The sequence below is a fragment of the Nicotiana tabacum genome, chromosome 14 (assembly GCF_000715075.1).
Source record: "Nicotiana tabacum cultivar K326 chromosome 14, ASM71507v2, whole genome shotgun sequence".
NCBI lineage: Eukaryota > Viridiplantae > Streptophyta > Magnoliopsida > Solanales > Solanaceae > Nicotiana > Nicotiana tabacum.
In genome coordinates, this window is record NC_134093.1 from 62,954,413 (window position 1) to 63,026,501 (window position 72,089).

Consider the following 72,089-nt stretch of genomic DNA (forward strand, 5'->3'; position numbering starts at 1 on the left):
CACGAATAGAGATAATACATGTTATCATTAATTAAACGAAAATGTGTTCATGTCTACAATACCAATTCATTTCCAATAGTTTTATCATTTTTAAACTCTCAAATGGACAATTAATACAACCACAACATAACATAGTTTGTCTTTCCCCAGCATCAATACACAACCCACACTATGTCTACGGAGCCTCTATATATAAAGAAGAGTACAATGATAATACCGGTAACAAGGCCCCGGCTATACCTCAAACCGAATGCACAAAGTACAATAGATACATGACCCCGGAATGAAGTGGGGCTCACCAAGTTAGCTGGAAAGAAGGTGTACTGCTATCACTGATCAATGTCTCCTGCTATAGAACCACCTGCATCCATTTAAAGATGTAGCGCCCCCGGCAAAAAGGATGTTAGTACCGTCGAATGGTACTAGTATGAAAACTAAACACCAATTTAAGAATTCATAAATACCAGATGAATATGATGGACCAGTGCAGCAATAGTATAATATAGATAACCGTCTCAACCATAGCAAGCTTATTAAAAGCTATCAACAACATTTATAGGATTTAAGATGAGATCCTCCAGAACCATCTTCACACAAAGCGGCCACGCCGCCTCACCTCAATGTATGCAGGTGGAGGTGTACGTACAATACCACAACGCAAATCAAGCGGCCCTGCCACCTCACCTCAATGTATGCGGGTGGATGTATAACCACAGTACCAAGAACCTACACAAAGCGGCTATGCCGCCTCACCCCAATGTATGCGGGTGGTGGTGCCACAACAATACCAAAACTATACACAAAGCGGTCGTACCGCCTCACCCCAATGTAAGCGGGTGGAGGTGCAGTCCCACAATACCATAATCCCTACACAAAAGCGGTCATGCCGCCTCACCCCAATTTATATGCGGGTGGAGGTGTATCACAATCACACTCTCTATACCATAATCCCTACACAAAGCGGTCATGCCGCCTCACCCCAATGTATGCGGGTGGAGGTGTATCACAATCACAATCTCTACACAACTTGGCATAATAACTTTCACATAAATCACGACTAGAAATTATAACATGTGGATACATAATCTATAGTTTGGGACACATCCTCAATTTATAATGCAATATGATAAGAGCATTTGAAATACGAATTGAACATATATCTTCATCACAAAAATTATCAGAATACTCGATTTATAATCAACATCTCGGAACTCACAAGGATAATGAGAATTCTAACTCTTAAAGAAGAGTTTAGCCAACATACCTCAGTTGAGCTTCCTTACACTCTAAATGTTCCGAAATTCTTAGCAACTTCAATCTATTTTAGAAATATAACAAATTAAATCAAAATTAGAAAGATGATCATGGTTCTAGCTCATTTGGGCATTTTATCAAACACTAAATGTGCATTAAGGTTTCAAGATCTTTTTATGGAGGATTCCATCATCCCACAACCCAACCTTTACCATTTTTTAGCTCAACAATCTTTCTACACCCCTTGATAACACATGCATGTAAAATAACCAACCCTCTTGCCCAGAAATTATCTTGCTTATTATCCATTTCTACACAAAATTCGAAATTGAGGGTTAGGGTGTAGAATCCTACCTCTAGGATGAAGACCTAGTGAGTTTTCCCTTCTCAATCTTCCAAAACATGGGCAAGAATTGAAGAACAATTATTGGAGAACACCTTCTCACTCTAGGGCACCCTCTCTCACTCTAAAATGTCAGATACTAGCTCTAAAATGACCCAAAGAGTGTATTTAACGAAATAGGGTCGGGTTTTAAAAATAAAAAAATGAAGCTCCGGATCAGGTTCTGCGGTTACAAAATAGCCAAAAGAACTGCCTGTGTATGCGGTCACTATGCGGTCCGCATAACCATTATGCGGTCGCATAATGCACCGCTTAACAGTTATGCGGTCGCATAGTCGATCGCATAGCTGCTTCTAGAATAGCCCTCTCCTCCTCACTTCTGCGGCCATTATGCGGCCCGTGGAGTGATTATGCGGTCGCATAATGGACCGCATAAATGCACTTTTTTGGCAAAAATTTTCCTTTACTTTCCTGTGCATTGTTCAACCCAAACACGTAAGCATAGTCCGGTACCATGAAATATTATTTTCTTTGCAAATTTTACCAGGCCTTACACTTAAGTACTTTGAAATTTTTCGGGGTTGTTACATTCTCCCCCACTTAGGATCATTCTTCCTCGAATGAGGGTCAAATTCGGTTATTAACATCTTATGCAACTCAGTCTTTCATACCACGCACCAGCAACCCCAAATTTGACTAACTCCCTAAATTTTCAAATATTTCGCCAGAGTTTCCTTTGTAATTAGGCCTATCCACCTGTCAGAGAGCCCCAGAAACACATCTGAACAACATATACATATTCCAAATACGTAACATAATACAAAACAACAACAACTGTGGCCACATAAGCAATATATTTTCAAAAAGGAACACCCTTAACGCCAATTGTTCAAACGATACAAAATTCATAAAAAGTAAGTCTTATAATTTTTCTAGATCACAACTTTATAAATACATGGTCATTCAAACAAATAAGGATACTTTTTCTTCATTTCTTCCTCAGCCTCCCAAGTAGCCTCTTCAACCTGTTGGTTTCGCCATAGCACTTTTACGGATGTAATTTCTTTATTTCTCAATTTTCGGACTTGCCGATCAATAATAGATACCGGAATCTCTTCATAAGTCAATTCTTCATTAACCTCTATAGTCTCAATCGGAACAATGACTGTCGGGTCTCCAACTACTTTCTTTAACATAGACACATAAAACATCGGGTGTACTAATGACATCTCAGGTGGTAGCTCAAGCTTGTACGCTACCTCACCGATCCTCTGAATGATTTTGTACGGTCCGACATACCTCGGACCCAATTTTCCTTTCTTACCAAATCGCATTACACCCTTCACGGGGGAAACTTTCAAGAATACCCAATCATCTTCTTTGAACTCCAAATCCCTATGACGAACATTCGAATAGGATTTCTGACGACTCTAAGCAGTCTTCAACCGTTCCTTAATGATTTTAACTTTTTCCATAGCCTGATGCACAAGGTCTGGCCCTATCAAATCTGCTTCCCTAATTTCGAACCACCCAATGGGAGATCTACATCTCCTACCATATAAAGCCTCGAACGGTGCCATCTGAATGCTAGCATGATAGCTATTGTTGTACGCAAATTCTATAAGTGGTAAATAATCATCCCAACTACCTTTGAAGTCTAGCACACAAGCACACAACATATCCTCAAGCGTTTGAATAGTCCGCTCTGCCTGCCCGTCAGTTTGCGGGTGAAATGCTGTATTGAGATTCACCTGAGTACCCAAACCTTGCTGAAATTTCTTCCAAAAATTAGCAGTGAAATGTGCTCCCCGATTAGAAATGATGGAAACTGGGGTGCCATGCAACCTGACTATTTCTTTGATATACAACTGAGCATACTGCTCCGCTGTATTGGTAGACTTAACCGGCAAAACGTGTGCTGACTTCGTGAGTCGATCCACAATCACCCAGATTGAGTCAAACTTGCGCGGAGTGCACGGTAATCCTACCACAAAGTCCATATTAATCATTTCCCATTTCCACATTGGAATTTCTATATTCTGTGCCAACCCACCGGGCCTTTGGTGTTCGGCCTTCACTTGCTGACAATTCGGACATCTTGCCACAAAGTCCGCCACATTCCTCTTCATATCATTCCACCAATAGACTTCCTTAAGATCATGATACATTTTCGTAGAACCTGGGTGCACAGAATACCTAGAAGTGTGAGCTTCAGTCAAAATTCTTTCACGGAGACCATCCACATTTGGAACACATAGTCGCCCTTGGTACCTTAGTGTACCATCATCCATGCCAAGAGAAAAGGCCATGGTCTTATGTTTATGAATCCCCTCTTTTAATTGCACTAACAATGGATCATTGTATTGCTTCTCTTTGACTTCCACAACCAGTGATGATTCAGCCCTATTTTGCACAATTACCCCTCCTTCACTAGAGTCCGCAAGACGAAATCCCAAACTAGCCAATCAGTGAACTTCTTTGGCCAATGGCCTTTGATATGCCTCCAAGTGTGCTAAGCTATCCATAGATTTTCGGCTGAGAGCATCCGCCACAACATTAGCCTTCCCTGGATGGTATAAAATATCAATGTCATAATCCTTGAGTAATTCAAGCCATCTTCTCTGCCTCAGATTCAATTCCTTCTATTTGAAAATATATTGAAGGCTCTTATGGTCCGTGAATATATCCACATATAAATAATGACGCCAAATTTTCAATGCAAATACCACCGCCGCGAATTCTAAATCATGTGTTGGATAGTTCTTTTCATGATTCTTTAGTTGCCTAGAAGCATAAGCTATCACCTTCCCATGTTGCATTAATACACACCCAAGCCCGATTCTTGAAGCATCACAATATACCACAAATCCCTCTATACCTTCTGGTAGAGTCAACACCGGCGCCATAGTCAATCTTGCTTTCAATTCCTGGAAACTCCTTTCACAACATTGGAACTTAATTGCCTTCTGCGTCAATTTAGCCAATGGAGAGGCAAGAGTAGAAAACCCCTCCATAAACTTTCTGTAATACCCAGCTAAGCCTAAGAAACTGTGAATCTTTGTTGGAGTTGTAGGCCTCGGCCAATTCTTCACAGCTGAAATTTTCTGAGGATCAACCTTAATTCCCTCACTAGAAACTACATGACCCAAGAATATGACTGATTCAAGCCAAAATTCACATTTTGAAAACTTTGCATATAACTGCTGCTGATGCAGGGTTTGCAGAACTACCCTGAGATGATCAGCATGGTCCTCTCGACTTTGTGAGTATACAAGTATATCGTCAATAAACACTATCACAAAAGAGTCGAGGAATGGCTTAAAACTCGATTCATAAGATTCATGAAGGCTGCTGGGGCATTTGTTAGCCCAAAAGACATCACCAGAAATTCAAAATGCCCATACCGGGTCCTAAAAGTTGTTTTCGGAATATCCCGCTCCCTGATCTTCAATTGGTTATACCCGGATCTTAAATCAATTTTAGAGAAGTACCTGGCACCTTGCAATTGATCAAACAAGTCATCTATCTTTGGCAATGGGTACTTATTTTTGATTGTTACCTTATTAAGCTGCCGATAGTCAATACACATACGTAGTGACCCATCTTTCTTTCTTACAAAGAGAACAGGTGCGCCCCAAGGCGACATACTAGGTCGGATGAAACCCTTTTCTAACAAATCTTTCAATTGTTCCTTTAGCTCCTTCAATTCTGCTGGTGCCATTCTGTAGGGTGGAATAGATATAGGATGTGTGTCTGGCATCACATCAATCCCAAAATCAATCTCCCTGTCTGGTGGGATCCCAGGGAGTTCATTCGGAAATACTCCCGGAAATTCATTCACAACAGGCACGGACTCAAGTGTAGGTGCCTCGGCATCGGTGTCCGTAACCCGGACCAAATGGTAATTATATCCCTTGATGATTATTTTCGTGGCCTTAAGATAAGAAATAAACCTACTCTTCGGCACTACATCATCACCCTTCCACTCAATAACTGGCTCATTTGGAAATTCAAACCTAACAGTTCTGGTTCGGCAATCAAGCTTGGCAAAACAAGAGTAAAGCCAATCCATCCTCATTATCACATCAAAATCGACCATTCTCAATTCAATAAGATCGGCCACGGTGTCTCGACCACGTAATGTGACAACACAAACCCTATAAACCCGCGCGGCCAAAATAGACTCACCAACCGGAGTAGATATAGAGAACGGCTCATGAAGTTGTTCTGGTTCTATCCCAAATTCCTTAGCAACATAAGGTGTGACATATGACAAAGTGGAACCGGGATCAATAAGAGCATATACATCATGATATTGGACAGTCAATACACCTGGACAACATCTGGAGAAGCCTCTGATTCCCAACGTCTCCGCATAGCATAAAATCTGTTGGGTCCTCCCGAATTTTGTGCACTACCCCTAGCTGCACCATGCCCTATGGGTGTTGGAGTGCCTCGAGCTGGAGGAGGTGCTGCGGATGTAGTAGCTGCAGAACTGGCTGGTTGTGTCATACCTCTGCCATATTTCGGCGGGACGAGCGGCAATCTCTCTGAATGTGACCCCGCAAACCACACCCATAGCATATTGGTAGGTCCATGAAGCAGGACCCAAAGTGCATCCTCCCACACTTATGGCATGGAAGCCTCCGCTGCTGAAACCTTCTGTCGGGCCGACCTTGTTGGTGGGGTCCCATGTTGCCCTGACTGGGTCCAGATGACTGTGCACCCATCGAAGACTGGGCAAATGATTGGGATGGTCCTGATGACGCTCCCCTGAATGCCGACCTACCACTACCACCACCGGAAGAACCACTAAAGTTTCCCGCGGACCGGGCCTTGCTGCTACTCTGACGCTCCATTCTATTCTTCAATTTGCGGGTCTCTGTGGCTTGAGAAAATGCCACCATCTTACCATAGTTCATATCGGAATTCAACGCAGCTGTAGAGGCCTCATTGATAACGAAGGGGCTAAGGTCCTGTACAAACCGGCGCACTCTAGCCTCCATAGTGGGCAACATATGAATAGCATACTTGGACAGGCGTGCAAACTCCATATGGTACTCCCACACATTCATACTACCCTGCTTCAGGCTTTCAAACTAAGCAGCACGAGATGCCTTAGTTTCGGCAGGCAAGAAATGATCCATAAAGGTATCTGTGAACTCACCCCACCTTGCCGGAGGGCTTCCCTCCTCACGAGATTCCTCCCACAACTCAAACCAAGGGTAGGGCACCCCTTTCAGGCAGTAGGAGGCCAATTCTACTCCCTCCGTCTCTGTAGCATGCATAACCCAGAGAGTTTTGTGCATCTCATCAATGAAGTCCTGGGGGTCCTCCTCGGGATCAACACCCATAAACACTGGAGGATCTAACTGAAGAAACTTGTTCACCCTGGAACTAGCAGATTCTCCTGGATGACTAGAAGAAGTAGGCCCAACACTCGATCTCTGGGCCTGAGAAGCCACTAACTGTGTCAATATTTGTATGGCTCCCCTAATATCAATATCAGACACACCAGAATCGGAAGCTGGAGCTGGAGGTGGAACTGGTATATCAGTTGGAGAAACTGTTGCACCTTCAGTAGGTATAGGGACAGGTGCGGTCTGATCAGTTGTAGTAGAGTAAGGCAGTGTAGTAACTGGAGGAATATTCTCACTCCTCAGGTGCTTACCCGCATCATCAATTATACGATCAACTGTCACTCCTGGGGTGACATTGGTTCTTTGGCCAGTTCTTGCCTTCTTTTTAGGCGCCATGTACTGAAAATTAGAGCAACTCAGGAGTTAAAGGAGGAACAATCTTACAACAAGCTTTATTGCACGATCAAGTATATGAAAGAAGGGTATTATTCCTAAATGCCCATGTAGCATCCTAATTATAGATGTGGTCGACAACACACCGATAATAAGGACTCTATTAGACACGGCTTCCGAGACATCCTAGGACACTTTAAAACCTTAGGCTCTAATACCAAGTTTGTCACGCCCCAAAATCGAGGAGCGCGACCGGCGCTCAACCGAATGAACCCGACTGAGCAAGCCTGTTAGATTTCATTCTACCCAAACTCATCCACGAATAGAGATAATACATGTTATCATTAATTAAACGAAAATGTGTTCATGTCTACAATACCAATTCATTTCCAATAGTTTTATCATTTTTAAGCTCTCAAATGGACAAGTAATACAACTATAACATAACATAGTTTGTCTTTCTCCAGCACCAATACACAACCCACGCTATGTCTACGGAGCCTCTATATATTAGTACAATGATAATACCGGCAACAAGGCCCCGGCTATACCTCAAACCGAATACACAAAGTACAAAAGATACATGACCCCGGAATGAAGTGGGGCTCACCAAGTCAGCTGGGAAGAAGGTGCACTGCTATCACTGATCAATGTCTCCTACTGTGCAACCACCTGCATCCATTTAAAGATGCAGCGCCCGCGGCAAAAGGGACGTTAGTACCGTCGAATAGTACTAGTATGAAAACTAAACACCAATTTAAGAATTCATAAATACCAGATGAATATGATGGACCAGTACGGCAATAGTATAATATAGATAACCGTCTCAACCATAGCAAGCTTATTAAAAGCTATCAACAACATTTATAGGATTTAAGATGAGAATCTCCATAACCATCTTCACACAAAGCGGCCCCACCGCCTCACCTCAATGTATGCAGGTGGAGGTGTACGTACAATACCACAATGCAAATCAAGCGGCCCTGCCGCCTCACCTCAATATATGCGGGTGGATATATAACTACAGTACCAAGAACCTACACAAAGCGGCTATGCCGCCTCACCCCAATGTATGCGGGTGGTGGTGCCACAACAATACCAAAACTATACACAAAGCGGTCGTACCGCCTCACCCCAATGTAAGCGGGTGGAGGTGCAGTCCCACAATACCATAATTCCTACAAAAAGCGGCTATGCCACCTCACCCCAATTTATATGCGGGTGGAGGTGTATTATAATCACACTCTCTATACCATAATCCCCACACAAAGCGGTCATGCCGCCTCACCCCAATGTATGTGGGTGGAGGTGTATCACAATCACAATCTCTACACAACTTGGCATAATAACTTTCACATAAATCACGACTAGAAATTATAACATGTGGATATATAATCAATAGTTTGGGACACATCCTCAATTTATAATGCAATATGATAAGAGCATTTGAAATACGAATTGAACATATATCTTCATCCCAAAACTTATCGGAATACTCGATTTATAATCAACATCTCGGAACTCACAAGGATAATGAGAATTTTAACTCTTAAAGAAGAGTTTAGCCAACATACCTCACTTGAGCTTCCTTACACTCTAAATGTTCCGAAATTCTTCGTAACTTCAATCTATTTTAGAAATATAACAAATTAAACTAAAATTAGGAAGATGATTATGGTTCTAGCTCATTTGTGCATTTTATCAAACACTAGATGTGCATTAAGGTTTCAAGATCTTTTTATGGAGGATTCCATCATCCCACAACCCAACCTTTACTATTTTTTAGCTCAACAATCTTTCTACACCCCTTGATAACACATGCATGTAAAATAACCAACCCTCTTGCCCAGAAATTATTTTGCTTATTATCCATTTCTACACAAAATTCGAAATTGAGGGTTAGGGTGTCTTACCTCTAGGATGAAGACCTAGTGAGTTTTCCCTTCTCAATCTTCCAAAACATGGGCAAGAATTGAAGAACAATTATTGGAGAACACCTTCTCACTCTAGGGCACCCTCTCTCACTCTAAAATGTCAGATACTAGCTCTAAAATGACCCAAAGAGTGTATTTAACGAAATAGGGTCGGGTTTTAAAAATAAAAAAATGAAGCTCCGGATCAGGTTCTCGGGTTTTAAAAATAAAAAAATGAAGCTCCGGATCAGGTTCTGCGGTTACAAAATAGCCAAAAGAACTGCCTGTGTATGCGGTCACTATGCGGTCCGCATAACCATTATGCGGTCGCATAATGCACCGCTTAACAGTTATGCGGTCGCATAGTCGATCGCATAGCTGCTTCTAGAATAGCCCTCTCCTGCTCACTTCTGCGGCCATTATGCGGCCCGCGGAGTAATTATGCAGTCGCATAATAGACCGCATAAACGCACTTTTTCGGCAAAAATTTTCCTTTACTTTCCTGTGCATTGTTCAACCCAAACACGTAAGCATAGTCCGGCACCATGAAACATTATTTTCTTTGCAAATTTTACTAGGCCTTACACTTAAGTACTTTGAAATTTTCCGGGGTGTTACATATAGTGCCGGCAACAAGGCTCCGGCTATACCTCAAAATATAATACACACAAAATAAAAAATGCACGACCCCGAAATGAAGTGGGGCTCACCAAGTCAACAGGGAAGAGAGTGTACCATTATCACTGGTCAATGTCTTCCGCTGTGAAACCACCTGCATCCATTAAAGATGCAGCGCACCCGAAAAAAAGGACGTTAGTACTAGTATGAAAACCAAATACTTGTGCAAGGACTTGGAAATACAACATGAATTCCAAGGTTAGACCAGCTACATTATCACCCGGTCTTCTTTTGCTATGTTCTCTTTAAATAGATTCTGCTCTTTGCAGATATGTATAAAATAGTCATTCATTTTTCTCTTCAAGATATTCTACTCTTCATTAGTTTTAAACTGTATATGGTGCCAAGAAATGTGCAATGACATGTATAGCGGGTCTGAACTGTCTGATCTATTCTTAAGTGCTTATTAAGAATGATAGATGGTTAGTGTAATCAAGACTGAAGAATCAGAATTGGCCGGTAAGAAAACAAAAATGTCATGGAATAGAAATGTTTTTTGTTCCTCCAATAAAATATCGATAAGTATTTTCCTTTAGGTTCTCAATTTATCTAATTAACCATAGTAGCTGAATAAATTCAACTGCATCCTTTACTATTAACAAAATAACATTTGTTTCTACTTTGCCTTCTGTAAATTTGTATCTGCTTATAAGAATTCAATTGAAAGAAATATATGATGGTGCTTAAAATAAAATATTATAAGTATCCTAAAAGATGAATTTAATATTTTGAGTAGAACACAAGTTCGTATTTCTAAGTTTCCACATTAAAATTGTTGCTCCATAAAATTAATTTAAGATATCAGAAGAAGACAAAATACACAAGCGGTAGTAAAGATGAACATATAAGGGGGCAAGCGCACAGATAGTCATTCTCACGGATGTTATTTAGTAATTAGTCAGTACTTATTTTGTCCTGAAATGTTAAACTAAAAATCTTGACTTCAGGACAACTCAGAAAATTTTTCTCCAGAAAAATTGAACTGAAAAATTAAAATTCAGGATGCACTGGCTAAATTCTAAATAGCAGTTCTTTAGAGTGGCTACCTGGTGTCATTTTTACAACCGAAAACTGATCTTAATGTATTTTTTTAAACTATTCTTAGCCTGTTTGAGCTATTAAAAAAAGAAATCTGAAAAAGGATAACATGATTGAATGGTGATTTTATGGTATTTTATATTGGAATTTGAGCAAACTTCATTTGTAGCCATCCGAAAAAAACTAATAACCATAGGTAGCCACAAAATAAACCATACAATTAACAACCCAAAACTAATTAAAGGGCTAGCCCAAGACCACTGCCACTCTTCCCCCTCTCTATGCCATCCTCCTCCGCTCTCTCCATCGTTCCTCCGCCGCTGTCAGAATTCAAATCACACCATCTGTTCATCCTCACCCAACACCATAACCACCACCTCCTCAAAACCCTAACTTCCTTCTCCCTCAGCGATCATACGCATTTTCCTAAGCCGAAGAAGCCGTTGCCAAACGCCATTGTCGCAAGCGCCGCCTCCGTATTGAACCACCAATCAACGCCATCCATCGTGATCCACTCCCTAGGGGACCTCCTTCACCTAACGACCGCTGTCATATCACTTTTTTGTTCTTCTATAATTGAATCTCTGCCCACTATTCTCTCTTTGCTTACATAAACAGTGGGCGTTCCCACAAAATTTCTTCTTCTTCAAGAATGCTCCAAATAGAGGGAATATATACTATTCGAAATTAATGTTTATTATTTGGTTAAAAAATCAAAATTATTCAGTTGACTAATAAAATATTTGGGAAATTTGCACTATTAATCCCTTAATTATTGATAAATTCTAATTTATTCTTTGTGGTATTTGATTGGGTATATTTAGCCTTCAATTATACTAATTTATATACAAAAAATAGACAAAATAGACTGTCACTATACAAAAAATATACTAAATAAACTGTCACTATACAATTTATATACAATAGACTGTCACTATACAAAATATATACAAAATAGGCTATCACTATACAATTTATATACAATAGTCTGTCACTATACAAAATAGATTATCACTATACAAGAAAATATACTAAATACACTGTCACTATATAAAAAATATACAAAATAGACTGTCACTATACAAAAAATATACAAAATAGACTGTCACTATACAAAATAATATACAAAAGGCCAGAGGGCCATTTCGTGTCCATGGAAAAAAATATGGGCTATTAAAATTTTAAGGGGCTATAGAGGATAATTTTCTCTTGAAATTTTGTTATATTTCTATTCTTTGGATGGTATTTTAATAAGTTAAAAAGAGTTAAATAGTGTCACACAATAGCAAACTAGATTTACTGTTCCAAAAGTCTTGTTAAAAAATAGAGTGAAATTAATTACTAAAAACTAGAACTACATTTGGGTTTCAAGAAATAATTCGATAACGTATTTTATAGAAAACTTCAGTAATCTAGAAAAAGAAAAGGACTTCCTCTTTTTTTTTTAACATTTGTTTGAAAGGCAACACAAAATTTAGAAGTATAGAATGAAACAATAGTTGTTTTCTTTTACGTTTCAGTGATTTGGAAGGATGTCTTTTCGACTAAAAATGTTGAAAACCTAATTTGATGGTTTCATAAGTTAGCAACTTCAAGTAATATTGTAAACGTTATTTTTTTTATTATTATTATTATAGTTTTAATATTTACATAAATTTATGTGTATATTTTTATTAAACTTGGTTTTGTTGACTTAATATAACGAACATTGTACCTAATAACAATTTAAATTTGTCCTTCAATAGCAATTAATTTTCCAATAGTTGACAACAAGTCCATCAATAAAAAGAATGAAAATGATTAATTTTTTATATCTATATTATATATTAAAAGCATGAAACTCTCAATCAAAAAGTTAAAAGACAATATTACCCTATTAAAAAGGATGCTAAATGATCGTATTGGTTGACGTCACGTATTTCCACATCTAGAGTTGCCACTTGCCACCGATCACTCTTGACAGTTGACAAACCCAGCACCTAAAATCTAGAACATGCACAAGTCAGTCTATTAGATTCAAGGTAAATATGACCACCAATAGTTTCAAATTTTGCTTTCCAGGTTCTTAATTTACTAACGCACTAGCATTTATGCATCAATTTTCTCATAGTCTAACTCCTCTCTGTTGGAGTACTTTATTAAGTTATTCACATTAATACTAAAATTATTATACTAGCAGTAAATTTTTAAATTTATTACTAATACGTGTTTATATCATATCTCTTTGTTTTCATTTTGATGAGTTTATGATATATGAGCCCGTGTAGGGGCCTAGATAATATTTGATTGGTCATTGACTCTGAATTTTAATTTTTCGAGGTTTCAAGACATTCACAATCTGAACAATATATCAAGATGACTAAACGTAAATATAACCTTTTACTTTGTCCTTGTACGCACGATGATTTGTTACTGGTATTAAGTGTAAAAGTCATTCCGAAGAGTTTGCATTGCATAGGTATAAGTCAAATGCTAAGTGAACAGTGGATGCATGCTCCATGCGAGTATGAGTATAGAAAGTGCAATGGCTTTTTGACCAACGCCACTAATCGTTGGATGTACTCCTGCATTCCTATTACTTTCTACGGATACAAGCGGACAGTGGTGTGTTAGAAATTCATTCTTATATTATAGTCTTAGTTTCGAGAAAAATGGACAGAGACTTAAAAGGATCAAATTTTTGTGTGTGTATTAGTAATTTAATAACAATATAAAATATTTAGAAAAACAGAAAATATTTTGAAGGGTTGTGTACTGTTTTAAAAGGTGTATTAATTATATTTGGTAACTAATTAGTTAACCATTGGCTGGCTTTAAGATTGAAAACAAAGCCTTATCTTTAAATCATGTTTAAATACTACAGCAACCTTGATTATATCTTGCTGTCATTCTCCTTAATTAAATCTTTTATTCTTCTTATTTTGCCATACTCCTCCAATAAAAAATATATTCAACCAATTTTACATTCACCTTCAACTTCAAAAACTCCTTTTCTTCCTATTGTATAGATCACTTTGGGACTCAAATGCAGACCCGTCTACTTGGGATGGTCACATTTGGGAAGCTTATTATTGTGAGATCAAAGATGGTCTTCTATAAAGCAACATCACAGTAACGTTGCTATTATCAAAAGTGTCCCAACTTAAGTAAGAAAATTGCTTTGTTGCGTCATTTCTCGAAGAGACTTGCATAGCTTGAGACGATAAAACAGGCTTCACGTTCTCACTCAATTTATGATTTATTTAACAATTGCCTTTCCTCTGTGATTTTGTTATTGTCATGTCTCTATGAATGACATGGTAGAAAATTTTAAGCTGTGATCACAAAGCATATATTTTGTTTGCATGTATGTGATGATTGGGAATAATATAGGCTGATTAAAGATAAATTTGTTATTAATTTTATCAAATGAAATTGTTTCTCACACGGCCAAATTGACATTTTACTTTCAAAAGGGTTATCAATGTCAATACCAAAAGTTTTGATCACGCTAGAATAACCTAAACAAATGAAAGGAACATAGACGCTATCGTCTATAATAGAATATTAGGTGAAAATACATCTCATTACATGTTTGTACCTCATAAAATTGTTGAAAAGTATTTTATATATATATATATATATATATATATATATATATATATATATATATATATATATATATAAAAACTTTGATTACTCATTGTAGGTTTAAACAATAATCATCTTGATCTCGACAAAAGTCATCATGCAAATATCCACATTAATCATTCATTGGAACATGTACTTTATTCTCATGTATAAATTTTAAGTAAAATTTATTTAATAATATTAATGTTATGTTACAAAATCACATGTACATAACTCGACATACACGTGCAACGCACGTGCGAAAAAACTAGTTTATTTAAAAGGAATAAGTTAAAGAAAAAACACCCATAATTTTTTTTTATACAAACTAAAAAAGGAAGTGCGTCATGAAACATGTAGCAAAAGTCTCCATTAGTCGCTTATAGACATACCAGTTCAGCAAAGATATAGAAAGCTATAAAGACTAGAGACAATCATTTCTTTTTCTCTTTTCCTTTTCTGCTAATAAAAAGGTAATATTATGTTTTCCAGCTTGCACACTTTGACGTTATACACATTGAATTAATTATTTTTGAAAGTGGTAAAGAGTAAAGTAGTTTCTCGAAAAAAGAAATTGACACTGATTTGGGTTCAACATGATACTTACAGGGGTATTAGAAGGTAGGTGTAAGTAAAAGCATCAAGTCAGTCAGCATCCTGCTGCTTTCAAGAACTTGTCATAGGGGCTTGAAGGCGGCAACCTAAAAGACTCTTGTCCATACTCCCGTGAACATGAGAGAGAGTATTGTGAATGAGTTTGGTGAAGCTCCGTATCCTGTCAACACAAGCAAAAGGAACAGTTTAAAATATTTCAGGACCAGGATGGAAACTTCCTCATATAACACAACAGAAATAAATAAAGCAATATCCCTGCCGTTACTCAGCTTGCTAAAAAGTGGAAAACTTAAAGCATCAGTGAAGATCCTTCTATTTTTCCACATTATGACCTGTACAACTTACTTATCAAAGTTAAAGGATGTACTAGAAACCATTAATGGGGCATTGATCTTCATCTTCCGTACAGCTAATCTGTACATTTACTTGGGCACTGATGTGTGACGGAAACAATCCACATCTACCTCCTTCAGCATAGGGAAGCAAATCTCTGTACTTCATAGAGATGGTGCCAGAAAATATACCTCGTCTCCCAAGATGTTTAGATAGTTTTCCGCAAATTGGCTAACCTGGATTCAGCGACATCAAGGCTATTCCAATTTTTGTACTCCTACTTCAGCTAAATATAGCATATAACGTCCCATAAGATACATATAAGCTCTACAAAGTCCTAATATGATGATATATTGAAAGATTAACTCACAGCTTTATCAAAAGAAGAATTCATCAAAAACTAGATAGAAGTAAATCCACATTCTTCATAGCCAGAAAAGGAAAATTAGACCAAATCAACTTTTTTTAAGGTTAGACCAGTATCAGTTTTCTTGTTTTTGAAGTTCCCAAATACTTGAATTGGTAGCAATATTCTACTCGAAATCGCTCAATGCTTTTTACCTCCAAAGACAAAAAGGTCACAAATGCTGCTGCTAAAGAAGAAGAAAGTCGCGCCAAGCGGGGAGAAATACTTCCATACAAATCTGAATCTCTTTTTCTTCTTAAATCCACTTTTTAAAATACAAATACGCTTCCCTCGCTGCACACGCTTCTCGCTTCTGCCCAAGAAGCGAGCTTTTCCTTCAGCTTGCCTCGTCTCACACTGAAAAAGCTATCTACCCATCGCCTCGCGGCTTCACGTTTAAAGCGATGAAGCGATGTTTTTACAACACCGCAAAAACCATTGTGATTTTCCAAATTATTGCAAAACAATTACCCTTCACTCTTTTAAAAAAAAAATAAACTCAAAACACTGTCACTGTTGAGATAGTACATGATTTACTATTAATTAGTTGATTTCTTTTTGTAGTTATACACTTTACCAAATTGTATAAACTTGCAATTATTATAAATTCCCAACCAAACTTGAGGGAATAATTAATCTTTCCATTCTGAATTACTCTACTTCTTCATGGAACCAGAGCCATCAGCCAAAAAAGAATTCTCATATCCTTTTTCTTTCTTTTTTTTCCTCACAAAAAGGACAAAAGCCTATGTTCAGAGAAGGCACAGTCCTCCCGATTGGAAATTCCAATTAGGAGGTGTGGAGTTAGTTCTAAGCATCACTTCTCACCCCAAAAGAATCGCAAGGCTCCGACGGCCTCAAACTGAGAAGCCCATCACTAGAAATCTCATTGTCGGCAGCCATGTCAGATCAGTCTCGCTAGAACTTCGTACTTGCGCAGGCGCGTGAGACAAATTCCGATGTTTTCTCACTAGCTCCGGCATCAGTCGAATCACCATCATGGGCTCATCCCAAGTGGTCCAACCTCTATTTCTCACTAGTGCTGCTTCAGATCATCAACTCAGAGGCTTCAAAGTGGTATTCCGGCATCTATAGTGGTAAAACAGATTTGACATTACTTTTTCGGCTCCTTCAGCAGTGTTCGGGCACTCTCCAGTTATATATCATCTCTGAGATTCATTTTTCCGGCACTTCCAGATGTATTCCGGCAGTATCAATTACTTGTTCTAGCTTTTAGGACTCCACTCTTTAATTCTCAACAACAGAACTCCTTGGAAACCTCAATATGACCCAAAAAAGGTGACTCTCAGACACAGGTGAAACTAAGCCTCTTTTCCTCCCTTTCAAGTTCTCCCACTATTATCACAAGTGAACTTGGATGGTAGTAGTAATTACATGTCATGGTTTGCTTCAATTGAATTATGCTTTATGGATCATACATATGATTGATCACTTAGTTAAGAATGCTAGTGAGATTGCTACCACTTGTGAGAAATAATAGGAAAATTATATTATTGATTGATGTGTTAACTATAATTAGACAAGAGTGGGTTGCTCTAGTGATGAGCACCCTCCACTTCCAACCAAGAGGTTGTGAGTTCGAGTCACCCCAAGAGCAAGGTAGGGAATTCTTGGAGGGAGGGAGCCGAGGGTCTATCGGAAACAGCCTCTCTACCCCAGGGTAGGTGTAAGGTCAGCGTACACACTACCCTCCCCAGACTCCATTAGTGGGATTATACTGTTTTGTTGTTGTTGTGTTAACTATAATATAATGATCCTTATTTATGTCTGTCTACACACAATACATACTCTACTCTTATTCCATGTGGGACTATACTTATTTACATAACTATTTAACACTCCCCCTAAGCTGGTGCATACAAATCATATGTATCGAGCTTATTATATATGTAACTAATATGAGGACCAGTGAGGAACTTGGTGAAAATATTTGCAAGCTGATCATTCGACTTCACAAACTTTGTAGCAATATCTCTTGAAAGTATCTTTTCTCTGACGAAGTGACAGTCAATCTCAATGTTTTTAGTGTAAGGACCCGTAAAAATTTAAACCAAAAACTCGGGGTTTCGTGGTGCCAAGATAGATTCCTGCGTTACTATGGTTCGGACTTTTTGGACTGAACAGTACCCTACGGACTTAGAGGAAAATGTTTCGTAGAAGAAAGCGTTTCTGCGGCCCATTCTGCGGACCGCATAATGGCCGCAGAGTGAAGCAGTAAGTTTGGCCAATTTGAGGTCAGTTTTGCGGTCGATTATGCGACCGCATAATCGATATGCGGACCGCATATCGGTCACATAATTCCTCTTGGGTTTCTACGGAGGGAGTTCTGCGGTGCATTATGCGACCGCAGAACAAGTATGCGGACCGCATACTGGTCGCATACCTGAGCCGAAAGTTTAGGCCCCTGAGGGCCATTTCTGCGGTCACTTTGCGGACCGCATAACCATTATGCGGTCGCATATGCGACCGCAGACCTGTGTCGTTGTGAGTTGTGGCTTTGGCACTAAAGATTATTAATCTAAAAAGATGGAAAGATTGAATTGGAAACTATGTGACCCTTACTTGGTGTTTTCTTTGTATTTCTATGAAACTCTTATTGATTATTATGACTGCCTTCTCTTTGTTTCACTGTTCATTCTACTAAGATTGGTGTTTGCCTTACATACTAGTACTATTCGACAGTACTAACGTCCCTTTTGCCGGGGGCGCTACATCTTTGAATGGATGTAGGTGGTTCCATCGCATATAGTGCCGATCGCAGATAGGTGGTGCTCTCTCTCTCTCCTCACAGCTGTCTTGGTGAGCCCCATTTCTCCCAGGGATCATATAGTCCTTTTGTATAAGTTTTCATATTTTGAGGTATAGCCGGGGCCTTGTTGCCGGCATTGTTATGTTGCTCTTTTGTACTCTTAGAGGCTCCGTAGACGTTTATGTGGGTCATGTATGTATGTTGGGGTGGTTCGTTAGATCGAGTTGTATTTTGGGAACTCAACTATGGCATAATGTATATAAGGAAAAATGAACTAGCAACGTTTCTATATTTATATAACTGATCCCGATCCCCCCTGTTTTACAAATGGTGATGCGATCCCTTTTTGGATTATGAATGAGTCGGGTAGGAAAGGTTTAGTAGGCATGCTCGACCGGGTTCACTCGGTTGAGCGCCGGTCGCGCTCCCCGAGGTTGGGGCGTGACATTTAGTTCTCTCATGAAATACCGGATTTGATGCAATATGAAAGGCAGATTGATTATCATACACAAGTTTTATCTGGCCGATTTCACCAAATTTCAACTCATTGAGCAACAGTTGTTTGATCCAGACTAGCTCACATGTTGCCATAGCCATTGCTCGATATTCTGCTTCTGCACTAGACCTAGCAACCACATTTTGTTTCTTGCTCTTCCAAGACACCAAGTTTCCTCCTACTAAAACACACTATCCAGATGTAGAACGTCTATCAGAAAGTGATCCTACCCAATCAACATCTGAGTATCCAACAATCTGCTCATGACCTCGATCTTCAAAAAATAATCATTTGCCTGGGGCTAATTTTATATATCGATGAATGCGGACAATTACGTCCCAATGACTATCAAAAGGAGAATCCATAACTGACTCACAACACTCACAGGAAAGGAAATGTCAGGTCTAGTCACTATGAGGTAATTTAACTTGCCAACCAGCTGTCTATATCTTGCAAGATCGCTAAGCGGCTCCCTCTATCCTGGCAAAAGTTTAAACTTCAGATCCATAGGGGTGTCAATGGGTAACCTGTCATTCTTGTCTTCTCAAGAATGTCTAAGGCATACTTTTGTTATGAGATCACAATACCTGACCTAGACTGAACGGCCTCAATACCTAGAAAATACTTTAATCTGCCCAGATTCTTAGTCTGAAAGTGCTGAAAGAGATGTTGCTTCAACTTAGTAATTCCATCATGATCAGTGCCGGTAATAACAATATCGTCAACAAAACTTCCAAATACATACAAAGATTTGATGTAGAACGTCGATAGAACACAGAGTGATCAGCTTCACTGTGATTCATGCCAAACTCAGGAATAGCCGAGCTGAACTTACCAAACTAGGCTCGAGGAAACTGTTCTAGACCATAGAGTGACCGGCGCAACCTTGAGCAACAAAACCAAGTGGTTGCTTTAATATAAACTTCATCCTTAAGATCACCGTAAAGAAAAGTATTCTTAATGCCCAACTGATAAAGAGGTCAATAGAGAACAGCAGCCATGGATGACGGACTGATGTTATTTTAGCCACGAAAGAGAAAGTATCACTGTAATCAAGCTCAAATATCTGAGTATACCTTTAGGCAACAAGACGGGGGCCTTAAACCGATCAATCTGGCCATCCCAATAACGACAACCAACAACAGCTTTACCTGAAGAAAGAGGAACAAGTTCCCAAATACCACTCGCATGTAAAGGAGACATCTCGTCATTCATAGCTTATCGCCATCGTGGATGAAACAGTGCTTCACCTGTAGACTTAGGGATTGAAACAGAGGACAAAGAAAATACAAAAGCATAATAGGGTGATGACAGACAATGATAACTTAAACAAATAAAAAAGGACGATGAAGGGGAGCTAGCTTTAGCAACTGAGTTTCAGTTTAAAAAAGGATAAAATCTCACCCACATAATGTGGATTAGGATTAAGTGGACCGTATACCTTTCTGAAGTGCAATTGGTGGACTAGGAGGAGACAAGTTCGCAGTAGGAGCAAGGTCAGGTGCAGGACGTGAATCAGCTGGATCTGATGCTGGACGCGGACGACGATGATAAGTCAAGAGTGGTTTCCAGTGGCCGGGGATCTAGGAGGAGTGACACTAGATTTCTCAATGGTCGGTATGGGTAAAACTTTTGTGACTGAAAATGTAGGGCGAGCTATAGTAAACTCCTCAAATGTTGATATAGGCAAGACCTCAAATATATCAAGGTGGTTAAAATAGGTAAAGTAAGGTCGAGACTCAAAAAATATGACATCAACTAACATAAGGTACCTACAAAGATCAGGTGAGTAGCAACGATATCCCTTTTGAACTCGGGAATAACCAAGGAAGAAACAGTTCAGAGCACGAGGAGCTAACTTATCTTTCCAAGAAGCTAAGTTATAAACAAAAGATGTGCTCCCAAAAACACAAAGGGGAAGAGAGTATAAGGGTGAATTGAAAGATGAAGGCATCTGCTTAATCAAATAACAAACTGTGAGAACTGAATCGCCCAAAAAAACGCAGCGGAACATGGGACTCAATGAGAAGTGTGCGAGCAGTCTTAATGAGGTGTCTATTCTCTCTACTACCCCATTCTGCTGAGGGGTATACGAGCAAGACGTTTGATAAATAATTCCCTAAAAAGTCATAAACTGCTGAAACTGAGAGGATAAATATTCTAAGGCATTATTACTGCGAAAGATGCGAATAGAAATGCCAAACTAATTTTTTATTTCAGCACAAAAACTCTGGAATATAAAAAATAACTCAGAACGATCTCTACACGACTCTCAGCACTACGCATAAAGGTAGCTCGGGTATGTTTTCCAAGCTGACACGACTCACAATCCTAAACGTCTGTGAATTAGGTCTAGAGGATCTGTAACTGGACATGTTGTGGAGGGATTGAGTGAGTTCAATTAGTAAAGGCCTTGTGATTCACGCCCTGTGCCAATTGTATGTCCCTTACTGCAGTCCTGCAATCTCGGTTTGAGTAGCATGAGCATTTCTAGATGGTCGACCGTACAAAGGGTAACACACCTAACGAGTGTGTCCAAGGTTATTACAATAAGAACACTTTGGGTCGAGATCTTCCAAAACTTGAGCATTCCTTGTATGTTCTCCATAGTCTGTGATGCTCGATTTTTCACTGTTTGGGATGCAAGAATAGAGGAGTCAACTGTCTGTGATGAGATCACTGGGTGATTGGGTGATGCAGCAAGGTGAAGTGATCGAGAGAATAATTCATCAACTGTAGGGATAGTCGGACTAGCCAAAACTTGATCGCGTACTAAATTAAGGTCATTAAGAAGTCTAGCGAGTGAAAAAACTAGGAACATCTTCTGTCGTTATTGCTTTTCAACACTAGCAGAAACAGGCATCAACTTCTCAAATTCCTCCATGACTGCATGTAATTGTCCGAAGTAAGTAGACATATCTAATTTTTGTTTCTTTAAATTTGTCGTCTGTGATATCACATCAAAAAAACGAGATATGTCATTAGTGTATAAAATGCAAGCTTTTTTCCAAACTAAATGACATGTCAGGAAGGGACGAAACAAAGACATCAACTTGTATCAATAGATTGACACAGGACACTACATAATTGAGCATCTTCTCCCAAAGTGCTTTGGCTTTTTCATCTCCTTCACTAGCCTTATTGGTTAAGTGATCTTAAACACCTTGACTCTTGCACACAACTCAACAGAGGAAGCCCACGCTAAATGGTTTGAACTTCACATTAAGGGCTCTGAAGTAATCATGAAGCTTGAATTACCAGAACCCGTGTTTTTAGAACCAAAAACATCAAACCCTAGAGACATGTTGGATTAAAGAGAGGTCTAGTACCACTGTAACTCACAAAAATTGTGGCTTGCTAGAAAAGAAAACAGTCATCGCAACAGCCGCCAGAAACTGCAAATAACTCGCCGAAAAATAAAAAGGTCTTCGGAATTAGGTATAACCCGGATGGGTAGAGTCGGAATTTCCTTGCGAACAATCTGTCCTAAAGAAGGTCGGTCAAAAATGGCCGAAAGAGGTCCAACGTGCCAGCGTGTGGAACAGATGTCGCCGGGAAAAGACTTCTCCAATTGGCGCATAAGAGCGCGTGAGGCCTCTGCTGCAGGAGATTTTTCTTGTGGTTTGGTCGCCGGGGGTTGGGGGACCTTGTGGTGGTGTTGGTTTTCGCACAACACCAACAGAAATTGATTTGACGTGAATTAGCCATAGAAAGTCGTCGGAAATTGATGAACGACGACTGTCTGATTTTCTCGGATGTGTCTCATTCACGCTCTGATACCGTGTGAGAAATAATAAGAAAATATTGATTGATGTGTTAACTATAATACAATGAGCCCTATTAACTATACACAATACATACCCTACTATTCCATGTAGAACTACACTTATTTAGATAACTAATTAACACCACTGAAAGGATCAAGTGGACCAAAATTGACACATTTAGTTTTTTGAGGAATTCTCTGGTTCATAAATTACTTAATATTTCAATTTTGTAAAAACTGTTTTAAGGAGTAAAGTATGTATTGTGTGTAGTTATTAATAGGGCTCATTGTTGAAGGGGAGCCTTGGCGTAACAGGTAAAGTTGTTGCCATGTGACCAGGAAGTCACGGGAGCCGTGGAAACAGTCTCTGGCAAAAATGCAGGTTAAGGCTGCATACAATAGACCCTTATCGTCCGGCCTTTCCTTGGACCCCGCGCATAGCGAGAGCTTAATGCACCGGATTGATGTGTGTGTTATAAGGTTTAAACTAAATAGGAGGCTTTGTAGACAAATAATGTATAAAGCATAGACAAAGTCGTCTCAAACATTGTAACTACAAGTAATCAAGATATGGAAAGTTACTCCGGACAAATAGAGACCGACCTCACTTCCTTTGCCTCCATTGATCTTAGTTGTCTGGGTCATTTGAGTCTTGGAAAATAATAAATTAGTTCCTAGTCTCTCTAAATTGTCTTCTCATTTTGAATGCGAATCATGTCAAATTAGGAAACACACCCGCATTTCATTTCCCAAAAGATTAATAATAGGGTTTCATCTATGTTTGACATTGTGTACTTAGACATAAGAGGTCCAAGTGGTGTCGTCTCAAAATTAGGGTCACATTAGTTTGTTACCTTCATAGATGACCATTCTTGTTTGCCCATAGGTGTTGTTCAAAAAAGAACCATTCTGAATTGTTTTATCTTTCACAAGTTTTGTGCTAAGGTTCGCAATCAATTCGGTGTTTCAATAAAGGTATTGCGCAGTGATAATGCCAATGGATGCTTATCATCTCCCTTTGTTAGTTTCACGTCTTCTCATAGAATCACTCACCACATATCTTGTGCACATACTCCTCAACAAAATGGATTCTCAAATGTAAAAAGGCATCTTATGGAAGATGGTATACCCTACTTACACACCATCATGTTCCTTTTAGCTTTTGGAGGGATGTAATTCTCACATCTTGTCATCTAATTAACCGTATACCATCTACTTTACTGTAACATCAAGGTCTTCTTTCAATTCCATCTCCAAATATAGTCCTCACCACCTTCCATTGCGAGTGTTTGATATTGCCTGCTTTGTTCATGATCACAATAACGACAATAATATACCCAGTGTAATCCCACAAGTGGGGTCTAGGGAGGATACAGAGTACACAACCTTACCCCTACCTTCATGATCACAATTTTAGGGAAGATGAACTTCAGGCCAAATAGGTGAAATGTGTCTTCCTAGTGTACTTTCGCCTCCAAAAAGGTTACAAATTCTATGATCCAATAACAAGTAAATATTTTATCTTAGTAGATGATGTAACCTTTTTTTGCCTATTTTTCACCAAATACAGCAAATAGAAATCTAATTCCTCAAGTTTTACCCGTCCCTATGCTCCCCATACCACAAGTCAGCTTTCGGGCCAACTCTTAAGCCGATTATCCACTCTCTAGGTCTACTCCAAATGTACTCATCCTCCTGGTGACACCACAAATAGCTCTTCTCATGAATATGTATGGTAGCACATTGGTAGCTCCAATGACTCGTCTCGTATTCATCCGTTACTTTCTCTAGTCGTGCCTTCATCAGACACAACTCCCACCCATAGTCATTCATAAGGTATTTGTACTACTTGAAACCAGCATCCTACATATAATTGCTTGAGTTATCATCATTTATCCCCTTTATACTATGTCATGATGGAATTGGTTCAGTATTTCAGTTACCGGAGAACAAATCTACTTTTGGGTGTTGTTGGGTCTATATAGTGAAAATGAATTTGGATGGCAAAATTGATCAGTTAAAGGTGGCGCTTTGTTGCCAAAGGGTACACTTAGCTTTATGGCCCTTGGGAATTGATTTAGTTATCGGAGGACATATCTATTGCTAGGTGTCGTTGGGTCTATAGAGAGAAAGTGGGTCGGGATGGCAAGATTGATCAGCTAAAGGCTTGTACCAATGAATATACTTAGATTTATGGTCTTGATTACAGTAACACATTCTTTTCGCTTTCCAAAGTTGCATCTGTCCGACTACCTATCTCCTGGTGGCAATGCACCGTTGGGCACTTCATCAGCTGGTTATTAAGAACGGTTTTTGCATGGAAACTTATTCGATAAGGTAATTGGGAACCACCAGGGTTTGTTGCTTAGGGGAAGTCAGGTTTGGTATGTCGTCTAAAGCAATTACTGTATGGTCTAAAACAATCTCCAAGAACATTTAGAAGATTTAGTTCTATGGTTCAACAGTATGGGATGTCGCAGATCATTTTGTTTTCTATCAAAGTGATGCTACGAAAAAATGTATTAACCTAGTAGTTTATGATAATGATATTGTCAAAAAAGGTAATGATGTCGCAGATCATTTTGTTTTCTATCAATGTGATGCTACGAAAAAATGTATTAACCTAGTAGTTTATGATAATGATATTGTCAAAAAAGGTAATGATCAAGATGAAGTTTTTCAATTGACGCGACATCTATCCAACATTTTCCAAACCAAAAACTTAAGAAAATTGAAATACGTTTTGGGGATTGAGGTAGCACAATCTAAGGGGGTATTGCGATCTGATAGCATCCCAAAGAGCCCACAGACAAGGGGGAAAGCTGCTTTGGAGTCACCTCAATGTCATAATGAGAGTACGAGACTACATGCCAAAGAACTCCAAGGGAAGCTAGTTGGGCTGTTAATGAATATCAAGAAATGTTTCTTCTAGAAAACCTGCTAAAGGCCTTAGAAATATCTCATGGATGTGTCAATATGCATGTTACAACATTGGAAGAGGACATGGAACCAATTTGGACCAAAGGAGCGGCTAAACACGCGTAACTCAGAAGAAAAAAGGTGGAATCAGTGGCTTAATATACTGATTATTGTGTTAGTTTCATTCAACGCACTTCATGTTTAGTCTTATCATTCTTATACAAATAACTTTAAATATTATACAAACTCTAGAACGTACTCTTCCGTTTCAATTTATGTAAATCTATTTGACTGGGCACGGAATTTAAGAAAGAAATGAAAACTTTTAAACCTTATGGTATTAAACAAGTCATAACATTTGCATGGCTACAATTCTTTTGAACCTTGTGGTGTACAACATGACAAAATATTTGTGTGGCTGTAAAAGCTTCTAATTGAGGGTAGAACTTGAAGTTTAAGTTAAATTATTTCCAAAATTAGAAAGGGTCATTCTTTTTTAAATGAACCAAATAGGAAATAGGTTCACATAAACTGGAACGGAGGGAGTATTGCTTAAATCTTTGCTTCTGCTATCACGAGCGATATCATGATCTTATAAGAAAGTACACTTTGGATATACTAGAGGAGATAGGCATGACAAATCGCAAACCTGTTAATACTCATTTGGATTCAAATGTCCAACTTGTTCCTGACAGGGAGAGCTTGGAAGACCCTGGCAGATACCGAAACTGGTTGGCAAACTGAGCTTTTGTAAGTGCATTGGGATATAGTAATCAATATCCTCAGATACACATCAAATGAGCTCCAGAACAAGGATTGTTATCTGAAGACAAGGGTCACCTAGGGATTACAGGTTGGATAGGTTCTCCCTCAAATAGACGTTCCCCACTTTTGGATATTGTGACATGATTGGAATCTAATCTCTTAAAAATGTAAAAAGCAAGATGTTTTCGCAAAATTTGGTGCCAATACAGAATATCGAACTATGACTCTTTCAACATGTGAGATAATCCGATTGAAACAACTTCTCCAGAAGTTAAGGTGCATGGAAGTCAAAATAAAGTTAATATGTTATCAAACTACCTTCACATTGCTTCAAAATCTGTTTGCCGTGAGATGAAATAACATATAGGAGTGGATTGTCATTTCATTAGACAAAAGATTGATTACAAATGCATAGCCAACGGCTTTGTTAGCTCGAATGACAAGCTAGCAGATTTTCTTACCAAGTTCCTCAGCGGAGCACGGATAGACTAAATTTGTAACAAACTTAGAGCTTATGATATGTATGCTCCAGCTTCAGGGGAGTACTAAAGATAGCACAAGATGCACCATTAAGTGGGGTTGATTTTATTAGGATTTGATTTGTAATTATACACTAACCCAATTATTCACTTGTAATTACTATAAATTCCCGACCAAGCTTGAGGGAACAATCAAGCTTCTCATTCTGAATTCTTTCCAGTTCTTCAGTCTTAAAAGACTTAGTGAGTTTTTGGAAAGCTGCGACAATGACCAACTGAACCCCGAGTGAATGCGCTAGATGTCTATCGTTTTTTCAAACTGCTAGTACTGTCTTAGAGTGAGAACCCAGTCCATAGCTTTACTTACCAGTTATCTATCGATTGCCTTCCCTTCCATTACCTTAAAGTTCAATCAGAAGCCTAGAAAAAAGAGTGTACCTACCAATCCAATAAGCAGATAGAGTAGAAGAGAAGGCCCGGAATAGGTCTACCATGCAAGATAGCAAAGATCCTTTAACCAGATGACCTTTTCACAATGCAAACATGAAGCACAAGATGAATAAGAATTCAAAGCCACTGGTTCTAAGCCTCCTAATTTCCATGAACAGATTCCTTGTTTACATTAAAGAAGTGTATTTTCACTACTTTCCATAATGTCTCACATGTGAAATGTTGTGAATATACAAAATATTTGTTTTCTTTAGGAAAAATGATTTAAATCAACATTAAACATTAGTAAACATCTCTTGTTGTTTATTATTTCTTTAAAAAAGTTAAACTAATCGATTTCAAACATGATTAAAGATTTAACCATAGCCTTAAATTAGAGCCACTCTATTACTAGACACCTTGCACATTAGAAGTCAAATTAACAAATTAAAAGGAAAATAAGAGTTCATGGGATAAAAACTGACTCCTTGATAAAAAAAATTTAAAACACATTCGCAAGATAGTACTCCCTCCGTCCCATTTTATGTGAAGGTGTTTGAATGGACATGTAGTTAAGAATTTAAAGAAGACTTTTCACAGATAAGCCATCAAAATTATATCAAGAACAGCAAACCCAGTGTAATCCCACAGTTGGGGTCAGGGGAGGGTAATGAGTATGCAGACCTTACCCTACCTTGTGAGGGTTGAGAGGCAATTTCCGACAAACCCTCGACGACTCAAGGAGGGAAGAAAAAGAAGCAGTAACAAGCAGCACCAACAACAAGATAAAATGATAAGAAAATTGAAGCGAAAGAAATAACAGGTAGTAATAGAAATCTACGAATAAGAAACTATGAAAATAATATTAATACTACTGGTAGGAGAAAGAGATGCGCTCGACTACCTACTAACTAACTACCCTAATTCTCGGCCTCCACACCCTCCTAATCAAGGGTCATGTCCTCGGTCAGCTGAAGTTGCGCCATGTCCTGCCTAATCACTTCTTCCCAATATTTCTTTGGCATACCTCTACCTCTCCTCAAGCCCACCATGACCAACCTCTCACACCTCATAACTGGGGTATCAATGCACCTCTTCTTCACATGCCCGTACTATCACAGTCTCGCTTCCCGCATCTTGTCCGCCATGGAAGCCACGCCCACCTTGTCCCGAATAATTTCATTCTTAATCTTTCTTTCTAGTATGCTCACACACCCATCTCAGCATCCTCATTTCCATACGTGCAACTTCTGGACATGGGAGTTCTTGACTGGCCAACACTCTGGTAGAACTTATTTTAAATCTCGATGGCACATTCTTATCACACAAAACACCGGATGCAAGCCTCTATTTCATCCACGCCGCACCAATACGATGAGCAACATCCTCATCAATTTCTCTATTACCTTAGATAACTAAACCCAAGTACTTGAAACTTCCTCTCTTAGGGATGACTTGTGTATCAAGCCTTCCATACATGTCCGCTTCATGGGTCCTGTCACTGAACTTGCACTCCAAGTACTTTGTTTCTGGTCCTGCTCAACTTGAAACCTTTTGACTCAAGAGTCTGTCTCCAAACCTCCAGCCTCGCGTTAACTTCGCCCCGCATCTCGTCAATCAGTACTACGTCATCTGCAAATAGCATGTACCATGGCACCTCCTCTTAAATATGACGTGTCAGTACGTCCATCGCCAAGGCAAATAAAAACGGGCTAAGAGTTTATCCCTAGTGCAACCACATCACTACTGGGATGTGTTCCGAGTCTCATCCCATGTCATTACCCGAGCCTTAGCTCCATCATAATTTATACATGTCCTTAATCACCCTAGTGTAAGCTACAGGTACACCTCTAGCCTCCAAACATCTCCATAGCACCTCCCTTAGGACTTTGTCTTATGCTTTTTCTAGGTCAATGAACACCATATGCAAATTCCTCTTATTCTACCAATACCGCTCCACCAATCTCCTCACAAGGTGAATAGCTTCAGTAGTCGATCGCCCCAGCATGAATTCGAACTGGTTCTCAGAAATAGACACTCTTCCTCACCTTCACTTCCACCACTCTCTCCCAAACTTTCATGGTGTGGCTTAGCAGCCTGATACTCCTATAGTTATTGCAATTTTGGATATCACCCTTCTTCTTGTAAAATAGAATCATCGTACTTCACCTCCAGTCTTCGGGCATCTTCATAGTCCTAAAAATCACATTAAACAACCATGCAAGCAACTTCAAGCCTGCCCTACCCGCGTTCTTTCAAAATTTCACTGTGCTTTCTTCTGGCCCGGTCACCCTTCCCCTGTTCATCTTACGCATAGCCCCCTCAATCTCCTCAACCTGTATACGCTTACAATACCCAAAATCTCTACGGCGTCAAGTATCAAAATAATTCTTTACTGGTGAGAGTTTCACATGTCTTTCGTTTCTCTTTCCTTACAAACAATGAACTTTTATATAAAGTAATATCCCGTTTAGATTAGCTTAATGAAAGTAGCTTTTAAGCACTTGGGCTTAAAAGCACTTTTGAAGTGCGGGAGCTTAATTTAAAAAGAAGCAGTTACGTGTTTGGCTAGAAATGCTGGAGCTGAAAATAAGCAGTTGATATGTTTAGCAGAAAAGCTAATAAGCACTATTTTCTATTAAAACGACTAAAATGCCCTTAAAGCTATTAGCACTAAAAATGATTTTATTATTGTAGGATTTTAATTCTAAATTTATTCTAGTACAAACTAATTTATGTCGCAATTTAGTAAAAATTCTAAATTTATTAGACAAAATTATTTTAATTTAGAGAGGTTTTTTTCACTTTTAACAGAATTAGAACACCCGTGTATGAAACTATTAAAAGGTATCGTTCTTTGAATTTTTGTCGAAGAAAGAGCATATATAACTCGTCAAGCTTAAAAATTGCTTATAAGATAAATCCTACTCTAAAGTGTGTAGATGGAGTAAATGAACGTATCTTTTTACCACAGCCTCTGCTTCACATAGTTGCCTATGATGAACAGTCATAGCTTACCCGCCCCGGCAGGTGTGGTGGCGACTCCGCTATAGAACACTTCGCCAAATCGAGAGCAATTGTAGCTATTCACCCCTTCTAGTTCTAGTGAATTTCGCTCCAAATAGCATAAAAAGAAGCTTGAGTTCAATTAGGGGGGAGTTGAGATGGGAAGTATAGATAGAAAGGCAGAAAAGGAGGCGTCGGCTCTGACGATTCAATCTATTCCGGCTATTCTCTCAATCCTTACTCTTTATCCCCATCTTCGCCCAGGCTAACGGGTCCTTACTCATTTAGGGGGAGCCTCGAAAAGCACTGTTGAGAGGAAGATCCTTGGCCAGTCTTCATTCTCTACAGGATTCCAAACCTTTCTTCAACATATGTGACAACGAGCCAGGCAGTAAATATTGTTGCCATTTTCTTTTGCAACCGTCGACAACATTTGTTTTCTTCCTATCTTTGCAAATTTCACTAATTCACTGAAATGGAATTCACAAGAAGATGGAGAGAAACTTCACGAAATGGTATTAGACCTGAAAGCAATGGCAATGACAAGAGATAGGCCGAGAGGAAGAAAGACGGGATAGAATTGTACTTTATTTGGTCAAACCCCAAGTGTTTTTTAAGCCAAAAAGCAACAAGTTAGGGTGGCTAACTTATAGCTTTTGCCTTGTTTTGAGTTCTTTCATCTTAAAAGCACTTGGCTTAAAAGTTATTTTAAGTTTGCCAACACTCAAGCAAGAGAAAAATGCTTTTAAGTTGGTTTGACTAGCTTTTAAGCCAATTTGAATACCCTCTAAGTCCCAACAAGTCATGTCACAAAGGGTAAAATGGGGATGTAAGATTAACTAGTTTCCAGGAAGAGAAAGGTCTCGATTTTGGGGACAAACTAAAATGAAGAAGTGTCACATATTATGGGACGGAGGCAGTATTATCTAGGAAATCGGAAACCTTAAATTCTCAATTATGATGTTCATGGAATGAATCCTATGAAGTTGGAGTCAAACAACATTGATAAGTTTCACATTTTAAGATACAAATCTTGCATTCTTAAGGTTTGGGAAACCACTAAACAAAGATTGAACATGTAGGAGGATCTGAATGAACTCTGCTCATTTCCCCCGTATGGAGTGTTCTGCTTCTTTGCTTCAATATCATTTGAGAAAGAAGCTCTTCCACTTCAGTTTGGTGTGATTAAAATGATATGCTGGCATGTAAGTTAAATGAAATGCTATAAACCATTTGATTTTTTGTACTTTAACTGTTTCTTGGAAACACTAATATGCTAAACAATGTTTTGTAACAGGATATCACAACTACTTAAAGCTCTTCTAACAGCTCTGTAGCTCTTCAGTCCACCAAAAATTATATTGTGATAAGTAAATATTTCATTCAAACACAACAGCTATTGTTATTCATGTAAAGAAGCTAGGATAGACTAAATGATAAAGGGACAGAATGATTCTCACCATCTTTGGTAAAGAAGGGCTCTTCCTGTCCATTGCATTATAGGATAGTAATGCCTTGGTTTCCTGTTGCATCTTGAAACTCTGGAGGGCTGACATCTTGTGTTGTTTACCAGTCACAAGGGCCTCACACTGATTCTTTACTTGATCATAGGGTATCGGTGTAGAGGAAAGAGGGAAGTTTGCAACTTGTCGGGCACTTTCCAGAACCTACATGTGCAACAGCTAGTGTTATGCACAGTGGTGAAGCCAGAAAATTTAGTAAGGGTGTTCAAACTTTGAAGAGATAAATAATTTCTTTTAGATGAATTGGTGCAACGAAAATTTTAAATCAAACTACTCTCCCCTTTGCATTTTATATGACCTTATTTCCTCTTTGGTTTGATAAAAAACGAATTTCTCATTTCTAAATTAAATATAGAACAAATTAACTTATACTTCCTTTTTATCATTAACAACAACAACCCAGTAAAATCCCATAAGTGGGGTCTGGGGAGGGTAGAGTGTATGCAGACCTTACCCCTACTCCGGAGTGGTAGAGAGGCTATTTCCGAAAGACCCTCGGCTCAACATTTTTACCATTAATGCAAGCTTTTATAGCCACTTATAGCATATTTAGGACAACAAGCTTCAAATATCTTATAACCATACAGATGTTCTGGTATACTGTATTTAAGATAACAAGTTGCCAATCTTTTTTCTTTATTAAACTACATGCCTAGTTAAATAGTTTCACATAAATTGAAATAAAAAGAATAGGTAATATATAATTAAATCATAAAAACACTTGTAATGGAACTAATAATTGTATAAATTAAAATAACATAAATAATAATACACAAAGTATAGTTACTATCACCTATATGAGCAGACCAGTACGAAAGGAGAAGTACAGATGCCCCAGTCAGGAGGTGTGAGAGGTTGGCCTTGGGGGTAAGAGGAAGGGTAGAGGTAGGCCAAAGAAGTCTTGGGGATAGGTGATCAGGCGGGACATGGCGCAGCTTGAGCTAACCGAGGACATGACCCTTGATAGGAGGGTGTGGAGGTTGAGAATTAGGGTAGAAGGTTAATAGGTAGTCGAGCATTTCCCTTTGTCTTCCTTAGTTCAATAGTATTAGTGTTAGTATGGTATCCCTTTTATCCTTAGTTTGCTATTACCACATATCTTGTACTGTTATTACTTGCCATCAGTACTCCCTTAGTTTGCTATCAATACATATCTTGTACTGATTGACGAGACGCGAAGTGGTGTTAACGCGAGACTGAAAGTTTGGAGACAGACCCTAGAGTCTAAAGGTTTCAAGTCAAGTAGGACCAAGACAGAATACTTGGAGTGTAAGTTCAGTGACGGGACTAGTGAAGCGGACATGGACGTGAGGCTTGATACACAACTCATCCACAAGAAAGATAGTTTCAAGTACCTAGGGTCTATAATCCAAGCTCATAGAGAGATTGACGAGGATGTTACACATCGTATTGGTGCTGGGTGGGTGAAATGAAGGCTCGCATCCGGTGTCTTATGCGATAAGAATGTGCCTCCTAAACTTAAAGGTAAGTTCTACGGAGTAGTAGTTAGACCGACTATATTGTATGGGGCAGAGTGTTGGCCAGTCAAGAATTCTCATGTCCAGAAAATGAAAGTAGCAGAAATGAGGACGTTGAGATGGATGTGCGGGCATACCAGGATTGATAAGATTAAGAATGAGGATATTCGGGCAAAGGTAGGAGTGGCCCCCATGGAGGACAAAATACGGGAAGCGAGACTTAGATGGTTTCGACATGTGAAGAGGGGAAGCATAAATGCCCGATAAGGAGCAGTGTTATCAAAGGCGAAAAGCGCAAAAAAGCTCCAAGGTCCGTTGGGGCTTTAAGCGCAAAGCGTAAATAAAGCGTGGGCTTTAAAGAAAAAAGGCGCAACTAGAGAAAGAGTAAAAATATGTATATGTAGTCTAAGACCAATAATTATAGGCATGAATAACAAATATATGGACAAAGAAATTGAAAAAAAATTACAAAGTGAAATATCAATTATTTAGTGTCGCCTTTTCAGAATTACACTCATTGGCAAGGGAAAGTATGGCTTAGAGGCGAGGCGAAGCGCTCAACTGTTTTGAGTCTCGCTTCAGGGCTTAAGCGCACTTTAAGATGGCCTTTAACAACACTAATAAGGAGGTGTGAGAGGTTGTCCTTAGAAGGTCTTAGGAGAGGTAGAGGTAGGCCGAAAAAGTATTGGGGAGAGGTGATTAGGCAAGATATGGCTTTGCTTCAGCTGACCGAGGACATGACTCTTAATAGGAAGGTGTAGAAATCGAGAATTAAGGTTGTAGACTAATAGGTAGTTATGCGAGTTTCCGGACATTTCCAGTGTTATTAGTGGCAGTTTTGTATTCTAATTATACGGATTTCTATCTTCAAGTTGTTCCTTTCGCTTTGTTTTATTTTATCTTGGTATCGTTATTGCTTGTTGCTACTGTTCTTTTCTCATTTTTTCTCGTGCCAAGGATCTACTGAAAACAGCCTTTCTACATTCACTGCAGGGGTAAAGTCTGCGTACTATCTACCCTCCCCAGACCCCATCTGTAGGACTACTGGATTTGTTATTGTTGTTGTTGATATGGACTACGTACTCTAAAAATAGTGCATATAGAATGACATGTCACATGAGATAATCAATTTCATTAACTAAGAGATCCTACAAATTGAAATGCGCCTAAAGTCATAATTTCAACTGCATTATTCTCAATTCCTCCTTTTCTTTTCTTCTATTTTTTTATTTTTTTATAAAGGAATAAAGTTTTATTGAATATTTGGGCCCATATCTAGGAGGTATATCAAAAAGTAGAAAAACTACAAAAGAGATTGGATTTTTTATGAATGACCCAATTTTGTATACCTCATGGGTGCACCAAATAGAAATAATGAATAAGAGGCTATTCCTTAGCAGTGCAAAAATTATTTTCTACCCTTCAAAAGCTCTCTTATTTCTCTCTCTCCAAACGACCCACATAAGCGCAAGTGGAGCAACCTTCAAGGCCATTCGTCTTCTCCTCCATCTTCAGAGTTCCAGCAAAATAACACATATTTCATAGTGCATGGCATCACCAAATATATTCCAAACCATCTCAAGAATTTACACCTAACCTAGAAGCTACCCAACAATGTAAAAGGAGATGATCCACGTGAGGTAGGTAATCTTCCTCTTGCTCAAACTCTCTGCATCAAGATCACCCCTCTTGCTGCTAGCCAAGTGAAAGAACACACCTTTCTCAGTGCCTTAGGAATCCAAACAAAGATATATGGAAAGGCAATCTCCAACTTGATCAAAAGCTTCTCATAATATGACTTCAAAAAAAACTCCATTATTCCCTCCCCCCCCCTCTCCCTTCCCCCTCCCCTCGAGATATCATGGCAATCATGTGGCGTGCTTTGTTGTGACGCAGTTCAATCAGGTTTTAGAATTCTATCCCTTCCCAATAACTAAAATTCCTCTTTTTCTTATGTAATGCTCTTGTAAAGGCATAGACAGCTTTAAGCATGTCCCCCATGTGTCTATGACACAAGCTGCCTACTTTAAATTATTCTTTTGTTACTTGACCTTGGTAACATGAGCGATCAACAAAATGATGTATACTACCACAAAAGGTATTCTTACCTTTTCTCTTTCATGTGGTGATGCTAGATGTAGTGAATTTAAGAATCCTTAAAGGACAAGGAACAGCTGTGACAATATACATACTGCTCTTTGTTAAAAATATCAGGTGGTTAATTTCTTCTCCAGAAGAAGCAAAATCTTAGTGACTCCTTTTCTATCAGTTTAGTGATTTAAGTGTCAAAGAAAAGACAAGCAGAGAATCGCATATTGTAATTGATGGATTTGTAGCTCATTTATAATTCAGCCAATAGGAAAAAAACTTATTTCATCAATATGACCTTAATTGCCAGGAAAAATGAAAAAAAAAAAACAGCTAATGCAGCGGACCATCATCTTTCTGAGCGATCCAGGAACAGAGGGCAACCAGTTAGTGTTCATGCTACAGTGAATCTCATGCATAAAAAGATTGCTGCCATGTGACCAGGAGGTCACGGGTTCAAGCCGTGGAAACAGCCTCTTGCAGTAATGCAGGGTAAGGTTGTGTACAATAGACCATTGTGGTCTGGCCCTTCCTCGAATCCTGCGCATAGCGGGCGGGAGCTTAGTGCACCGGGCTGCACTTGTTTTTACGAGGTAGGTATAGAAGTCTTATCAGAGTGCAGTTTCTTATTAATTATGCGACGAGACATAGTGAAATAATCCTCAACTTTTTTAAAATTAATATTCTTGATCGAGAAGTAGGAATTAAGGTTTGTCTGAGATTATAGCTCATAGAGCCTTCTTCTTGTAAGTAGAACCAGGGATAGCCGTGCAAGTATTCGACATCTGATTAATGATTTTTTCCTTTTAGATTTCATGTTGTTTACAAGAACTTCTAGGGTTTCCCTAAAAAGAAAACCCTCCTTAGGCAATTTTTGGGAATCCTAGTTTGTTTATAACTCATAGAGCCTTTCTTATTAGCAGAACTAGGGACAACTTTGCAAATATTCAACCTTTATGGTTAATGATATTCTTTTAGCTTTCATGTGCTTCACAAGAACTTCTAGGGTTTGCCAATATTAGCCCCTCCCAAGGCTTTTCTCTTGGTTTACCTCCAATAGACTTGGGTCATAACATGATTCAGAATAAACCCCTGCGTACTGTGCTTCCTCTTCATCAAACCGGTATTAGAACTGAAGATGGTCTACCCCATTTAAGGACAAACTGGACATGCAGTGCTCCCACTCAAGAGGAGGAAGCACCAAAATTCATCTGTATAAAATTCAAGAGATTCATTTATTCCTTAAGAGAGTGGAGGGACTTCAAGAGGCATTTGGGAGGCTCCCCAAAGAGTATAATGTGTTCAAAGTGATGGTCAAGGAGGAGGACCAAAGTTAAAGTAGTCCAAGTGAAGACCGGGAAGACCAAGGTTGACCTTTGGCCATTGACAATTGACTTAGACCCGGGTGGACTAAAGTTGGAAGTTACAGGGATCTCGAAATTATCGGCCCATGATCATGTAGTGGTTATCATTTTCCATCTTTGACTTATTTTAGTTACTTGAACTTAGCCTTGTTATATTTTAGGTTGTACCAAACGGGTTTGGCCCAATACTTAGTACTAATATAAATAGCTTTAGGTTAAGAGTCTTGGACACATTTTGGGTGACATTTAATATTGAGAGGGCTATGTTTCCCTCTTGTTTGCTTGAATACTTCATAAAGGTTGCTTACAAGTGTGTATCACTTAGGGGGTAATCCTTTAACTTTTTTATTATATTTGGGTATAAATTTTATGCATAAACTACTAAATTTTTCCGTGCTTCGTGCGGTCTCAGACAACGATATATATTAAAAAATAAAACAAATTTAGCTCATACATTCACATTATGAAAGTTTGTTAAACACTTATATATATATATATATATATATATATATATATATATATATATATATATATATATATATATATATATATATATATATATATATATATATATATATATATATATATATATATATATATATATATATATATATATATATATATATATATATATATATATATATATAATAATCTTCCTTTTACTTTGTTGAATTCAAAAAAAATGTAAAGCCACCAATCTTGGCCATATTGTCATCAAATTAATAATTTTCAAATTAAATTTCCTTCACTTTTCATTTGTTCCTTTTTCATATTTTTTTTCCTTCGTTTCCTTTTTCTTTTTCCTTTTGTTTCTCTTTCCTTTTCCTTTCTTATTTCCTTTGTCTCTTCCTTATTTGTAACTTCTCTTTCTAGCAAGAACTACAGAAAAGGTTAATTTTTCCTTTTATGAGCAAACATATTATTTCTTTTTCTCATCTCAAGTCTTTTAAAAATTCCAAAAGAAAATCAATTTATTTCTCTGAATAACTCCTCACACCATTCTAAGACTTCCATCCTTATAGATACCATAGACACCCACCACACATATGTAGAGGGGGGAGAAGAGACAAAAGAAACAAATGATATCTTAACCCCATGTTCAAAAGCTTCACTCGATCCGAATATCAAGCTCACCTGAAGATTTTAATTGTAATTTCTACTTGTTCATGATATTAGTTTTCAATTTTAGATTTTTTTCCTACTAACGTTGTTACACGAAATTTAGTTTTTTATCAAAGTGGCAATTGCAGCATTTAATGTATATATGATTTGCAGGTTTAAATCATTTAAATTTGATAGTATGATATAAGCTTTCTGCTCACAGGATAACTTTGTTTTGCCATCACCTTTGGAGTATTTATTTCTTTTTCTCTTAATCTTATTTTTCAAAATAAAAAGCACGGTTCTTTTTTACCTTTAGGATGTTTCTACATACGAATGTAAAACCCGAATATTCAATGCAAAAATATTTAGAAAGAACAAGACTTCATTCACCACTTACTGTAATTTTAAACCAAATCACATAAAATCTTCAATTCTCAAAGTGAAAGAGACAAAAGAAGAAAAGAAACATATACACTTTGCAGTTCAGAAAAAAAAAAATAGAAGACCCACTTGAAGCTTTTGCTGGAACTGTCGCATATCCGATGGCCGTAATGCGTCAACTGTTCCCTCAAGGGTCGCGATGCGATCCCCATAATTCACCATGGTCAAAAATGGTGGTAATTGCAATGTGATCCCTCGTCCGATGTCGAGCCTAGGCTCTGATACCAACTGTTACGCGGCGCCTTCCTGAAGTTCCTTGGAAGGGCGACGTAAGGCTAGGCAACCGATGTCAGTACGGTTGCTGTCCGCCAACTGAGGTCCCCTCCGTACGCTAGACTAGAGTGTCAGTGCCGTACGGGAAAACCAATGTCATGAGCAATTGAAAGAGAGCAGAAAAGAGAATTGAGAATGAAAGAAAGTTTGATTGCATTGAATGAAAGCTATTACAGAAAACAAGACGGTGTCGGGGGGAGAGACACTAGTACAGAGAATTGTTTGCTTGCTTGAAAGTTTTGATTGCTTGGTCCCCCTTAATAATGCTTAAAAAAAATAAACCAAAGTTACATAACTAGACCTATGAAAGCTGGAAAATCACACTTAAAGAAAATGCAGCAAAACTACTCTATATTTACAATGAAAAGGACTTAGTCTTCTACAAAGCAGCAGCAAGTCCGTTGGCAGCAACTTTGTCTTTAGCATCAGGGTCTGCGCGCGCGGCATTGTCTGCGCGCGCGGCGCTGTTGGCTTTTGCCTGTGGCTAGGCGCTGGCGATGGCTATCGGTGGGGCGACAGAGGCACATGCGCGCTTGTCACTTGGAGCTGCCGAGACCACGGGGCCGACCGTGGCGACGGGCGTTGGGAGGCTGGCCAAGACGCCACGGGGCGCGTCCAAGGGATCATGGGGCATGGCTGGAAAGCCGCCCATGACATTCTCCCCCACCTGAGTTGGCGACGTCCTCGGAGCCTTCCTTGCAAGGTAATCATCAATCAGGCTCTTGTAGGCTTTGAGGTTTGTTCCCCTCTCCCAAGTATTCTCCTCTGCATCACATCCCTGCCATTTCACCAAGAACTCCTGGTGATCTTTTCTTGAGGCGTGAATCACTCGATCATCAAGAATAGCTTCAGCACGCCTTTTCCCGGTTGAATTGGGGCCTCGAATACTTGGTATTGTGAGTTGGCTTCGTGAAGGATCCTCCATATCTTCCCGAAAAGGTTTCAGGAGACTGACATGGAAAACAGGATGGATTTTCCACCAAGCTGGGGTATCCACCCGGTATGCAACTTTCCCAATGCGCCTTTCAATGGACAAGGGTCCAATATATTTTTGCAATAGGCGAGGGTCATGGACCCCTGCAAACAAGTACCGCTTTGGGATTTTAACCATCACTTTGTCTCCCACCTGGTATTCCACAAAGCGGCGATTCTGATCAGCATGCCTCTTCATCCGCTTTTGGGCTTTGACAAGATAGCTCCGCACTATCTCCAAATTTTGCTTCCATTCTTTTGAGAAGCTAGCAGCCCGAGGAGATTTTGACATGTTTGGTGCGTAAACTGTGTGTGGGAGTAGCGGTTGCTGTCCGGTAACAATTTCAAAAGCGCTTTTGTTGGTACTTGAGCTCTTTTGTGAATTGAAACACAGTTGAGCAGCATCCAGAAGCTTCACCCAATTCTTCTGCGATCCGGTCACAAAGTGCCGGAGATATTCCTCTAGCATGCCATTGAATCGCTCCGTCTGGCCATCAGATTGCGGATGAAAACTTGAGCTATGGCTCAATTTTGACCCGAGACACTTAAAGAGTTGGGTCCAAAAATTGCTAGTGAAGCGTGAGTCGCGATCACTAACAATGTCTTTAGGTAAGCCCCAATACTTGACGACGCGAGAGAAGAATAGTCGAGCTGTATCTTCTGCTGATATATATTGTGGGGCTGCTATAAAGGTAGCATACTTGGAAAACCGATCCACCACAACCAAGATAGTTGTGAGATCTCCGACCTTGGGCAATCCGGTGATGAAGTCCAGGGAAACGCTTTCCCAAGGTCTTTTTGGTACAGCTAGTGGTTCCAAGAGCCCTGCCTGCGTCAAGCGGTCTGACTTATCTTTCTGGCATACTAGACAAGTCTTCACGTACTGAGCGACGTCATCGACCATTTGAGGCCAATAATATGCACGGCGAAGTAATGCCATGGTGCGTTCCTCGCCGGGATGACCGGCCCACAAAGTATCGTGGCATTCTGCAAGAAGAGTCCATCGCAGATCTCCTCCTTTAGGAACATAAAGTCGGTTCCCTTTCACCTTCAGGAACCCATCTTCGGTGTAGAACTGGCGAGTCTTGCCCTGTCCTACCAAATCAACCAAATACTGTGCAGCAGGATCCTTGATGAGTAGATCCTGTATCTGGTCTTTTATGGTGGTGGTTACTTCGCTTCCCTTTAGGGCGGCGAGTACACACATCGATGCTAGATCAGCTCTCCGACTGAGTGCATCAGCAACATGATTGGTCTTTCCACTTCGGTACTCCAGGTTGAAGTGAAATTCTGCTAGGAGTTCCTGCCACCTAGCCTGTCGTCCATTCAGCTTTGGCTGGGTCATGAAATGGCTAACGGCTGTGTTGTCTGTCTTGACCACGAATGGGGCTCCCAGTAGATAATGCCTCCAAAGGCGTAAGCAATGAACGACAGCCAATAATTCTTTCTCATGGGCGGCATAGCGCCGCTCTGCATCCTTCAGTTTCCGGCTCTCGTACGCTACGGGATGCCCTTCTTGTAGCAATACTCCACCAAGTGCATAGTCGGAGGCATCCGTTTGCACTTCGAATGGCTTGGCCAAGTCAGGGAGGGCCAAGACTGGGCTACTAGACATAGCCATCTTCAATGCGTCGAAGGCCTTTGCCCGCTTGGGGCCCCAATCCCACGGGGTGGCCTTCTTGAGAAGTTCTGTCAGCGGCACTGCAATGAGGGAGTAACTTTTCACAAACCGCCGATAGAAGTTGCATAGGCCAAGGAACGACCTCAAGGCATGTATATCCTTAGGAGGCGGCCATTCTGTAATGGCCTAAATCTTCTGCTGGTCCATCTTGATCCTCCCTTCCTCGATGACATGTCCGAGGAAGTCAATTTGTTTCTGAGCAAAGGAGCACTTGGATAGCTTCGCATATAATTCGTGCTCCCGCAATCGGGCTAGGACCTTCCGCAAATACTCCAGGTGTTCTTCTAGTGTCTGGCTATATACCACAATGTCATCCAAATAAACCACGACGAATTCATCAATGTATTCTCGGAAGACTTGGTTCATCAAGGTGCAAAATGTGGCTGGCGCGTTAGTCAAGCCAAAGGGCATAACCAGGAAGTCGTACGACCCATATCTTGTCACACAGGTCGTCTTGTGCTCATCACCATCGGCAATCCGAACTTGCCAATAACCTGTCCTCAGGTCTATTTTGGTGAATACCGTCGCACCACCCAGTCTATCAAACAAGTCTGCCATTAGCGGAATAGGGTACTTGTTTTTCACGGTGATTTTGTTTAGAGCCCAGTAATCAACGTAGAGTCGTAAACTACCATCATGTTTCTTTTGGAATAGCACAGGGGACCCGTGTGGGGACTTAGAGGGCACAATGATCCCTGTGTCTAGCATTTCCGTCAATTGTCTCCGAAGCTCGGCGAGTTCGGGTTGTGACATTCTGTATGGCGCCCGGGCAGGTGGCTTCGCACCCGGCACCAACTCAATCTCATGGTCCACAGTTCGCCTAGGCGGAAGACGCTTTGGCATGTCTTGTGGCATGATGTCTTCAAATTCCAGAAGTAACTCCTTCACGGGTGCAGGAATGGGACCCGAGGAGCGTTCTATATCTTCCATGCAGAGGGTAGCCAGGAACGTGGGTTCATGTCTTTTTACCCCCTTCTTCAACTGCAAGGCCGAGATGTTCTCGGCTGCCATCTTCATGGGAATGCACGGAATAATGCAGGGCTTGGCCCCATTTGCCCCCATCATCAGTAGCATGTCTGCATACGGTGCGGGCATGGTATTGGTCTGTCTCAGGAATTCCAACCCCACGATTAACTCAAAGTCATCTATGATCACTACGCGCAGGTTGAACTTTCCTTCATAAGGGCCAAGCTTCACTGGTACTTCTTTGGCTATTCCACCCACTGGTTGAGGTGGTGAGTTGATAGCCTTCACACGACCTTTGCCCTTTCCTACAACTAGTCCAAGACGCTCCACCTGAGTCGAGGCTAAGTAGTTGTAGGTAGCACCCGTGTCTATCATTGCCCGAATGGGCTTGCCATTTACCTTCATGTCAACGAACATTAGGGTCCTCTCTTGATGAGGAGGAGTCCTCAAATTCGCCTTCTTATTTCCTTTCCTGGTAATTGGACAGGGGTCCTTCTTCTTGCAGATACCGGCACTGGTTCCCGCTAAGGGCTCAGAAATGGAGCCAACAATTGCATTGAATGCACCTACTGGCTCGGTCTGGTCCGCATCATCGGCGTCGTCATCCGTCCCATCCTCAAAAGCTTGATGGGCGTTCATCTGTGTATGTGGACATTCATTATTCCAATGTGGTCCGCCGCAATGGCGACATCCTGAGGGGGGCTTCCTCCCCCGATCATTGTTGTTAGATGCAGCACTAGTACTGCCGGAAGAGGGAGCCTTGGATTTGGGTGCACTCCGGTCTCCTCCACTTCTGCTAGGGCCACTAGTGTTTGGTTGGCCCCCTTTGTATCCTCCTCGGACAGGCTGTTGAGGCCTATCCTTCCGGGCTTCCACTTGGTAATCCCCAAGGCACTCTGCTGCTTGGATTGCCTTAGGCAACGTGTCTACCCTTTGTCTCTGCAACTCCATCCGGGCATAAGGTTTCAACCCTTCCAGGAAGGTGAAGAGTTTGTCTTTGTCCCCCATGTCACGGATGTTCAGCATGAGCGCGGAGAATTCCCGCACGTAATCTCGCACTGATTTGGTCTGGCGGAGCTCCCGCAACTTTCTCCTGGCATTGTACTCAACATTTTCGGGGAAGAACTGTAGGCGTATGGCTGCCTTCAGTTCCGCCCATGTGTCGAGGGCATCTTCAGGTGCCTTGATGGCTTCGTACTTCACCCGCCACCAGAGTTTGGCATCACCCTGAAGATACATGGCAGCAGTTGCTACCTTCTTAGCTTCTTCCAGGCTTCCCACGGCATCGAAGTATTGCTCGATGTCGAAAATGAAATTTTCCACTTCTTTGGCATTCCGAGCTCCACTGTATGGCTTTGGCTCAGGAATTTTCAGCTTTTGTGGCATGGGGGCGAGGTTCACACCACCCCCAAATTGGTTTCCGCCTCCTCGAAGTAGGCCTTGTAAAGCAGCATTGACAACATTGAGCTGGCCTGTCAAGTTGTCTACGGTTTGTTGCATGGCAGTCACCCTGTCTGCCTCTTGTTCCCTGTTGGCTAAATCCTCGGCACGCTCCTGCTGGAGGACCTCAAATTTACCAAAAATTTCAGCTGCCTCTGTGACTGCTGTTTGCCGGTCTCCTTCAGAGTCGCGGCTGATGTTTTCTATGTCAACTTCGGCCTGGATGAGTCTGCGGTCCAGGTCGTCCAACCTTTGCACTAGGCTGGTCTTTAGATCGGGCACCATTTCCACGATGGGCCGTAATGCGTCAATCGTTCCCTCAAGGGTCGCGATGCGATCCCCATAATTCACCATGGTCAGAAATGGTGGTAATTGCAATGTAATCCCTCGTCCGATGTCGAGCCTAGGCTTTGATACCAACTGTTACACGGCGCCTTCCTGAAGTTCCTTGGAAGGGCGACGTAAGGCTAGGCAACCGATGTCAGTACGGTTGCTGTCCGCCAACTGAGGTCCCCTCCGTACGCTAGACTAGATTGTCAGTGCCGTACGGGAAAACCAATGTCATGAGCAATTGAAAGAGAGCAGAAAAGAGAATTGAGAATGAAAGAAAGCTTGATTGCATTGAATGAAAGCTATTACAGAAAACAAGACGGTGTCGGGGGGGAGAGACACCAGTACAGAGAATTGTTTGCTTGCTTGAAAGTTTTGATTGCTTGGTCCCCCTTAATAATGCTTAAAAAAATAAACCAAAGTTACATGACTAGACCTATGAAAGCTGGAAAATCACACTTAAAGAAAATGCAGCAAAACTACTCTATATTTACAATGAAAAGGACTTAGTCTTCTACAAAGCAGCAGCAAGTCCGTTGGCAGCAACTTTGTCTTTAGCATCAGGGTCTGCGCGCGCGGCATTGTCTGCGCGCGCGGCGCTGTTGGCTTTTGCCTGTGGCTGGGCGCTGGCGATGGCTATCGGTGGGGCGACAGAGGCACATGCGCGCTTGTCACTTGGAGCTGCCGAGACCACGGGGCCGACCATGGCGACGGGCGTTGGGAGGCTGGCCAGGACGCCACGGGGCGCGTCCAAGGGATCATGGGGCATGACTGGAAAGCCGCCCATGACATAACACATGCATGGATAAAATGATGGGGCACAAAGAATATGAAAGAAGATGAAAAGGCATAGGTGTTGAAAAGGTCTCGTTAGCAAGGATGTAGGAAGAGTCTGAAGCATTACAATAGCAAATGCATGGATAAAATGAGGGGATACAACAAATATGAAAGTAGTCTAAAAATGGCATAATATGCATTAGTTATTCAGTTTAAGAAACGGTTGATTTTCTAAATTAAGAGGTGTATATAAGAGGTGTCTTTTGGTTGTTCAAGAGGTGTATAGCACAAAAATTGAAGAAAAAGTAAGAAAATCCAAAAATTTGAGATAAAAGATAAAAGGCTTTCTTGGCTTTAGAGAGTGCCAAGCCACCTCCTCTATGGTTAATTGACTTTTGTTCAATTGGTTGTCCATTATCATAGTTTAGGTTCTTTACACCTCTTAAATATCATCTATCTTCTTCTGTCTTCTCCTAATTCTTTGTTTCCCTTCTCTTTTAGTGTTTGCTTTGGTTTGTTGGTCGTCACCATGCCAGGGTTGGAAGATATTATAGTGAAGCTTCAATGGATGGAAAATAAAGATGAACTCATAAGTCATAAAGAAAGCAATTGTCATATTTTTTGTGGCATACCTGTGTTTTCCTAAAAAAGTTACTCTTATAGGATATCAACAATGATTCAGGAGATGATAATTTCAGCTGGGAATCTCCACCTTTTTATGATGTGGAGACAGATAACACAGATTTCAACCTTTCTAAGTTTCTGCCAGACGACGATGAGGAACAGCAACCACTGATTGTTTAATAGGAATTCATAAGAATTTAGCCAACAAGAATTTGATCAGACTCAGATTTATTCACTAGCAGATCCACAAGGATGGAGATAGCCTAAGCAAGAGTTTTTTGGTGCATCCCAACAATCATGAATTCAAGTACAACAGCTTTGAGAGTCAAAAAGACAATCTCTAAGAGACACGAACTTCAATCTAATCACATTAGGGAAAATCCATGAAAAATCAAAAAGTTCCCTTGTCATGAACATGACAAGATTATGGAGGTAAAGCATGCAACTGTGTAACCGTGATGTGATACCGTAAATTTAGCTTATATGCTATATAAGCAAATGATTACTGTACAGAGGGCAAGAGATGCAAATTAAGAGAGTTAGCACTTATAGAAACTCCAGTTGGCAAGAAAAAAAAAGGAAGGACAGAAAGGATCACCTGGACATCCTACTGATCAAGGAAGGCCAAAAATGAGGAGAAATCTTTTTCCAACCCAAGGAGAGCTGATGCCAGAGGGACAAACAAAGTTATTGTTCAAGTGTATTGTTCATACTACAGTCAATCTGATTTACTTTTCTTTAGTCCCAAGGTAACTTAGGAGTTACCGGAATGTAGCTTAGGAGTTATTAGACTGTAAATTCTTAATGCTGTTATTTGATTAGGTGTAATGCTCAGGTGTTTGTTTTGTAGTTTTAGGACTCTCTTGATTAAGAAAAAAATGGCAACCCTAGTTTGTTTGGGATTTTAGCTTGTAGACGACAACTTTGCAAGTGTTCAACCTTTGGTTTTCATGTTCTTTTCCTTTTCTAATCAGGGCTTTCATGTTCTTTTCAAGAACTTTTAGGGTTTTGCTAAAAAGTACTCTCTTCATCATAATCTTGGCCTTTGGTTTCCCTACAAACTAGGGCTTCAACTAGACTTGAAGCATAAGAGACAGAAAACGGAGAAAGTAGGTTTGCCTAGACATTACCAAATTTCTTTTCTTTTTTGCATTCCTTTTGTCTTCATTGTCATCTTATTCTTCTCAATTTTCCCATCTTTTTATTTCTCCATCTTCACCATCAATCTAAGCATCCGCCTCCACTGCAACTGAGCAGATGCTACCCGAATCCTGATCACCACCACTATCGTGCCTGATTGACACCGATACAAAGGGGCGGGAGAGATCATTCATTTTCGTCCTTTTTGTTACTATGCTTCACTAATGGGAAGACAAAAGATAGGCGGAACCCCTGATGCCCCATAAAGACAAGTGTCGAGACATATTTCTCTATTCTTTGTTCCCTCTTCTTAGTCTCTTTGCAATGGCGCAAAAACCAAGTGGATTTTCATAGTTTTAAATGTTTAAAAAAAAATGTGTAAGCAAAACTTTCCAAAGACTAATCTAGAAGATTAACAACTAAACAAATATCCCTAAACATGTGTTTCTAAGCAGTTACTCACCGATTCTAAAAGCTGGTTCACACTTAGAATGTCAAGGGAATTGATGGAAAGAGAGGTCTTTCGACCTGATTGGCTTCCATTAGCATCTGAAATTGCTTCTTCATCTATGAGGGAAGGAGGTGCCATGACCTGATAGAGTAAAGAAACATAATTAACTCTCTTAAAGAGCATATTTGAAAGCCATGCGGTTGGGGTGGAAGAAAAAGTTCAAGAGCCCTCTCTTTGTATCACAAAAGAAAAAGTAACCAACTAGACATAAATATATGTATATGTCAAATACAGAAAATGATTCCTATTCAACCTCATCAAAAGTCTCAAACTCAATCTGAGCAAGTGGAGAGCAGGGGTGAGGTGTTTCCATATACAAAGGAATTCCAAGTGGATATGCATCGTCTGGTTCAAACCTTTCCAAGAGTTGTTTTCTTATGCTTGATAACTCATCCTGGAAAACATTAGCCAAAATTCAACATCCTGTTCCAGAAGAAAATGAGAACAAATCCTGTACTAAGAAGCTCATGTATTTACTAAGAAGCTCATTTATTTACTAGTTTATAAACCATAAGAGGGATTTTTTTTCCTTTCCTGGGTATAATCATCCAGTATCTGGAATGCACTAGCCCGACTAATCTGGATACACACCGCGTAGGGCCTATTAAATGAGAAGCACTCCTTACCAGGAGTTTCTCCATTCCCCAAAAACGTTTTACGAAAGAGGAAAACAAGAGAATATATTGACAGCGGATCCATTTTCCGATGAGTTTGCATAAACAAGATACAACATGTTTGTAACTAGAGCAGATTATGCTCCAGTCAAAGACTTTCATCCTTCAGTAGCAGAAAACTCATGGAATCGTTTAAGATAACTGATTCAAATCATGCCTTAGTATGTGGATATTAATTTCATAGATTTCAGGTCACATTTCGAATCATCTAAAATTGATGCAACATTATCATATCGATAGGCTAAGTTGCAATTTTTATCCAAACAAAAGCTATTTATTCTACCTACTTTTATTTCTACTCTGTTAGTTTCTAAATAAGTCGATAAACTTCATTGTTATAACACCAAGTCGGTGTCACAAAAGAATGTACTAGTAGTGTCTATGACTGAACCTGAGGCAACCACAATCTTCCATCAAATTACCCAGCTATACAACGTGGGTTCTTTGCACCAAAAATAGAAATTTAAGGAGAAAGACCTTTTATGCTTTCTACATCGCTCTTGCTATTTTGAAACAATCTTCTTTCTACTCTAGATAACTGCATTCAGCCAACAAATTAAACTAGCTATTAACGACCCAAAAAAAAATGTCATTAATGTGTATTAGTCTGTCTTCCCAATAGACCAAAGTTCCTCACCACCTATGAGGTTATGAACTTGCATCGTACATCAAATTTTGAGAAAGTCGATACCTCTGACAATGTTCTGCATTTAGTTGTGAAGTGCAACATAATGATTTCTTTAAATTTCTCATCATCTAATTCTACTGCTGACAAGGATTTCAAAGCTGCAATTTCATCTTCCGGTGACCCATAACCATATGCTTCGCTACCAGATGCTTCAGATGCAGCTTGCAGCCTGACATCTTCACCCAACTTAAGATAAGGATCAACCTATTAACCAAACACTTATCACATTTATTACATTTATACAAATCAAATGATATTAAAAAACATGGAGAGCTGATGAAATTTGGCCTAACAGCAAAATTGGAAGAAATCAACTAATTATCCAGCAAACTAAACATAAACTCAAAGAGGCTTGGGAGATCAACCATTTCGTCTGTCAGTGATGATTCAACCACACGAATTAGTTCAGGGAGACTTCCCGCCCTTGCTGAACAGATGAGCATATATGATGCCAAAGTAAATAGAGACCTTCTTCTAGATGGTTGTAAACCTCCTTCAGTAAACAGTGAGTAAAATAATAGTCAATATTTGCACCAAAAGACATTAATTCTGATAAAATTAAAATTTTCATAATGCAAGATACAGAAGTAATCGTCGACAACCCAGTCAGGAACTTCAAGTGATTGAAATTTTTATCAGGTCGTAGTACTGATGCCAATTTATTCTGTGAAACCAAACTAAATAATTCTAAGCTTGTATTCCCCAAGTATGTAAAATGGTGGAACTTGATAGTGAACCCAACTCACCTTCTCTATCCATCGAAATACTCCTCAGAGAGAAGGCTAACTGAAAAGATCGAACAAGCGCCATGTGACTAGAATTCTGCAATTAGCAAAACTAACTATTATGTGATTGATGAAAACAGTTGCAGAACAACATAAAAGATGGAGATCAAGCAAGATAAGACTTATAACAGTTTGTCTAGATTTCAAAATAGCCTTTGTCAGAGATTTCTTTGGAGAAAATAGTTTGTGCAAAAGAAAAACCTGTTTGGATAATTGTAGTTTCTTGAAGTTTTCTGAATGTTGTGTGAATGGAAATAACCTTTTGGTTATAACTATTTCCTCAAGGAACTTTTTCACCCAGGAAACTTTTTCGAGAAAACACACTAACCAAAGAACATTTACAAATTTATTTCTACTTTTTTCAACACTCACACGTCCAAACAGCACCTTACAAGTGAGACAAAATTCATGAACGTTTCCCCATGCATCTCTGGATAGAGTTAGACACTTGGGATGCTATAAAGAGAAGGCCAGAAAAAATAAAGAAAAGAAAACATTTCTATGGTCAAGGATTTGTCACTAGAATATTCAGAACTGTAACTGCGAAAACGTATATGACAAAAGAGATTGGTTTGAACCTTTGATCGACTGAAAAGTAACACAATTTTGTATGTATGGGCCATCGCATCAAAATTGGAAGGTGTATTATCAGTCAGTGTTGCCTGAACCCAGATAGATGAAAGCAGAAGACTCATTTGGTGACTACTCAACCGAAGTGAAGTGAGATCCTGGAATATTTCAGAGAATTAGACATTTAATCAGCTTAAAAAGAAAAACAAAGTCATGGATATTACTTGCAATTAAAAGAAGACATTAGTGCTTCCATACTGGTTTCCTATCAGGGAGAGCATCCTTGAAGCTACAGGATTGACTTCGAGATCGAGAATCAGCAGATTGATGTGAATGGCGACTGACATCTTCATTTTCTTCTCCCACTTCTTCATCTCTGGAACCATTTTCATCTGTGTTTCCATTTTGTATGGAGAAACTCTTAGTTCTCACCTTAGCCAACTTCCTTGGTGATTGGACTAGAATACCCTGGGAAAAATTTCTACTATGTAGAGATAACAAGTGACTGACAGGTGCCATAAGCACAGTGGAGAATATATGGTGTGCTCCAGCTCGTGTTTCATGGTCAGTGTGTGCCATCGCCAAGAGCAAGTGGTGAAAGAGGGCATCTGGAAAAGCCTGAGGTCGATTGAAAGCATATTAGACCATTTGCAATACATAAAAGTTAAAAAACCATGTATCAGGAGCTCTACAACAGATTCTAGTTACCTTCCTGTAATATGACACATTAGGAATGCAAGAGACAATTTGTGCTGTGCGATACACAACGGCAATCATTGTTCTAGCTGCCACGATGCTCGCTGGAATGTTCTCTAGCACCATGCCCATCATATCAAGTATAGGCCCCATATCAGCAACCTGTTAATGACATAGATGTCATTATAAAAACACTGCCTTCACGTAAAACATACTGCACATAGTATGCTCATGCAAATCAGCAAATGAAGATCTAAAGTTAGAAGTAATAATAAAAATACACCATTCACCGTATAACGGCACTTGGTTCGTGCACTCTCCCAGAGGCAAGTAGGATGTTGATACTTGCTATCAATTGTACTTGGTGATAGCAAGCAGCTTATAGCGAAAAACTATAGAAACACATTGAGCAGATAAACATTAAAATCAGAGATAGAACTTATCCCCAGAAACTATAAAAAAAAATTGACCAACTTATTATCAACACAGTTTTGTCTGAAAGCATCAACATTGGCCTTTGAATAGCGCCAGAAGCTAGTACATAGTCTAGTGAGTATGCCTTTAGAAGAGTAGTTGCTGAAATTTGAAACCTAGTCCAAAGTAGATCATTAGAATTACTTACTGGTATAAATTCTAGGAAATCAAAAGATTTCTATTTCTTTGAAAAACTTATTCTCGTGATTGAGTGAAAGAGAAGTAGGCCAAACAAAGGACTACACAGTGTTTATCTTGTATTCACTTGCAGTGATTAAAACTAACCCTCTCCTTGGGTCTAGTACGTGGTATCAAGGTTATTCAACTCGTAGCTCTAATAAGCATGCATTTCTGGTCCATACAATTCCTTCTTTTTTCTTTTTGGATGAAGTCTGGTCCATACAAATCTTTATTGGCCATGGAAGCTATAGAACAAAACTTCAACTCTCAAACTACAAAGTGAATTGTTTCGTCAAAGACATCAAACAAGAAAACATAGAGAACATATGGAAACAGAATAAAGGATAGCGGATTGCAAGTAAACTTAGATGAAGCCAATTTACTTCATTGACAACTTGCTCAAACAAAAGAAAAGTTCAGAATATAATGCACATGCTTGCAGCCAATTGAAAACCAAATTATCCAAGACAAACCTTATTTGAGAGCTGTAATATACACCTCTCTAAGGCAGACTGAAGATTGGAGTTAGAATTATCTAATCTGTCTTTCGAACTAGATGCTTCAGCTGAATACTGCATGCACTTCATTAAATGCTTAATCAGGTCACTAATGACACCAACTATTGTAGTGGAAGCTTGCTCTTTTGCATTTTCTGCCAAGTGTGTGACCACATTAACTATACTAATCTGTATGTCAGGCTGCTTGACAATGTTCTTATGATCCAAGTGCTTGACCAAGATGGATAGCAACAAATGGGAATTCTCACCTGGGGTCAAAATCTGTGTAAGGGAAAATTGAACGAGCAACAGACAAACAAAGAACAAGGGGCCCATGAATCACCTGATTCCTCTAACAAGCACTGCAAATCCATGAGCACTGAGCAGGCGAGTCCTTTCTCTGAAGCCCAATAGTTTTCAGTGTCAAAACAATGATAAAGAGGTTCAAGAACCCGCCGTACACTAGTCGCTTCTTTTGTCAGTAAGGCCATGTTACGTAAGCAAATTCTGGCCCAATAAGAGGGGCTTTTGGTTGTTTCTCTGATTAGAGTTAGACAATAATATAAAGTAAGACCATAATCTATTACGGTACCAGGCGGAGAATATAATTTTGCTTTTTTAGGTATATAACCTTACATTGAGGATGTCAATTTTATATCTGCATTCATGATATTTGGCAAGGAGGAAACCTTCTTGCTCATATCAGGGAAAGATGAGCTGTGATCGTCACTGTTCAACACTCCTTGAATCCACTGTTCAGGTTGAGATTGTTTACCATCTTGTCTGCCATTCTCTAGGTTCACTGTGAAAGTAATGTAGTTCTCCAAAGTCGCAGTGATAATCTGCATTATTTTCATGGCAACATTAGAAAAACAAACTGGCAGTTGGAGAATTTCATTATTCGAAAATTGAATAACTGAGTAACATTGAAATAATCTTACATGATCGAAGTCCATGGAGATGTGGGACTGCTCCCCCATAAACCACACCTAAAAGAAAAAAGAAAAGATGAAAACAAAAGAAACACAGGAAGAGAAAGATGAAAAAAGGAAAAGTATAGGCTCCACAGTGTAGCCTAAAGAGAAATTAGACAAATAAAAGGAAACAAAAATATATATGCACTTCCAATAAAATTGATGCACACGAAAATGTGAATGTGTAGCTATTATGACAAAGTGGTCCTTAAGCTTCATGACCTTAATAGCATATAAGTTGTTTACTACTTTAACCTTATAAACAAATAGTGAACCCCACACTAGATTGAATTACCTTCCCTTTACCTGTTCTCTTCAAGAACTTTTTATCATCTCTGGATGCACAGCATTAAAGTGAATTTCTTAAAATAACGGAAAGGAGTAATCTCTAACTTACTACTTGAGAAATTAGAGCTTAGACGTTATGAAAAAGCTTCCTATCCTAGTTACAGAAGCCGCACTAGAAGTAGTGAACCAAATAGGCACCTTTCCTCAATTACAATACACTTGAAACTTCCTAATTTTATCGGATGTCCCTGAAGGGACAGTTTTATACACTTGAAACTTTTACAGTTACTAGCTAAGTATCTGTGTAAACTGGTCGAATTAGCTGGCAAAACATGACATATAAGTAGATATTTACCATCAATTGAATAAGGTGCCTCCCTGTCATAATTTCCGTGTCAATGAGTTTGGACAGGCACAAACATCGAGAAATTAGTCTTTGAAGTGAGTTAAATTATCCTGACACCAAAAAAAAAAAAAGGTACAGTGCCACATGCAATTGTCACGAGTATAAGAGCAGCTATCGGGAAAGGTTAATCAAGGATATACGTAACAAGCTTTTATCACCATATATGAGCACCTCCTAGTTCTAACTGGTGCAAGACATGTCCAGTCAATGTTTTTGAGAGAGAGAGAAGCGCAAAAAAGCAACAAGGGCCCGAGAGAGAAGCGCAAAAAAGCAACAAGGGCCCGCTTCACTTAATGTGAGCCACAATGTTAGTAAAACAACAAATGCAGCTAAATCCTTCAAAGAAGGTAATATCATGTCCATGTCACCAAGACCTAGTTATTCATAATATCAGAAAACACCCCAAAACACCTGAAGTGGTTCCAAGTTCAGGTACTTGAGATTTGTGCAAGTATAATGAAATAAAAATATAGCAGAGAGAGAGAGAGAGTTGTGTGTTTTTACCAAGACAGCCAGAGTTTGCATTCCTACAGACCGCAAGCGCAGGGCTCTGCCATCATCTCCAATTTCTCGAGCTAGTTGACACATTTTAGGTATAAGGCCTTCTAAGTTGAACATATACGTACCATCCATCTGCTTAATATGGAAAAGGAAGAGAGCTTAAATCCACTTTTTAACAGCAACCCAAAATATTTTCCAGGTTCTTCTAAACCCATTTATCAAAACCACACTCCATTGTCCTTCGCTCAGACCACTTCCATGGGGTAAACCCAATCCACCAAGAATAAAAACCCAAAAGCGCCCCTTGTTGGATAGGTGTACTAATATTTCTCTTCTCATCCATCAAAATTTACATCCTCCTCATGGTAATATAATGTACTTGCAACACTATAATCCTAAATCCTAACAGACATCAGTGCTTGGTACCCGGCTAGAGGCTTCAAACTTATGATAGATCAGTAAAAGACACAATGATGCATTACCAAATTACTCAGTGGCATTTATATTCCACGACTACCCAGTTCACGTTATTGGTTCAGATACATGAGCCGAGTACAAGTACTTCAAAATACTCTTTCATAAGGATGGTATCAGTACATATTAACATCTATTTTTCTTCGGCACACAAACCTGGCAATTGATGAAGTCGACGAGAGTGTTGCAACCTAAAATCTGCATCTCATCATGCTGCGTCTGTTCAAAAAGAGTGCGGATAATCCCCAATAGACTAGTAGCATATAGTGGCCTGCAGTTGTAAATTTAAACCATTACATTATGTTTGAACTGCATAAAGTGTAAAAGTAACTGAAGTAATAATTGTATGCAAAACTTTAACTGTATCAGTGCAATAGAGTAAAACTGTATATCACATGCATAGATACTGATGCTATATCGGAAGAACATTTCCATCCAAAATTAACTTAGTCAACTAGATCATCATAGATAGTCCATTTCCAAGTCAGAAATTTCCGCGAAATAGCTAACTATTATGACTTGAATTGTGTACAGACATATTTGAGGTGGCATCTACAGGGACTAACAAATGTTATTTCAGTATTATGATTCATTGCCTCAACAACAACATACCCAGTGTAGTCCCACAAGTGGGGTCTGGGGAGGATAGAGTGTGCGCAGTCCTTACCCCTGCCTTTAAGAAGATAGAGAGGTTGTTTCCGGTAGACCCTCGGCTCAGGAAAAGATAAATGGAAGGGCAATAACAAGCAAACCAAATCTGACACCGAAGCGAAAATGCTAACAGAACTAACACTAAGAAATGCAAACAGAAAATCAAAACAAGGCAGTAACAAGTAATAACAGAAGTCTATGGATACGAAAATACACAAAAGACACTAAGTGATGTATTAGAGCTGCTGCTACAAACACGGACAATGCTCGGCTACCTAACTTGACCTTTATACTCAACCTCCACACCTTCCTATCCATGATCATGTCCTCAGTAAGCTGGAGCGACGCCATATCTCGCCTAATCACCTCTCCCCAGTACTTGTTCGGCCTACCTCTACCTCTCTGTTGGCCCTCCAATGCCAGCCTCTCACACCTCCTCACCGGTGCATCTGTACCTCTCCTCTTCACATGGCCGAACCATCTAATTCTCGCCTCCCTCATCTTGTCTTCCACTGGAGTCACGCCCACCTTGTCCCGGATAACTTCATTTCTAATTCTATCTAACCTGGTATGCCAGTACATCCATCTCAACATCCTCATTTCAGCCACCTTCATCTTCTGGACATGGGAGTTCTTGACTGGCCAACACTCCGCTCCATACAGCATAATCGGTCTGACCACCGCTCTATAAAACTTTCCTTTAAGTTTTGGTGGCACATTCTTATCACACAGAACACCGGAAGCGAGCCTCCATTTCATCAATCCAACCCAATACGGTGTGTGACATCCTCGTCGATCTCCCCATTCCCTTGTATAACTGAACCAAGATACTTGAAACTTTCTCTCCTGGGGATGATTTGTGAATCCAGCCTCACATCTTCGTCCACTTCCTGAGTCACGCCACTAAACTTGCACTCCAAGTATTCTGTTTTGGTCCTGCTTAACTTGAAACCTTTAGACTCCAGGGTATGCCTCCAAACATCTAACCTCTCGTTGACACCACCACGCATCTCGTCAATCAATACGATATCATGTGCAAATAACATGCACCATGGCACCTCCCCTTGAATGTGTCACGTCAGTGCGTCGATCGCCAGGGCAAATAGAAATGAGCTGAGGGTTGACCCCTAGTGCAACCCCATCACAACTGGAAGTGTTCTGAATCCCCTCCAATTGTCCTCACCCGAGTCTTTGCTCCATCGTACATGTCCTTAATAGCCCTAATAAAAGCAACAAGAACTCCTCTAGCCTCCAAACATCTCCACAGCACCTCCCTCGGCACTTTATCATAAGCCATCTCTAAGTCGATAAACACCATCTGTAAATCCTTCTTCCGCTCCCTATACTGCTCCATCAACCTCCTAACAAGGTGAATAGCTTTTGTAGTCGAACGCCCCGGCATAAATCTGAATTGGTTCTCTGAAATCGACACAATCCTCCTCGCCCTCAGCTCCACCACCCTCTCCCATACTTTCATAGTATGGCTCAGTAGTTTGATACCCCGATAGTTGTTGCAATTTTGTATATCACCCTTGTTCTTATACAGCAGGGTCATTGTACTCCATCCCCATTCCTCGGGCATCCTCCTTGTCCTAAAAATGACATTAAATAACCTAGTGAGCCACTCCAAGCCCGCCTTACCCACGCACTTCCAGAACTCAACCGGTATTTCGTCTAGACCGGTCGCTCTTCCCTGCTCATCTTATGCATAGTCCCCCTCTACCTCCTCAGCTCCTATACGCCTGCAATACCCAAAGTCCCGACGACTCTCGGAGTGTTCTAAGTCACCCAGCACAATGTTCCTAACCCCCTCTTCGTTCAAGAGTTTATGGAAGTAAGTCTGTCATCTCCGTCGAATAAGGGCCTCATCCAACAACACTCTATCATCCTCGTCCTTGACGCAATTCACTTGATCTAGGTCACGAACCTTCTTTTCTCGCACCTTGGCTAGTCTGTGCAATTTCTTATCTCCTCCTTTGCTTCCAAGTTCTTCATACAAGCATTCAAATGCGGCAGTCTTAGTCGCGGTAACTGCCAACTTCGCTTCCTTCTTAGCCACCTTATTATGATTCATTGCCTCGTTTCAAGAATAACTAGATCTCTATCAGTAACGTCAACACCAAATATAGGCAACAGGAAGCAAGAATATAAGTCACCAAGCAAAAGTGGGGTGAGATTAAAACAATCTCATTAAGGAAATAACATCTTAAATGAAGCAGAACAGAGGTAGATTGTTTTTCTATTTTGACAAGTTAAAGTATGAATCGACGAAGATGTTTTGATTACAGGGATAGGCTATCTGAACCCTTTTAATAAGATTTTTTTTTTAGTTGTGACCTAACTAAGACAAATTCAAAGTAGTTCCAGCATCCCGAACTGGAGTTCTGACCAGCTTGCTCACGCCTCTCCATTCATTAGGTTTCAGGAAATATTTAAAACTAGGTCTTTATCTTTTATTCTGGGAGGGGATAGGTACTTCGTAAGGTCAACCGTTCCCAAATGACTTCCATAACAGTTTCTTAGAACAACTCTTATGTTTGCTTTCTCCAAAAGTTGCTTTATAACTCCGAACTCTTTTATATTCTCAAAAAAGTAACAGACAGGAACAGTTTATCAGAACAGGAATAGATCTAATGTGGATTTCCATCAGGTACATAACTCTTGATAACCAGTTGAGGTCTATCTTCAGCCCCTCTACAAAGGGAGAGGAATTTACTGCTGAGGTTTCCGTTCTTTAAGTTCTAAATTCTTGTGTACCTTTTCTTTCATGGATAAATGGAACTTTATAGAACTGCACCATGGGGTTGCAAAAACCAACCTAGTAATTTAACAGATATGCATATAAGAAATGAAGAGCCTTTCTAGTTCGGTTGCAATAGAGAACGTTAAATCTAGCTTCTTCACTGTTGCCAAAACAACTTATAAAGCAATCATGTGATGATCCTCCTCTACACAGAGATTTTAGAGCATAAAGATAGAGAAGATCCAAATTTCTCCATATAGGTACATAAGTATCAAACTTACATGTGCTCCTTACATGAAGATAGCAGCTTCCTGTAGATGACGGTAACAACCTTTACGGAGCCAAGGTGCTCATTTCGCAAATCTTTGTAACACCTTTGCTCCAGGTATTCAGTAATCTGAATCACATTGATCAGAAATTAATTATTAAGGGAGACTCCTGACACCAAAAAAGCTTTCCAAAAAAAAGGTTAATATTATATTACTACCTTAGGAATGCGGAAAGGGTTTTTGGAAGCATACTCGCAAAGTTTGGCAATCTTTCTATCATTTGGCTCAGCATCCTGCAGAGAAGAAAATAAAGTAACAGCCAAAAATTGAGATACGGCTATAGGTATAAGTCAACAAAATGGAGGGACCTGTGATTTGGGGAAAATCTCAGCAAGGAGCTTCTTGTAGCGTTTAACAGGCTGTCTGGACCTTGCGCGCAATGATGGGCAAAAGAAGCAGAGATTACCACATGCTGGCACTACTTTCCTTGACATCACCCCCATCCTTGAAACCCAAAATTCTAATTTAACTTCTTTTCTTCAGGGTCCGTCCGTCCCTCAATAATGTCAAACTACAAGCATCATCATGAGATTAACAACACAAATCCAAGAAATCGAGCAAAAATTAAATAAACAACACCCACCCACCAATTGAATTCAGCACTTGAGATCTAGATCCACCCCAATGAGCTCATATCTCAAAAATTGAACCTCCTTCTTCTTCTTCGGTTGCAAATTGGACGAACTTGTCAGGCAATAATTAATTGTTTTAGCAACAATGATTTAATAAGAAAATTAAAGTTTTCAAACAAAAATTAACAAACTCTTACGTCTTATTTTTAACTTGGGATTATTAAGTCAAAGGGGAGGGCAGAGGATGACAACTCTCCCCCCTTGAGGTTTTTCTTTTCCAAAACAATCCGTGAAAACTGAAAACTAGTGTAATTATTACGGCAAAGCAAAAATGAAAACTAATTATTCCAGCAAAACAGAGATTGGACAAATTATAGGATAATATATTTTTCAAAAGTAATTTATTTTCTATGTCCAAACAAGGAATATCTATAAATACTGGGTGTCACCAACATACGTGAAACGGGCAGGTCCAGCCTGGACCAAGTTAACTGTTGTTTGTCAGTAGTGAAATAATCAAATTTAATATTTTACTTTGGCAGAGAAGTTCAACTTGGACCAAATACTATTTGCCACGCCGAAAAGTAGAGGAGCGCCACATAGCGCCCGGTGCCTTAAAACTTGGGATAAGTGTACTCATGTTTCTTTTATTCTTAGCTCCCGCTTGCCATAAATGTTTGCTTCATTTGTTTATTAAATATGATCATCGCATAACGCTTATGTGGACTGCATAATGGCCCTCCTGAGCTGGGCACTTCTGCCTCACTTTGCGTCCAGTTTGCGGTCCACAGACCAATTCTGCGATCGCATAATGCGCCGCAGAACTCTCCTCCGGAAATTTTCATGCTGGATCTGCGACGGGTTGTGCGGCCTGCGAAATGATTATGCGGCCGCATTATGGACCGCATAATGGTCCGAAAGTTGGCCCATATTTGTTCTTCAGTCTACGGCAGATATGCGGTCCACAGATCAGTTCTGCGATCGTAGAATTGTTTTTGCATAAATGCCCTGCACTTCCAAAAATTTTCTTCATCTCGCCAACACAAGCTCGCCACGAAGAACCTCTACAATCATCAACGCATAAGTCTATCTCGACATCACAAAACCCCAGATTTTGGGTGAAATTTTTCGTTGCCTTACATCCTCCCCCGCTTAGGGTCATCCATCCTCGAATGAGGGTCAAAATTCCATAACACACATCAGCAGTTCCAAATTTTTGACTTACTCCCTAAATTTCCAGAAATTTCGCTAGAGCTTTCCCTGTAATTGGGGCCTATCCACCTGCCAAAGTATCCCAAAATCATTCCTAGCAATATAACCACAACACAATGATCTAAAACAATTTTGGGAAAAAAAATTTAAAAAATTTAAATTTTTAAAAATTAGTTTAAGGCAGTTTTTTGAGTGAAAATTTTTCTTCCACTTACAAGACTTCAACTTCTTTAAATAAAATGCATGTCCAAACACAATTTCAACTTTCAAAAATTATTTTTCAACACAACTTCAAAAACTCTTTTTTCAAGTTTCAATTAAATCTACGTCCAAACGCTAGCTTAGATTTGGACCATGCATGCCCCATGGTAAGAGAAATCTCAAAAGGGTTCAAAATTTATCAACAATCACCATAAAAGATAATAAATCTTTCAAAAAGTAGATAATTTCATGAATACAATGACAACATTCTATACATAATTACATAACCCACTTTATACTCGGAACTTCTATGACAAAACTACTTAAACGTATAAATAAACTAGACTCAAGATGCCCGCTGAAACAAAAGCGGGCTCACCATAATCAGCTAGATAAGAGGGGTAGATACACAACGAGTAACCAAACAAAAGTACTCATATACATTGGCAATTTCTTCACAGAGCATGGAACAAGACATATAAAGAAAACATGGAGAGACAATATGCAAATTCAAAAGTTCAAAACAATAACAATTTTATTTTATAAAGTATTTGAAAGTTTGATCATTAAACAAGCCATACTTTTAGGGGGAAGTCTATTAATTAATCACTGACATAATTACTAAGCCATCATGTGCACGACATGGAGTCCGATATCGGCCAGTTCAACTAAGTCTTATCATGTGGTTCGACATTCATATGCTAGCATTTCATTAATCCCAGCCAAGGGAGACTATCTAATCGCCAAAACCAATAGCATGGCCATAGTCTTATACCAGCACGTCTAACTTCGGGTATCGGGCACCTTCGGCCAATACCTCCTTGGTTATATAATAAAACTTCGAAAATATTTTATTTTATTTGGCACCTTTGTGTCACGTCCTTAAACTTAAACTAAGCGCATGTGCGACGCTTGACAATTTGCTCACGTTCTTGCACAACTTGCTCACGATCTTGCTATGTCAAGTCAGCCTAAACTACTATACTCAAGATTGCTAAGGGAATGTTAGATAAGGAAGACGAGAGAAATTTGCCAAAGGACGTTTTTTTATCATAGAGAACTTGATTGTTTTGCTTGGTGAGTTACAAATGAATGCCCCCTATTTATACTAGTCACCTAGTGGCTAGTGTGAATAATAATTATTCCACAAGTCCTTCCATATTTATAAATAAGTACACTGATGTCGTGTTATAATTTCATATATTTTGACGTTATTCACCCTACTTGCTTGTTGTTTGGATGCTAATTTGTACGACAATTGAGCTTAATAGAGTTTATTTTACGTGTAGGAATGCTTGGATATGAACTGGAAAAAAGTTGCACAAAATGGTACCTCGAAGCTACAAAATGGACCAATAAAAGAAGACGTGCAAGGCAACGAAAAGTCACAACCCTAGATAGTGCAAGGCTTTGTCCAGGGCATTGTCATTGGCGCCTCTGATGGCGCCTCGCGTGGTAATGTTGGTGCCTCTTATGGTGCCTCGCGGGGTAATGTTGGTGCCTCTGATAATGCCCCGCGCCGACGATGCTTATCCGAGCCACTTTTATTTCCTCATTATGTTTGGACATGTACACCTCAACCCTACCTTATAAATACCTTCTAACCTTAGTTTTTAGAGAGAAGAACATAATTGGAGAGGCAAAAGGCCACCGAACACGTGGAAGCAACGAATCACAAGAGTTTTCTCTTCTGTTTTTCCTTAATCTGTATTTTAATGCTTTTAATTATTATCGTGATTGTTAGTATGGTTATGAGTAGCTAAACTTTCTCATCTAGGGTTTGATAGAACCTCTTGGAGGATGACTTTTAATTATGTTTAATATGATCTAGCCTTTGGATTTCTCTATTTGTTTAACTATATGCTTATTTCAGTTGATTGAATGGCCATCGATTGACTTTGCCTATTTAGTGTGCATTGCTTGAGAAATGGTACATATTTAGGTAGTTGATGAACAACATCACTTTAAACGTATTTGAGAAATCAATACAGAGGGTTTAAAGGTGGGATTAGAGATAACGAAATCTTGGTGTGATCTTAGTGAGCGGTGAACTAGTGTCAGCTAGCGTAGTTCGAGAGAATATGTCTAGTAAATTGGGGTAGTTGCTCGAGAGAGAATTACGATACCTGAAGCGCTCAGGATCAGTAGAGGATACTTAGGCGATATTATAGGAGACATAGCGGGAAGGATTCAGACAATTGGGGAAATCATAACTCTATGCCTCCTTAATCTTGTCCCCAAAACCTTAGTATTTTTAGTTGTTAATTTACTATTTTAATTTGCTAGTTAAATAGTAAGAAAATAGAATCTTAATATTTATAATTTAAAAATTGTTCGAGCTTGTCTTCTTAGTGATATTGAACTGCTATAGCAAAATCTTAGTTCTCTGTGGGATTCGACTCCTGACTTTTAGATCGGATTATATTTGCAGCGACTGCTTATCCTTTTTAGGACTAGAGTTGGGCATGATCATACACCCTCTAGAATTTTCTACATGACTAGAACATTCCAAGGCTTTCCAAAAGAGTCCTCCTATCCAATTCATAAATATCTAGAGCTTTCCCAAGGAAACTCTCCATAGTTCTAGAATATTCCACCAAGAGCTAGTCTCAAACTTATGTAGCCCTTACACATGGCAAGTATATGTGTCAAATGGATCCTATGTGGCATGATAACATGGTGGGTCATCACATTTGGCTCTTTATATATTATTTGGCACTTATAGCCCTTAAATCATAATAAAATCTTTAATCTTAGGCTCAATAGCCAGCATTTTATTTTTTAAAAAAAACTATAACAACATGTTCATTTGTAGTCTTAAAAATATTGATAATCATAACATCTTATGAAATATTGTATTTAAAATCATATAATTTAAGGAAACATGAATAGTATACCAATTATACACTAGCAATTTAGAAGCCATTTAGTCCTACAACTAATATTTAGAAAAAATAAAATTTTGATAAAAGGTTTTTACTGAAGGGTAACTCAATATACTTTAGATACTCTTCTAGCTAACAATAACTTCAATTGTCTAAGAACGTGTCAGTAAACTCAAACGACTTTTATCTACATAGACGAACTCATATCCATCAATAACGCCTTGAAATTATATCAATTAAGTCAACTAAGTATGTCATACTTAGGTCCAGTCTCACAACTTTCTTAAAAATCCATATTTCTATCACTGAAGGTCAATTATTGAGTTCTAACTCTAAATTATTCATTATATACGTTATGGAATATAATCCCTTCATTAGAATCCCCAAATGATATTGTATGGGGTAAAATTGGTTAGTGACAGCTGGGCGAATAACTGAATGACACGTGGAACTAAAGACAAGTGGGACGTGAGTCAGCAAACAGCTGGTACCGGATGTAAGCATGCAATCGGAGTCTTAAAAATATTGATAATTGTTACATCTCGCATTTTGTATGTTAAAATTTTGTCATAAGTTAATCGACGTAGACTCGGGAATGAGATTATTTTGAGATCATAAGCACTTATGCTATTTGTAACAAGTGATAAGTAAGTGTTATAAAGGTCAGAGGATTAACGAATCAAAAAAATTGAGTATCGCCGAAGTTTGTTATTTTGGGATAAAATACGGTCTGAACTATAATACCCGATATTTATGGACTAGTACCATACAAGGTACCATATGACCGTGATAGTATGATGTATAAAGTATATTAAAAATGAGTAGTATTTTAAGTAATTTGAGATAATTTTTAAATTATATGGGTAATTAATTAATTATTGGGTAATTAATTAAAGAGTGGGATAAGATTTAACCCCTCCCCCAACGTGGCAAGTATCCCTATCAATTTAGTGACTAAGTAATAAATGATGCAGGGTGTCACACTTTGAAAGAAATGTGACACCAAGCATTAATTAGGTAAGGCCACCAAATGATTAAGGATATCTTTCCTAATTAAAAAATTATCTTCAAGTCTCTTGAGAAAGGAACATAGTAACGTTCCTTCTAAGAATTCCAACCAAGATTCCTTACCTTCTTTCTATTGTTATTTCAGCAAAAGTAACATTGTTTCTAAGGTTATCTCTTATCTCTTAAAGAAAGAGTTCAGCAAGCTTTAAGAATTTTTATTTCAAGTTATGAAGCCATAGTTCATCAAGCTTTCCTTACAAAAAAGTACGTTAAATCATTTCTCTAATATGCATCTGTATATTGTATATCACATAAGCAACGCCCAAGCCTTCAACAGTTCAAATTAACGTGAGATTTTGCAATATTAAGGGAGTACAGTGTAATCTTTCTCAAGAGAATCGACTCAGGTATGTTAAGGCTATTCCTTCATTCTTTTGGCATGATCCAAGTAACGATACTTAAACGTAATGCTATTTCATAAGTGCTTCTACTCTTAGCAGTTAAGGATGTCTATGTTATTCATTCCTATAAAGTGATATTCAAGCATGTCTAAGTATGTATCTAGTTCCCTATTGAGGTATTTGATAAAGATGTTAATGTTCATAATGGTATTATATGCATCATTATTTACCACCGAGCTACGGCCAGTTGGGCAGTTACATATTTACCACCGAGCTATGGCCGGTAGGGCAGTTACATATTTACCACCGAGCTACGGACAGTTGGGCAGTCATACATCTACTACCGAGCTATGGCCGGTCGGGTAGTTACAGTTACCACCGGTTGGGCAGTTATGTATTATTATTTACCACCAGTTGGGCAGTTATGCATTTACCATCATGATACGGTCGGTCGGGCAGTTACCACTGATTAGTTGGGCAGTTAATGTCACAAAAATGAGGTAACTAGAACTATTATATTGTAGTTTTATTTATATATACGAGATGGGTTTTATTCTATATGTTACGGCCCTCAGCGGCAAGTCAGAAGTTATAAGTTGACTCTTATCTCTCCCCGAGATAGTATCTTATTATTATTACGTTTCATTGCTGCCTTACATACTCGGTACATTCTTCGTACTAACGCCCCTTTTTCTGGGGCGCTGTGTTTCATGCCACACAGGTGTAGATAGGCGAGGTGAGGAATATCCACTGTAGGCTGCCTCCAGATATCAGCTTTTGGTTTGTGAGCTTCACATCTTTCTGGAGTATTGCCGAGTCACGTTCTATATATGTTACTTTATTTTATGAGGATGCCAGGGACCCTGTCCCGACTTATATGTTATGGTCATGTTTTCTTAGAGGTTTTGCAGACAGTGTCCTGTGTATAGCTTTAGGTATGACATGTCAACGGCCTTATTGGCCCCTATGTATCTATATAAATCTTTTTGAATTAGTTATGTGAGTTAAGTTCTAATATTGTTAATTACATATATAGATGTGGCCTATCATGGCCCGTGACGAGTCTTATAGAAAAAAAGAAGAAGGTACGTGGCGCTCGGTTGAGTAGGCACCGGGTGCCAGTCGTGGCCCTCTGATTTGGGTCGTGACAATAATCATATCATCTTATGAAATATTGCATTTAAAATCATATCATTTATGGAAACATGAATAGTATACCAATTATACACTAGCAATTTAGAAGCCATTTAGTCCTACTACTAATATTTAGAAGAAATAAAATTTTGTTAAAGGTTTTTACGGAAGGGTAACTTAATATACTTTAGATACTTTTCTAGCTAACAATAGTTTCAACTGTCTAAGAATGTGTCAGTCGACTCAAACGACTTTTATCTACATAGACGAACTCATATCCATCAATAACGCCTTGCAATGATATCAATTAAGTCAACTCAGTATGTCATACTTAGGTTCAATCTCACAACTTTCTTAAAAATCCATATTTCCATCACTGAAGGTCAATTGTTGAGTTCTAACTCTAAATTATTCATTATATGTGTTATGGAATATAATCCCTTCATTAGAATCCCCAAATGGGATAAAATTGATTAGTGACAGCTGGGCGAATAACTAATGACACGTGGAACTAAAGACAAGTGGGACGTGAGTCAGCAAACAGCTGGCACCGGATGTAAGCATGCAATCGGATTCTTAAAAATATTAATAATCAAATCATCTTATGAAATATTGCATTTAAAATCATATCATTTAAGGAAACATGAATAGTATAACAATTATACACTAGCAATTTAGAAGCCATTTAGTCCTACTACTAATATTTAGAAGAAATAAAATTTTGATAAAGGTTTTTACGGAAGGGTAACTCAATATACTTTAGATACTCTTCTAGCTAACAATAGCTTCAACTGTCTAAGAACATGTCAGTCGACTCAAACGACTTTTATCTATATAGACGAACTCATATCCATTAATAACGCCTTGCAATGATATCAATTAAGTCAACTCAGTATGTCATACTTAGGTCCAATCTCACAACTTTCTTAAAAATCCATATTTCCATCACTGAAGGTCAATTATTGAGTTTTAACTCTAAATTATTCATTATATGCGTTATGGAATATAATCCATTCATTAGAATCCCCAAATAGGGTAAAATTGGTTAGTGACAGCTGGGCGAATAACTGAATGACACATGGAACTAAAGACAAGTGGGACGTGAGTCAGCAAATAGCTGGCACCGGATGTAAGCATGCAATCAGAGTCTTAAAAATATTGATAATCATATCATCATACGAAATATTGCATTTAAAATCATATCATTTAAGGAAACATGAATAGTATACCAATTATACACTAGCAATTTCGAAGCCATTTAGTCCTACTACTAATATTTAGAAGAAATAAAATTTTGATAAAGGTTTTTACGGAAGGGTAACTCAATATACTTTAGATACTCTTCTAGCTAACAATAGCTTCAACTGTCTAAGAACGTGTCAGTCGACTCAAACGACTTTTATCTACATAGACGAACTCATATCCATCAATAACGCCTTGCAATGATATTAATTAAGTCAACTAAGTATGTCATACTTAGGTCCAATCTCACAACTTTCTTAAAAATCCATATTTTAATCACTGAAGGTCAATTATTGAGTTCTAACTCTAAATTATTCATTATATGCATTATGAAATATAATCCCTTCATTAGAATCCCCAAATGGGGTAAAATTGGTTAGTGACAGCTGGGCGAATAACTGAATGACACGTGGAACTAAAGACAAGTGGGACGTGAGTCAGCAAACAGCTGGCACCGGATGTAAGCATGCAATCGGTGATGAACGAATCCCGAAGATAGAGCAGCTGGCAACAAAGATTCAAGCATTGCCATCGGATAGCATTTAATGGGCAACAATTATAGAGAATATCTGCATTTATAGCCAACTATTATGCATCCATCAATGACAATTTTATTCTCATTCAAGAGGGGCTTGATTATGAGATCTTGTCTTCCTAAATAGGTCTATAAATACAAGGATTAGCATCCATTGTAGGCAGAAAATACTCTACACATAAAAAGCTATAATCTACTTTCATATTACGCTTTAGTTCTTGTACATTGCTCCCACTCTCACCATCGGAAATGCTAAGTTCTTAGCCAGGCTTGTAGTCTTCTTTAATTTCATTTGACAATCTTATTTTTGTTCTTATTTATTTACTATTTTTGGGTTAAATCGATTTGTTTGTCTATAAACCACGCTATAAATTCAATTGTATCGTTTTACGGGTAAATGATTTGGCGCGCACCGTAGGGCATAGACAATTGTATAATTGCTTTGATCCATTCATCTGTTACTAACAAATTTTGATTCCTTCCTTAGCAAAAGAATGATCAGGTATGGCAGCTAATGATGTCAACAATGTTTATAATGTTGGAGCACACGATGAACGGGAAGAAGTGTTCCAGCGTGATGACACAATCAGCGACACCCGCAACGAATGGGATGAAACGACCCCAATTCACGAAGGTCAGTATCCTAGGCATGTGTAGGGTCCAACTCCTGATGATGCGAAAGATGAGCACATTGTTGAAATAGTCAAAATCTTGAGAGAACAACAATAGGCAATTATGGATTACCTCTTGAGGCAAGATCGGGTGATGACGGAATTGAAGCAGGCGTTATCGGGTGCTTCCAATAACGCTAATGTAAGGGCCCCGATTCCTCCCAGCATTCCAGTTAATCAAACTGTCCAATGAACCGATAACGACACTCCAATGAAGGAGGCTGGATTCGACGAGGCCAAAGGCACTAGTAGCGAATCTGGGAACAACAACTTAAATGACCCGTTCAAAACCGAGCTCATGAGATTTATGAGAGAGATGAATGAACGAATAGATCAGAATGTAAAGGAATTTCATGCTCTGGTGGATCAGATCTCGGGGGCGCCACCGGTGTTAAAGGGACTAGATTCAAAGAAATATACGCAGTTGCCATTTAAACCAAATGCGGCACCGGAGTTGATCTCAAAGAGGTTTAAGGTGCCAAATATACCAAAATATGATGGGACTTCGGATCCGCAGGAGCACATCGTGACCTACACTATGGCAATAAAGGGAAACGACTTAGCCCAGCATGAGATCGAATCAGTATTGAAGTAGTCTGGCGAAACCCTTATGAAGGGTGCCTTAACATGGCATTCCCTCTTACTAGAACATTCTATTGACTCTTTTAAAATACTTGCAGATTCAGTTATCAAAGCTCATATTGGAGCAAGAATGGTCTAGGAAAGGAAGGCGGGTATATTTAGGATATCTCAAGGAGAAACTGAATTGTTACGAGAATTCGTAATCCGGTTCTAGAAAAAAGGATGCTGTTACAAGTGGTTCCAATACCTCATGAAAATTGAAGGAAAGCCTGCTCGAATTTCAAGCAACTACATAGGCTGATGTTAACAACTGTTACGAGTCAAAGATCAGGATATGAGATGATCAACTTGGTTTATCGGTGTCTTCCAAATGACGAAATCGTGATCAAAATCAAGATAAGTCGTAAAACGACTTTGATACCGATCAGAGACCTTCTAGAAGTCATTTTCAGCCTTACGAGAGGGCTGATGGGCTTGGTAATAAAGGATTCCAGTCATCTGATAGGTTCAATTCTGATAGAAGGACGGATCATGGTCAGAGTAATAGATCATTGCAAGAGAAAGAGGTGCTAGGGTCCCGAGATTCAGCGTATTCCCCGCTGTCCGATTACAACTTTAATATCAGCCTAGTAGAATTGGTGTTGGCCATGAGAAATATTAAAGAAGCTAGGTTCCCGAAACCGATCCAATCAGATCCCAGCCAAAGGGATCCTAATCTATGGTGTGAATTCCATGAGACTCACAGCCATAGGTGACGAGCGCAAAATACACACTTAAATTCTGATCGCTAATCAAATATAGTATAGTATAATATCGTATCCACATGGATTGGATTTAACAGTGTTCTCGTAGTTTCTAGCTTGGTTGCTATCCAAGATGATCAAAAGTTGAGATTTATAAGATGTCTAACTAAAATTAACTAAGAATCTAAAATTATTGACTAATGACAATCAAAACAAGGAACAAGCAAAGAAGGTTATCAATGGGAGAAGATAAGGTTTTGATAGGATAGGTGCAAGATAATTGTTCGGGATCCAACTCTAGATAATTCACTTCTAATGTTCGAGTGAGTCTCTCGAATTCACTCAATTATTAGTTTAAACGTTCAGCAAAAACTCCTCTCTCGACTAAGTCTTAACCTCACAAAATGAACCAATTTAAGCACGTGAAGATATGCAAGAATGCATAATGGATTGGTCTTTAGGTAAACCTCTTTCGATTATTCTCCTAACTAGGTTTAGTAGATGATTCAACTATGTAAGGCCCCATAAAATTTCACCTACAACCCGCGGTTTCATGGTGTCAAAGTAGACTTGCATGTTGACGATTGTAGAGCACGATACAAACCTTTTGGATTGAATAGTACGATGGGGAGTTGAAGAAATTGTTTTGGAAGTGCAAGGCATTTCTGCAGTCCATTCTGCGATTGTAGAACTAATCTGCGGACCGCAGATCTGCCACAGAGTGAGGCAGAAATCTGGGCAAATATTTGGGACATTATGTGGTCCATTATGAGGCCGCATAACCTATCACAGACCCAACACAAAATTTTTCGGAGGGAAGTTCTGCGGCACATTATGCGACCGCAGAACAGGTCTGCGGATTGCATATCGGTAGCAGAGTACGGCAGAAATGCCCAGTTCTGGAGGGACATTATGCGGCCCATTTTGCGGACCACATAAGCATTATGCGGTCGCATATGCGACCGCATATCTGCGTCGGGGCTTCATTTTTCTAATTTTATAACTCGACCCCCATTTCGTTTATCTAGCCTAAGGGTTCATTTTTGGGGGATCACTTGTCATTTTGGAGAGAGGAGAGAACTATTCTAGAGAAAGGAAAGGGAGGGTTAGGGATTTCACTACTCCACCTTGATCGAACCTTAGGATTTCATCGAAAGTAACTTGCTAGGGCTTCAAAGAGGAAAGAATTTCTTTTCCCAATTCTTCAATTTCGGGTTTGGGGTTGATTATGGGTGATAAGGGTAGATTTATCATATGCATTAGCTAATTGGGATTGTGGGGAAGTTGTTGAACAATTTTGGGTGGTTTTGTTGTCGAATTGGTTGAGGGAAAGGTTGGGTCATAGTTGTAACAGCCCTTGCCATACGAATTTCTCTAATCGTGCTTGTAATTCTCCCCTCCTCTATAGATTGGCATCGTTAGGAGTGTTGGGACATTATTGTTGCATTATGAAAAGCTCTTTCGAGGTATGTTGGCTAAACTCTTCTTTTAGAATTGAACCCCACAATGGCCTCGTAAGTCCCGTGATGCTGATTATAAATTGATTATTCCAAATAAGCCTTGTGTCAAAATAAATATGCGTTCAATATGTATTCCAAAGATTCTTGCTATGTTGAGTTACTGTTTGAGAATATGGTTTAAGTATGGGCTGTGTGTTATTATGTTATGATTTAAAAACGTGATTCTAATGAAAGCTATCATGTCAAATTGTGTAAGAAGTCACATGTGCCTAAGACCCTAAATTGCTCAAGTATATGTTTAAACTTTAAAGTCTTAATTTGAAAGGCCTTGTTCTTGATTATCCATGATGATGATTGAAAGTGAAATAGTGAGCATGAATTATGAAGTACGGCCAACGTGCCAAGAATGGTATTGTGCTATAGCCAATGGTACCAATAAAATGAATAACATATAAAAGAAGGTGAAATGAGTGGTAAATACTTTTAATAATAAATATCTTGGGAGTGTCGTTTAGCCCCCGAGGAAGGGTAGGACAGAACAACCTAACCCCAAAACTACACATGCCGGTGTAGGAGTAATTGAGGGGTAAATCTCCGTGTTAATGTGATGAGACTGTTTCCCCCTATATGGGATGAGATTGGTGTGCTGAGATGTTTCCCCTTAAATAGGATGAGATTATTGCTAGCGTGTTGTGTCGACCCACACGACATTGTGGTGAGACATCTTAGCCGATCGGGCTGAGATCAGATGCCATGCCGCGCACATGGTGGTATTGTGAGTGTATGTCTCTGGGTGAGATGGCTTAGCCGATCGGGCTGAGATCGGATTCCGTGCTAAAATACGGTGGTGTATCGGTGCTAAAGATCTCCCAACTTAAATTACTAAAATTTACTTGAAATTTACCTTTCCCCTAACTTGACACCTTGTTACTAGCCTCTTTCGATTACATGAACTAGTGAGTGTCGTCTACCCAACTCACCCATAAATAAAGAGAAGAATAAATTTAGTTGTTGAGCACCGATCGCGCTCCCCGAGGTCGGGGCGTGACAAACTAGCCTCTTTCGATTACTTAGAAGAATCTATGAATTCAACCAGTAATATAATGCAAAGATATCACAAGTTATGTCTCTTTCGATTACATGAACTAGTGAACAAAGATGCAGGAATTAAATCATCCAAAAACGCTTTAATACATAAAACTAGAGTTATAATCAACAAACAATCATCA

The 72,089-nt window shown here is 39.3% G+C and overlaps 1 protein-coding gene across 7 annotated transcripts; it reads right to left on the reverse strand.

Moving 5' to 3' along the window:
* Positions 1–15,025: 15,025 nt before the first annotated feature.
* On the reverse strand, positions 15,026–59,270 carry LOC107799473 (protein SEMI-ROLLED LEAF 2). 7 transcript variants are annotated; one of them, XR_012698682.1, is made up of 21 exons: positions 58,984–59,270; positions 58,802–58,898; positions 58,523–58,725; positions 58,373–58,447; positions 58,167–58,282; positions 54,648–54,762; positions 54,021–54,149; positions 52,790–52,837; positions 52,485–52,690; positions 52,192–52,388; positions 51,825–52,117; positions 50,710–50,859; positions 50,260–50,619; positions 50,010–50,159; positions 49,393–49,468; positions 49,012–49,139; positions 48,650–48,850; positions 47,538–47,678; positions 47,237–47,365; positions 32,033–32,254; positions 15,026–15,363 (listed from the first exon to the last, which is right to left on the reverse strand). XR_012698682.1 is itself a non-coding variant. In XM_075229609.1 (21 exons), exons 3-21 carry the CDS (start codon positions 58,655–58,657, stop codon positions 15,238–15,240), a joined length of 2,982 nt encoding a protein of 993 aa, XP_075085710.1. In that variant the 5' UTR covers positions 58,658–58,725; positions 58,802–58,898; positions 58,984–59,270; the 3' UTR covers positions 15,026–15,237. The 7 variants fall into 7 exon arrangements, 6 of the variants coding, with proteins under 6 accessions (XP_075085710.1, XP_075085711.1, XP_075085712.1 ...); XM_075229609.1 differs by having other exon boundaries at positions 32,033–32,239; XM_075229610.1 differs by having other exon boundaries at positions 32,033–32,239; positions 58,798–58,898.
* Positions 59,271–72,089: the final 12,819 nt, after the last annotated feature.

What these genes read in the sequence shown, in the direction of transcription:
- LOC107799473 (XM_075229609.1), bottom strand. Translation starts at nt 58,657, where the DNA reads ATGGGGGTGATGTCAAGGAAAGTAGTGCCAGCATGTGGTAATCTCTGC. An exon ending in TCTCCATGGACTTCGATCAT is followed by an intron (nt 52,691 to 52,789) that starts GTAAGATTATTT and finishes AAAATAATGCAG; the next exon opens with ATTATCACTGCGACTTTGGA. An exon ending in GTGCTTGTTAGAGGAATCAG is followed by an intron (nt 52,118 to 52,191) that starts GTGATTCATGGG and finishes TTTTGACCCCAG; the next exon opens with GTGAGAATTCCCATTTGTTG.